This window comes from Physcomitrium patens, chromosome 5, assembly GCF_059467195.1.
Source record: "Physcomitrium patens ecotype Gransden chromosome 5, ASM5946719v1, whole genome shotgun sequence".
Lineage (NCBI taxonomy): Eukaryota > Viridiplantae > Streptophyta > Bryopsida > Funariales > Funariaceae > Physcomitrium > Physcomitrium patens.
Window position 1 is genome coordinate 7602063 of NC_143414.1, and position 70951 is coordinate 7673013.

General features: G+C 37.0%; 5 protein-coding genes across 22 annotated transcripts; 3 read left to right on the plus strand and 2 right to left on the minus strand.

Moving 5' to 3' along the window:
• Positions 1-8617: 8617 nt before the first annotated feature.
• LOC112282570 (uncharacterized) lies at positions 8618-14504 on the minus strand. Of its 6 annotated transcripts, none has more exons than XM_073534289.2 (11): positions 12916-14504; positions 12560-12687; positions 12283-12423; positions 11862-11948; positions 11519-11672; positions 11279-11338; positions 10745-11173; positions 10226-10521; positions 9628-9757; positions 9078-9450; positions 8618-8915 (listed from the first exon to the last, which is right to left on the minus strand). In XM_073534289.2, the coding sequence occupies exons 1-11, from the start codon at positions 13702-13704 to the stop codon at positions 8788-8790; spliced, it is 2715 nt and encodes a 904-aa protein (XP_073390390.1). In that variant the 5' UTR covers positions 13705-14504; the 3' UTR covers positions 8618-8787. The 6 variants fall into 6 exon arrangements, with proteins under 6 accessions (XP_073390390.1, XP_073390391.1, XP_024376090.1 ...); XM_073534290.2 differs by having other exon boundaries at positions 12283-12385; positions 12916-14272; XM_024520322.3 differs by having other exon boundaries at positions 12283-12426; positions 12916-13841.
• A 230-nt stretch (positions 14505-14734) lies between these two features.
• Positions 14735-18112, plus strand: LOC112282571 (chromophore lyase CRL, chloroplastic). 3 transcript variants are annotated; one of them, XM_024520329.3, is made up of 11 exons: positions 14779-14922; positions 15061-15644; positions 15856-15905; positions 16141-16201; positions 16382-16417; positions 16574-16624; positions 16727-16819; positions 17013-17117; positions 17443-17535; positions 17647-17787; positions 17939-18112. In XM_024520329.3, exons 2-10 carry the CDS (start codon positions 15246-15248, stop codon positions 17785-17787), a joined length of 1029 nt encoding a protein of 342 aa, XP_024376097.1. In that variant the 5' UTR covers positions 14779-14922; positions 15061-15245; the 3' UTR covers positions 17939-18112. The 3 variants fall into 3 exon arrangements, with proteins under 3 accessions (XP_090106510.1, XP_090106509.1, XP_024376097.1); XM_090250384.1 differs by having other exon boundaries at positions 14735-14865; positions 17647-18112; XM_090250383.1 differs by having other exon boundaries at positions 14748-14922; positions 17647-18112.
• A 1654-nt stretch (positions 18113-19766) lies between these two features.
• On the plus strand, positions 19767-22902 carry LOC112282998 (uncharacterized). 3 transcript variants are annotated; one of them, XR_002969995.3, is made up of 5 exons: positions 19767-20491; positions 20772-21771; positions 21986-22062; positions 22232-22384; positions 22658-22902. XR_002969995.3 is itself a non-coding variant. In XM_024521278.3 (5 exons), the coding sequence occupies exons 1-5, from the start codon at positions 20264-20266 to the stop codon at positions 22809-22811; spliced, it is 1608 nt and encodes a 535-aa protein (XP_024377046.1). In that variant the 5' UTR covers positions 19861-20263; the 3' UTR covers positions 22812-22902. The 3 variants fall into 3 exon arrangements, 1 of the variants encoding a protein (XP_024377046.1); XM_024521278.3 differs by having other exon boundaries at positions 19861-20491; positions 20772-21767; XR_012217451.2 differs by having other exon boundaries at positions 20004-20491; positions 20772-21767; positions 21976-22062.
• Positions 22903-37145: 14243 nt separating this feature from the next.
• LOC112282921 (uncharacterized) lies at positions 37146-42643 on the plus strand. 4 transcript variants are annotated; one of them, XM_024521104.3, is made up of 14 exons: positions 37146-37402; positions 37662-37892; positions 37989-38861; positions 39056-39156; positions 39272-39386; positions 39607-39684; positions 39900-39992; positions 40219-40302; positions 40473-40571; positions 40943-41005; positions 41204-41234; positions 41412-41458; positions 41672-41730; positions 41927-42643. In XM_024521104.3, exons 1-14 carry the CDS (start codon positions 37322-37324, stop codon positions 42270-42272), a joined length of 2301 nt encoding a protein of 766 aa, XP_024376872.1. In that variant the 5' UTR covers positions 37146-37321; the 3' UTR covers positions 42273-42643. The 4 variants fall into 4 exon arrangements, with proteins under 4 accessions (XP_024376872.1, XP_090106516.1, XP_090106515.1 ...); XM_090250390.1 differs by having other exon boundaries at positions 38118-38861; XM_090250389.1 differs by having other exon boundaries at positions 37665-37892.
• A 400-nt stretch (positions 42644-43043) lies between these two features.
• Positions 43044-52196, minus strand: LOC112282919 (uncharacterized). 6 transcript variants are annotated; one of them, XM_090250385.1, is made up of 11 exons: positions 50764-52196; positions 49584-49840; positions 49019-49431; positions 48617-48720; positions 48320-48451; positions 47634-48031; positions 47306-47435; positions 44876-47031; positions 44172-44651; positions 43667-43938; positions 43044-43479 (listed from the first exon to the last, which is right to left on the minus strand). In XM_090250385.1, exons 3-11 carry the CDS (start codon positions 49423-49425, stop codon positions 43440-43442), a joined length of 4119 nt encoding a protein of 1372 aa, XP_090106511.1. In that variant the 5' UTR covers positions 49426-49431; positions 49584-49840; positions 50764-52196; the 3' UTR covers positions 43044-43439. The 6 variants fall into 6 exon arrangements, with proteins under 6 accessions (XP_090106511.1, XP_090106514.1, XP_090106513.1 ...); XM_090250388.1 differs by having other exon boundaries at positions 50495-52196; XM_090250387.1 differs by having other exon boundaries at positions 50440-52196.
• Between the last annotated feature and the right edge of the window lie 18755 nt (positions 52197-70951).

The following is a 70951-nucleotide window of genomic DNA, read 5'->3' on the forward strand; positions in this document are numbered from 1 at the left end:
GAACCCATCCAATATCTCCGTGAGGGAGTGATGATACCGGAGGAATCACACTAAACTCACAACTTACTCCGCACACAACTGATCGTCGACATTGTCGTGAAGCAAGGCATCAACAGTGACAACAACGGGGAATCCTACAGTTTTGTGTCCACAACCTTCTCCTCACAATTGAGATGAGGAACCCATCCGATGTCTTTGTGAGGGAGTGATGATACCGGAGGAATCACACGAAACTCACAACTCACTCTGCACACAACTGATCGTCTACAACGTCGTAAAGCAAGGCATCATCAGTGACAACAACGGGGAATCCTACAGTTTTGTGTTCACAAGCTTCTCCTCACAAGTAAGATGAGGAACCCATCCGATATCTTTGTGACGGAGTGATGATACCGGAGGATCACACTGAACTTACAACTTACTCCGCACACAACTGATCGTCGACAACGTCGTGAAGCAAGGAAACATCAGTGACAATAACAAAGAATCTCACAGTTTTGTGTCCACGACCTTCTTCTCACAAGTGAGGAGAGGAATCCATCCGATGTCTTTGTGTTGGTGTAATGATGGAAAAAGAGGCACACGAAACTCACAACTTACTCCGCACACAACTGATCGTCGACAACGTCGTAAAGCAAGGCAACATCGGTGACAACAACGGGGAATCCTACAGTTCTGTGTCCACGACCTTCTTCACACAAGTGCGGTGACGAACCCATCCAATATCTCCGTGAGGGAGTGATGATACGGGAGAAATCACACGAAACTCACAACTTACTCCGCACACCACTGATCGTCGACAACTTCGTAAAGCAAGGCAACAACAGTGACAACAACAGGGAATCCTACAGTTCTGTGTCCACGACCTTCTTTTCACAAGTGAGGGGAGGAACCCATCCGATATCTATGTGACGGAGTGATGATACCGGGGGAATCACACGAAACTCACAACTCACTCTGCACACACCTGATCGTCTACAACGTCGTAAAGCAATCCACATCAGTGACAACAACGGGGAATCCTACAGTTTTGTGTCCACAACCTTCTCCTCACAATTGAGATGAGGAACCCATCCGATATCTTTGTGAGGGAGTGATGATACCGGAGGAATCACACGAAACTCACAACTTACTCCGCACACAACTGATCACCGACAGCGTCGTGAAGCAAGGCAACATCAGTGACAACAACGGGGAATCCTACAGTTTTGTGTCCACAACCTTCTCCTCACAAGTGAGATGAGTAACCCATCCGATATCTTTGTGAGGGAGTAATGATACCAGAGGAATCACACGAAACTCACAACCTACTCCGCACACAACTGATCGTCGACAACGTCGTGAAGCAAGGCAACATCAGTGACAACAACGGGGAATCCTTCAGATTTGTGTCTACAACCTTCTTCTCACAAGTGAGGTGAGGAACCCATCTGATGTCTTTGTGCTGGTGTGATGATGGCGGAAAAGGCACCCGAAACTCACAACTCACTCTGCACACAACTGATCGTCTACAACGTCGTAAAGCATGGCAACATCGGTGACAAGAACGGGGAATCCTACAATTTTGAGTCCACAGCCTTTTCCTCACAAGTGTAATGAGGAATCCATCCGATGTCTTTGTGATGGTGTGATGATGGCGGAGGAGGGACACGGATTCGGCTGAGCCCACGGCGAGCCTCTAAAGTTGTAACAGGCTTATAAATTTGTCCCATTCTCGTAGGGAGTAGAATTTGTGATTATATACCACATTAATGTTTACTTGTATTACACTTATTTAGAAGTAAACTTGTAAATTTTAGGAATTTACAAAGTTGTGTGTATTCTGTAAATTCTTGAATTTTCTAGTATATCAACAACTTTAAAAATATTGAAATAATTTGCAAGTTGAACAGATTGGATAGTGATGCTCAAGTAGACTGCCTGGTCCAATGGAGGGGCAGAGGGTAGACCCAATAACTTGTGTGGCTTAAAGCAAAAATACTTATAGAACAATACTTTATTGAATGCTTGGTTTTTGCTTTAATTTTTCGGGGCATTACAAATTTTTCAACATACATTTTTTCTTAAAATCCTTGTAGAATAACATTTTATAATATCAAGTAACATTTATTCATAACCCGTAATTTTAGTTCATAATTTTCACCGTAGTGGCTGCTTTTAATGTATGTAGCTACGTTACTTTAACTGCATGTATGTGTATACAATTAACGAATTTTTTAATAAATTTGAGTGAATGTAGTATTAAAAATAATAATTTGTAGTAAATTAAAAAAACCACCAGAGAATGGCCTTTTCCTTCTTTATTTTCTATAATCACTATATTATCTTTAATAAGAGATAAATGAATAAAAGACGTGTGAGATGTGGTTATTATACCATGTAAGCAATGATATTTATACACATACAATAGGTTGGTTGATTTGTTTTGCAAATTATCTCTGATAGTTACATCAAACCACAAGACACATCTCTATAATTTTCTGAATTATCTGATTTATATATTATTTTACGTTTTTTATCGAATTTTTTTTTTGCTGTATGTTCAACAAATTCAATTGATCTACTCATAAAAGACAACCAAGTAGAATATTTTATGCACACTGCATATTTACACCCTAAAAATTCTTCAGTAAATACATCAAAGAAATAAAGATCACTTCTTCTTCATTCCTTCTTCATTCCATATGTAAACCTCAAGCATTTTTTAACAAGTAAATGGAGAAAGGAAATCACCTATATATTACAATATATAAAGTGCAATCTAAGCCGTAATGTGCGCCACTTTTATTTAAGAACAGTGTAATGAGTTTGTAAGTTGTTGACAGTACCCAATAGTAATTGACGTATCGTACGAGGCTTGCGTAGCCATTCTCGACTATAGTGAAAGAGGAAGGATGGTGAAGGCGCAGATCTCGAAAGGGGGCCGGAGCTGCCTTCGGTGCAGCCACCCCACTTCTCACCCTCACGTGCTCCGATAGCGCTCCGGTTCCTCCGATCAGTGGTCCTTTTCCTTACGTCAGCCACACCATCCCCGTGGAGTAATTTTACTTTTATCTTTTTTATATTTTGCCTTTTATTTCTAGGTTTGAATGAAGCTAGATGTAAGGGTCGAAAGGATCAGACCCTTGCACTTGTGAGTCAAAAGGTTTGGGGCCCCAGCGATCCCCAAGCCCATGGGAAAATCGTGGCGAGGTGTCAAAGGAGAGGCTGGGCGGGCCACCTCCCTCACACCAAGGGACCACACGATGTGGGGGCAACGTGCGGTGTAAGGGGAAGTCTTTGGAGTCCCTGTGGAGTCCCTGTGGAGTCCCTGGTGATCCGGAGGAGTTATGAGAACTCCGACGGTCTCCGGAGTTAAGAGTGTTAGTGTCGTGAGACTGGAATACAGGGACTGGACTGTGGAGACAGTTTCGGTAGTAAGGATCAGTTCACTAAGCTAGTACTAACGGGATTTTCTGTTGGCTGTGTTTCAGGGTGAAACCGAGTGACAACTAGAAGAGTCCGTTACACTAGATGGGATGTGCGTTATGCAGATTTGTAATGGATGAAACACGTCCATTTACAGATGTGAATGAATATCTTCATCCATCCAAAATCCCTTTCACACTTTCTTAGGATTTCTGCCTCCAAGTTGCTTTATTTTACACACACGGTCTGTGGAATGTTTAATTGTTACACAAGACAAGTCAATCACCCCAAAGAAAGAAATACTTTGATTTTAAAAAAAAGTTAAAGTGCTGGTGCAAATTTTGATACATATAAATTGCTTGAATGGTTGTTTTATTGGTTTAAACTGTTTTAATATTATTTAAAAATGTAACAAATCATGTATTGCTTATCATGATCCACACAGCATGACAAAGTGGGTCTTTTGGATTCATGAAAAAAGAATATTGAAACCTTCATTCCGATTTTCAGTTATACTCGTTTATTATTTAGTTTCCAAATCCTGATGCTTTCTTTTATCCTCCATATATTTTGCATGTGTTCAGAATCTTTATTAATTTATTTACTCTAAAAACTTGCAGTTAAGTATTAATGCTGTCACATTTCAAGATATTTAAATGTGAATTAAATAGGTTTATCTTTCATTAAATAGAAAGAAATAAGAGGAAAAAAGAAAAAGAAAAAAGGAGTGCATAATACAAATCAGATTGTAAATGTATGAAAAATAATTTATTTATTAATGGAAAGATAAAATTGACAATTGCATTTACATTTGATGCATTACAATTCATATTGTTTTGAAGATGATTTGACAAAATCGTAAGTGTCTCAATACAAAATCTTAAAAAGTGTTAAAAAAATCTTAACAAATAAAAAAAATGATATAGGCATTGGTATTGTCATAGCAACAAAGCATACAATAACATGATTAAAAGCATTTTAAAGTGCTTCATTAGGCTTGAAATTATTTACAAAGCATATATATAGGATATTGTTAATGCCACCAAAAATAATAATTTAGGAGGTATGTTGAATGAGTTGTGGTGACAATAGCAAAAACTATCATGACATGTGCAATATTGTATATATATATATATATATATATGCATACACACAAGTGTGCATGTACATAATTATATTCTTAAAATCTTCTCACCTCATAACATAGATAAAGTTGAGGCAAATGAAGTTCAAAACTCACCCTCTTCATTCAAATAGAAGTTGAGATTAGACCCAAATTTTGTATTGTGCTAGACCAAAAAGTAAAATATTAAACCTAAAAGCATTTTTGTCAATCTCTAATGCACCAAAAATAGAGCTTGAAAAAAACCCAATGCAAAGTATGATTATTACTTTCTTTTTTCAAGCCAACACTCTGTCTTAGAGCGATAAGTTGGGATTTTGTGAGAGCTTATTCCTCTAGATCTCAAGCCTCATGTTGGCTCAATTTGAAGAAGTAGTGTGGAAAGTTAAATGCTCTAATAAGTGCAATCCAATAATTAACTGGCATGAGCTTGAATTCTTTAGTGAATATCTTGCTCATAGAGCTTGGGTTTCAATAGTTGGTAACACCAGTACTTACTCAAGCCAATAGTGACACATCAGATATTACAAACTAATATTTAGCAATGTCGAAGTTTATTTATAAGGCTTTTACATGTACAACTGTAAGATAAATTACATGATTCTAAATATATGTACATACATTCAAATCACTCTTGTGATAACTCTTAGTGATAGTTATTGAGGCTCAATATCTTACATAAAATTGTGTCTGACTCTTGCAAAACTTAAGTTGGAAGCACCAAAAGGGGTGCCATCCAGGTGTCACATTAAGGGGTGGTGGTAGTAGCCAGGTGGATATGCTGAGCTGGATATCGAGGGCAGTGGGGTGGGGATGCTGAGGTGGACAACAAAGGCAGTGGGGTGGGGTTAGATGGGTGTGTCAATGCATTGGAGTGTACACCTGTTTCCATCGTGCCTGCTACATGTCAAATACATAGCATTAAAGTATTATGCGTCTGCTTTCATAATCAAAGAAGGAATGGGAACAAATGAGGCTATGGTGTTTCAAACACTGCATAATCAAACTTTCCATGTGTTTTAAGCAACCATGAATCAGTGCATATGTACACTCATTTGTTCTTCTACTTTTGGTTACACTTCATTGAAGGCATATTCATTCAGGGGAAGGCATATTCATTCAGGGAAAATAACAGAATTTCTCAAACTTGAGCAATTGGGTATTCGATGATCATTCTTATCATTATCATTTTGTTTCCTAACTTTGGAAACAGTTGCCATTTGTGTGTGTGAGAAAGAGAGAGAGAGAGAGAGAGAGAATATACACCAGAAACTAAGTTTTTCCACTTCTTCTTTATTATTTTCTGTTATTTTCCTTTCATAAACGCACATATTCATGAGAGGGCTAAGCCACGGCAACTACCACGTGGAAGTTTGGAACCATTTCTCTCTCTCTGATCTGCAAAGTTAAGATCATGTTTATTAAGAAGGAGTGATGCAAATGATGTTCTTGCAATGTCTAGAAGAAGATAAAGAAGAAGAACACACACACACACACACATACACACACTTTGTGACAGAGAAGCTTTGCAGCAATATCATTAATGTTATTCCAGACTCACAATACTGCTGTTTGGAGTGAAGAAGAAGGCACTTTCTATTATTTACTTATTGATTTTTAATTTTAATTTTTCTCACCCTTTCTGTTCACTGGTGGTTGGAAATAATATTCCAGTAAAAAGAGTATTATTTAGATTTTCTCATTGCCATTTAATCCCCTCCTTGTGCTCGGTTATATATACCTGTCAGTGCTTTCATCCAATAAGGCATTACACATTCATCCATCTATCCATCCATATATCCACGATCTGGACGAATTTGGACCTGTCGATAAGGTGCCCCACCCTCCCCTGCCCTGCCCGCTCCCCCCAACCCCGTGGACGAACTAACGAACGAATGTTGACGTTGACTAATATTTTCCACTTCCTGATACCAAAGAGCGTCATGGATTAGTATGTTGAACTAATGATTAATCCATTAATCCATGATTAACACTTGTTCGAGTTGCAGAATGTCCCTTTAACATATTAGACCTTTTTGCAGAGATTCATGGAAATCCAGAGATTCTTGGATTGTCCACAGTGTCAGAGGAGAATAAGTTGAGGTGCCAGTAAAAATTCTTGGTTTGACTGTTTCTCGTGTCGACCATGGTTGTTGAAGAATTTCAGGCACAAGAATTGCATAGTATTACAGCCTACAGGAAAAGTTCAATAGTCGTTCATTGGAGATGTGTCTTGTTGGAATTTGTAGACGTATAGTGTGCAGAGGCTGCGCATTTATTGTTGAAGATGTTCTGAAATGTGTTGGCACTGCAAATTTCAGAGTACCAGATTCATGTTCAAGATTATTTTATAGGACCTGCTGTAAATCGGAAACAATTTATTATTGCGAAAATCTCGTTTGCCATTTCGATGGTTTGTTGTCTGCAGGCTTGAACAATAAAAGAAATGTTCTGTACAGACATGACATTCTCTTATGCTTAGAAAAGTACGAATTCTATAGGTCTTGGATGGCCCGCAAGTGCCACACTATCTAGGGACAGGACCAGCAATCACTGTCCTGGAAGACTTCTTGACCGGTACCTGAACCAAAAGGCCTTGTGATAGGTGCGCGAACAAATTTGGTATGCTCTGAAGGAAGAATGAGAGACAGTTTAATTAATGTGCTGATTATCCCATACGACGGATCTCTATAATTTTCTGAATTATCTGATTTTTTTTTCATTCATTGTAATATGATTTACCAGTTTTTTTCTGCTGTATGTGCAAAAAATTCAAAAAAAAGTAAGAAAAGATACACTCAAAAAAGGTGACAAAATAGGATATTTTATGCACACTGCATATTTACACCCTAAAAATTCTTCAGTAGATTCATCAAAAAAATAACGATCGCTTTTTCATATAATAAAATATATAGGGTGCATTCCCTTCAAAAACCACGAGCATTTTTTATCAACAAAAAAGGACAAAGGAAATCATCTACATATGTAAGCACTCATCTTAAGCACTTAAAGCAATTGTAAAACACTGAATACTTACAGTTATCTAGTTATTAATTTATTAATTTTAATTATTTTCTTCTCCTTTCTTTTCTTATTATATAGATAATGGATAAACCTGTTCCACAGCTTTAAGTTTTTTGAAAAGTAATAATTCATCCTATGTCCTAATTCTCTTGTTTAAAAGAGGGTAGAAGAAGTCCAGACAAATTACTAGTGTGCAACTTATCTACTTGGTCCACTGCTCTGTAGAACTTTGATTTGCTATCTAATGCTATTTCCAATTTCTTTTCTTATAATATTCATAAATTGATATTGTCCAGTGTTGAGGAGTATAGACATGGACAACTAATATGGTCCACGCCATTAACTGCGCCACCTTTATACAAGAACAGTTTGTAAGTTTTTGTCTGTTCCCAAATTATCCGTCCATACTCCTCAGCACTGGACAATATCAGTTGTCTTATCTGCCTACACCAAGCTTCTCCTTTAATATATCTTTGAAAAGGTTGAAATATTCAGGTGCTGTAAGCTGATTTTCAACCCAGGACATCTGTGAGACATGCTCAGGTAGCCGACCTATTGTCGACCACCCCCTAATTATACACTTGTGTGGAACGTTGACCTTTACAAAAACATTGTCACCAAAATTGAGGGTGTGCATTTTTTTTGCTGGAAGACACCAACCTGTCATTAGTTCCAATAGTTCTAAGAGTTTGGGATATTCTTCAGGTGTTGTTCCTTCTTGAAAGTAGTTAAGACAACTTCTGTAATGTATATATATAAATATGCACGTGTGAAAATATAAAAATAGAAAATATATATATATATATATATATATATATATATATATATAATTAAAATATTACAGCTTTTCTGTGCACAACTGCACAGATTTCTGGTAGTGTATATATATATATATATATATATATATCTATACATATATAGTTCTACTTAGCACACATTCAAATCAATACATAACAATTGTTTTGAATTAGTTTATATAATAAAAGAAAAGGAAACTATGTTAATGAAAAGTGGTCAGATTGAACATGTTGAAATCTCCCACAAATATGACTAGAAAGTCTAACTGTTTTATAAACATGCTTTCTTAAAGCTTTAACCATGTATTTCATAAAAAAACTTTACATAGAGATATCTAACGTTGAATCAAGTTCACATCACAGGCAAGCACTGCAGACAGGGACACTAATGTAATCACATGTTTTCAATCAATCAATCAGTACAAGACACAGCAACTATTCCTCCCTTTTCATAATCTGGTAACGACTCTTATTCCTCTTGGTTGTCGTTGTCGGAGTCGGTATGTTGCCAGCAGAGCCTCTTTTCTCTTTTACACGTGCTCCTTCCGCTGTCGCCTTCCACTCTGTTCAATAATCGGAGTCGTCACTTCGACACAAAATAGGATACATGGAAAGCATATGAACTGTATGCACAAGTGGCCAGAAATATAGTATACATAAAGTAATGCAGGTTATGACATATCGGGTTTTGTAGCAGCAACTCATAAGGATATGGTTATCTGTACCTGGTGGAAATATTCGCTCCACGGCTCTCGTCAATTCGCCCGGTCGCCTCTCAACATTCATCAGAGAGCGTTGCCATTGCTTGGCAGTTGCCAAATCAATGCACATACCTTGGTCTACCATTTCGGAAGTCACTTGTAGCACACCATTCCTTACTGTCTCACGAGCAATTGCTGCCTTCGAAAGAAGTGAGGTCACAATGCAATAGTAAAGTGGTTTATCAGGTATTAATCCAGCAGCTTTCATTTCATCGTAGCAAATCAGTGCTTTCTCTGGATGGGATACAGATGTCCATCCATGTATGAGAATTGTGTAGGTTTGCAGGTTCGGTTGTAGATCTTGCTGTTTCATCTCCTCGATGGTTTCAGTTGCTTTCTGCACAAAACCCATTCCCACATGTTGATATATCAAGAATTCGTTCTACGCAATATTTACGGATATCACATGGAATGGATTATGCGCCTATGTTCGTTGAATCAGCCACAGGTTTATCCAAAGAAATGTCTCCAGATAAGACACTAAATCAAAGTTATAAAGTCTTAAAGTCAATACCTGCATGTCCCCTGCCTTGCAACATGCATTGACAAAGGAAGTATAAGAATGAATATCAGGGGTGAAGCCCTCTTGACGCATCTTTTGCATTATACCATATGCCTCCCACATGTCTCCTCTCTGAGCCCACCTGAAAATATCCAACTCCTGTGAAAACCAGCTACTAAAATTTTCACCTCGTAACACATCCAACAGAAAATAGAGATTTTACTACCTCATACCAGCGTTGGCATGATTGAACATGAATGAGCACATAAATTTACAAGATATCGTGCTGGTAAACACAATCAAAATATGATATTGCTACATGAGAGAAACAGCTTGACAAACTAACCAACGACGATCTTAACTGCAACCCAAAATTTCTTCAAAATTACTCAAAAGAGAATGATTTCAAAGTAGACACACTGACATAATGTGAAGGAGTAGTAAAAGCTAGAGACCTACGATATCGAAAAGCATATGCCAGCGACTCTGCCGTCCTGACCAGACATCCTTCTTTTCAACATACGCTGTGGATACAGAGAGGAATATGCAGTGCAATCCTCAGAATGCTTCATATATAAGCTTTAGCACAGTGCAAGAGAAAATATCATACCCATCAAGCAGAGTGTTGAAGATGTAATTGTTCATTGGGACACCTGCAAAAGCCATCTCTTCAGTAACTGCAATAGCGTTCTGCATACGTCCTGCCTTACAACAGGCCTTCAAAAGAGAGGCATATGAAATAATGGGTGGTTTTTGCGTTATTTCGTTGACGCGCTTCAAACACTTGAAAGCCAGTCCAATCTCTCCTATGCTGGCAAACCCCTGCATAAGGGTAGTGTAACTGCGGAAATTAGGCTGAACTCCAGCCAACTCCATTTCATCAATGACAGATGCAGCTCTATCGATCTGTGTTGCAGAGTACCATCTTGACGATTAGGAGCAATTCCAACATGTCCTCAGATCATCAAATTTTACTGTTTGCTCATCTTAAATCAATAAAATTACACCAGTTCTTTTGAAGATCACTGTGATGCGAGATGCTTGTACTCGCACCACAACAGTTGTGTGCATGATAATTCATGAAAATAAATCCCGCATGTTGTGGTTTGACGACTAGGTAATGACAAACCTGGCCTAACTGAACAAGATTGTGCATGATGACATTGTATGTAGTTGCATTTGGGCGGCAACCAGCCAACTTCATTTCTGAAACTGTTTTATATGCCATCCGCACATCTCCGGTTTTCATGAAGCCATCAATAATGGTAATGTATGTTTGAATTGTAGGTGAGCAACCCCTTGTTTTCATGCGGCCAAGCAGCTGTATAGCTCGAGTCATCTGTCGACTTTTGCAAAAGGCTTTTAACAGAATGTTATATGTGACCCAGTCTGGTTCAATGCCTGCTTCTGACATGTCTTCAAAGACAGAAAACGCATTTGCAAAATCACCCAGCTGAACGTATCCATCAACAAGCATTGAATAAGTGTTGCGATTAAGTGTGATGCCTTGAGCCTTCATTTCTTTGCAGAACTCCAATGCTTTCATCATCTTCCCAAGCTGCAGTGTCCACAGTTAAAGATAGAATTAGGAAATAAAATTAATTCACTGCATTAAGCTACTTCCACGATATGATAAAGAATTTCATCATGGATGCACATGTACCTTCGTATACAGATTTATGAGACAACCATAGGTGACTGCGGTTGGAGACAAGCCGGTGTCCTGAAATTAAAAAGAACATGTGAGCATGATACATATTTGAAACAAAATCTGGACAAAATGGTAAGAGAATTTAAACCCAACGATTTAAACACACAAGAGTATCAAATTCAAATGAAGTAACCAACAGTAATATACATTTATTCTTTCAAGTCCACTTTTACCAAAGGTCACGATCCTTGCCTTCAACTTGTGGAAGACATTCAAGCACTGAGCCTCAATATGACAACGGGCATAACCATCCATCAATATATTGTAAAGACCAAGTGTTGCCTCCAATCCCTGTTCCTCCATGTCTGCCACTAAGGCTTCTGCCCGCTCCATGTTGCCTGCTTTGCTGTAGTTCCCCAGAAAAATTGGTGTGTTATGCCAAGTGCATCCAATGTTGCATAACAGGCATGAAACTCCAATGAAAATCCAATGAAAGAACACACAAACAATATGAACGATCTGAATAATTATCAACTGCCGGATCAATAAGAGAGGAATTGGAAAAATTAAGGATAAAAGCACTCAGAAACTTTACCAGTAGGCATGAATGATGCTGCTGTAAATGGCAACATTGTGGTTCCAGTTTTCACTCACTGATCTTTGGAACCACTTCTCTGCAGCTCTTCCACATGCCACAGGTTTGTAAATGTAAGAAATTTTACACTTGTTTATGTGACTTGTCACTTTTTTGAAAACCTAGGCTTCGATGATAGTAATGAAACACAGACATATGATTTTAGAAAATTTACAAACTTATTGGAAAGTACAATAACCACAGAATGTACTGTGAAGGAAATAACAGCTTAAGCAAGGAAATGCCATAATGAAATCCCGAAAATAGAATCATATGAAATTTGTATATTCCAATAACCCAAAGACACTTACGATTAGTGCACCAGTAAACTGCACAAAAAAATATGCTACTGCATTATGTGCTGTAAGGCAGAGACACTTACTCAACGTTTCCTGAACTTCCGTACCCTGATATAATCGCACTGAAAGTGGCTGCATTTGGGAAAATACCCTCGATTTCCATTTCCTCAACACAAGAAACCGCTCCTTGCAAATTTTGAGCCATTATGTATGCACGTATCAAGCTGCTTTTCACATATCTCCGGTTCATTATGAAAGAAGCTATGGGATCCTGTGATATGAACCTGAGATACAGAAGCGGAAGTAATCTAGTGCATTATGATAACTCTTTAGAATACAAAAGTTGTGATGTAGACTTACTTGTTGTAAGCATGGACACTTGAATCAATGCCTGCAGCACGCATTTTCTCAAATGTAACGCGCGCACCACGCTTATCCCCACGCTTTCCATAGTAATGTATTAGCAATGCATAATCTCGTTCCACTGCCTTTACAACAATTTATCAGCGTTTCAGTATAAATAGTGAGCGCAATTTAGTGGATGCTGTTAGACAATAAAAGTTTCAAAATTTTAAAAATGGAATAGGTCCAGATTAGGTCTCAAACCTGAATTAAAGACAAGAGCACAGTCTTGAACCCTCTATTTGTTAGTTAAGTGTTCCTATATCATGCAGAAAAGTACCAAATCAGATGATACTAGAAATTCGGACGCTAACCTTATCAATTCTCTTGAAAGCATTGACCACCTTCCGCACTTCTTTAGGTTGCTCCTCAATTAATTTCTTAAAAGTATTGGACGCTTTCTCTTTCTCGTGGGGCTGCCAGCTCCGATAGTCAACCTTAACTCGAAGAAGTTTTCCATAGAATTCTGCACCATCCAGTTCAACAGCTCGCATAGCTGCACTGTGCGGATCAGGGCCTCCAAAAAACAAAAAACAATAACCTCTTTTCTTCTTCTGTGGGTCGGAATTGTTTCGTACTAAGAAGATGTCTTGCACGGGCCCACATTTTGAAAAAAACTCTTGAACAGCCTCCTTCTTGACGTAGTGAGGTAAATTGCCTACGAAGATCTTTCCTAAGTGTACATCTGAACGGACGCTAAGCGATGGTACTTCCTCAGAGACATTTAACAAAGACAATTCTGTGGATTTATGTCGGAAAGGACCTGGGCTTGCAGAATTTCCAGATGTAAAATCAGATGTATTGGCAACGGAGCAGCACACGTAGGGGTAGGCTTGCAACTGCGTGAAATGTTCTCTCTGAGGGTTGAGAGTATAAAAATTGCGCCTGTAAATTCTTTGCTTTAAATTAAGTCTAAACTTGCAAGAGTCTCGTAAGGAAAGGACACTACATTCGAAGGTTTTAAAACCAAGGCTCCCTGTTGCAACCAAAACAGAATCAATCCAGCAAAATGGTTGCAGTAATTTCAAGCTGGAGGTCTGACTGCGTGACACGATAAGAGATTCCGGTTCAAGCAATGAGAGAGGTGTGAAAGAAAGCCTCATATTGCTGCCACGTTACAGTGGAGTCCTTTCAAATGTCCCCAAGTCCGCTTTCATGCGCGTAATTAAAACATTCAAATGAGTGGAGTAAAGGGGTTACAGAAACCACGAAAGGCTCTTCTCTAATCAAGTCTACTCCGAAACAGTTCGAGTATACTGCATTGAGCTACATTCGGGCAATCTCACAACCCACAAATTGCCAAAAGCGCACCAACTCCTCCGAAATGTTTCCGGATCACCCAATTCAAACCAACGTCCCTCCACGGACTTTGTGAACCCTAATTGCGCCCAGCAACAGTGCAGCATTTGCACCCTCAAACATCGTTGCCCGGGAGATCATTCGGGCAAAAACTAAACCTACACCGCTTACACTACAATCGTCACACCAAGGGACACGTTGAAGTTATATAAATTGGCACGAATGTGCACATGCTAAACCCACAAACTGGAAGTTCGCGATACTTTGGGCTTATCCTCGTCACAGTTGGCGGCTGTACACTCTCCATCCATCTACACGAGGCTAGCTAGACAATCGCTGAGCAAGAAACCCCTTAATCAATTTATGGACTCATCTCGGACTCCAGAACATCTTCGATCGTTTCGGTCTTCATTAAAGCATTCACGGCACGTGACCGCCCTCTACATTATTCCATGGAGGTGCTGCTACAGAGAGACGAGAACTTTTCATCCGCAGTCTCAAACTGCTTCATGAGTGTACAGGGTTGTTGATCGAAGTCAACAGGAGCGGAAATGTGCTTGTTATTGATGAGAACAGAGACTTAACTAACCAAGCGTGCTTAAGAGAATTGCGGGGACAGCCATCAATAGCTCTCCAACAAGCACTTATGAATGAGAATGTTGTCACCGTGGGTTGCAGAAAGGAATTAACTCATTGATCGACCGAAAAGGACACTACTGAATTGACAGAACTGATAACGTAGGTAAAAAATCGACCTCTACCGTTCAAAGCTAGCCACGTGGAATCCAAAGCTGGATGAACGATGAGGTTTGTGCTGCAACAGCAACGCCAGGACAAATTCTTCTTCAGATGGCTTACAGAAGTACAATCGTTTGAATTTCTTGTGTGGGGTGTTGCGGGCCATCGACATGAATTGTTTGTTCTGATGGCGCGCGCGAATTGGCTGATTCATAACAGAGCTATTTGTAAGCGCGATTAGGCGGTGGAGCTGCTTTTGAATGCGTTGGTGCTGTGCATATTGGGTGCGGTTCAGTTGGGTTTAAGTAACACGAATGTTGCTTGGATTTTCTTGTGGTTGTTAAATTTGGATAGTCGATTTGCAATAGCAAGTGTTTGTTTCTTGGATGGGTACTCAGTATCTATGGAATGGGGATGGTCAGAGTGAATAATTAATTCGGGAAGCTCGGGAGGTGTACGATGGAGGATGTTAGCTCAACGGTACGCGTTGGAGTGTAGGGTTATCGCAAACAATTGTGTGTAAATGCGGTAGAAGCGGCAGTTCTCAAGTCTTCGAAGTTCAGAGAAGAAGGATTTATTGGTGACTTCCGGAAGGCAATGTGAAAAAATGGAACCGTCAATCTCGTCGCCAAATTCCTCGCTGCCTGTGTCGCGGAGCAGCTCTGGGAGCTTTGATGCTAGTTCTATTGTTTTAAGAGAATTGGGTTATGGGTCGCGCAGTGTGGCTGGGGCCAGTGATCCCGGTGGAAGCTTCCGTTTAGGTGAGAGCTTTAATCCAGGTGGGAGTTATAATGTAAATGAAATTCGTAAAGGAAACGGGAACTATAATGCAAACAGAGGCGGGAGCGGGAATGGTGGAGGTGGCGGTGGTGGGAGAATGGTGCGAGGTTTAGTAGTCAAAGCTGCGTGTCTCATAGGAGGAGCTTTTCTTCTTCGCAAGTTGACCAAGACTACAACTCGTTGGGATCATGCTCGGATGGTTGTCCAAGCCCTAAGCGGCGAAAAGGTGAGTAGCACACTTGTATTGCTGCAGCTCATTCATGTGCAAAATTTAAACGTCAATTGCAGAAGATAATTACAGCAAGCAACAGAGCTGTGTTGCATTCTATGGTTGGATCTTCAACAAACTTTTGGATATCTACTAATTTCTTACCTTTCCATCCATGTTCCTTGATTCATGGCGCATGATTTTACTCACTCGTCACCTTCAATTGCAGTTTTCCACCGAGCAAGCAGCCCGAGATCCAATGACTTATTTCAATCTCAGGTATTGTGCAGCTCCCAAGAGCGAACATGCTCTAGTTCGTATTTGCGGAGAGTACTGGACGTTTCTCAACCGCTAGAAATTATGTCTAAGCATGGTCAGCGTTGTTCCCGCATTATAGCATGCAAATGATATATGAAGTGAATTGGTTTTGCAACTTCGATCTAAATTGGAGAGTTTTTAGCTCTAGGGCGCCTTTGAGCTACCGAAGCCTAATCAATTTGCAATGTTAGAGCAGATTTCTCACTTGTCCAGCGACCGTGTTAGCAGATGGAGCTCACGTCATGTATTTCGAGCAGGTAGGAAGCTATTATTTCAATCCGTATCCAGAAGAGTTTCTGTTTTATCATTTTGTTGAAGATTATTTTTCTGATAGGTAACGTCTACTATGTGAAATGCACTTGAGTGGAAAGAGTGTTTATTGTAGTGCTGCTTTTTGGAGCTATTGACACGTTTGTAATTGTGTGCTACAACTACAGGCTTTTTGGAGAACCCCAGAAAGGCCGTATCGTCAGGTAAAGCAAATGTTTTTCATCACTGGATTTTTGATACAACAGCGCAGATTGTTTGCTTCAAAGTGTTCAGTAAGTGTTCAGTAACTGATGGTCATGATGCTAAGGATGGTGGACAGCGATCCACCTCTAATAGTTTGTTCTGGTGGTTTTACGCAGAGATTCTACAATGTAAAGCCTTGTCCAAAGGAAATGAAGTGTGATGTGGAGGTCAGTTATTTTGCCGCATTCTTTTTCCCTGTTCTTTCCGAGCCTAATCTTTTGCCTCATTTATAGTGTTGCAATACTTATCTGTATGAATTGGAAATGCAGGTTGGTTCATATGCTGTGCGAGATATTGAGGATTACAGAAACTTTTGTGATCGTCCCAAAGATCAAAGGCCTCAACCTGATGAAGTGCTCAAGGTAGAGATATATATACAGTTCACGACTACGTCTCGAGTGACGAATATCTCCTTGTAATATGTCCTTTTTGTGTACATTATTGATTCCCTGTTCAGATGTTTGTAGTCATGGGTTCTTACGTTGGGTGTTTAAGTGGATGTGACTCTTGGTCAGTACTGAAATAGCTAGCTCAATGTTTACGTGCAAATTTCAGGATGTGGCGGAGCATCTCAACACGGTCTATCTTTCTGCTTGTGAACGAGGACGGCGTTGTTTGTATGAGGGGTCCACTCCACCAGAAGGCTTTCCTAATTCCTGGGTGCGTGACACTTTCTGTCACTGTTTGAATCATTTCGCAACAGAACACTGACATATTACTTATTCCTTTCGGTGAAGTATAGTCAAGGATTTTCGTGAATTTTGAGTAGTTGTGTATGTACACGTTTTTTTTAACTCATAATAGTATTCATTGTTCATAAGTGATGAATTGGAAAGATGTACAGGTAGCATGTGGCTCTGTAGTCAGTTATTTATATTTGACGTCTATAACAATATAATGCAAGGTGTTGAGAAGCTTATTTCTTGTCGAACAATTCTGCCGCCGGTCAGTTCCTGTACATTTCTGATCTCTTGAAGTGTTGCAGAATGGAGCGTCCAGATGCACCTCAGAGCTCACCATTTACAAGAACGGAGAAGTTCATTGTTGGGACCGTGCTTACGACAATGAGGGCAATCAGGTACATCGACATTTGAAGTTAGAAGTTATATGATGTGTTCAGCGCAAATGTCAACTTCAACTTGCACCTGGAACTTCCTTTCATTCTCACTGGCGCATGATTCCTTTGTAGGTTTGGGGAGTAAGACAAGGGCCTTACGAATTCAAGCCCGCCACTCAATCAAGTTCAGTCGGATCACAAACGAAGTCTAACATTTCCAGTTATTTTACCTCCAAGAAAATGGAAGATACAGCTTCTGCTACCATGCATTAAGTATGCTTCCGAGCTATTTAATTGAGCAAAGTTGTGTGTGTAACAGAAATGCATTTTCTCCTGTATATGTGCTCTGTTCAGTCTGAATTGCTGATAGATTCCAGTCTAGTCTAGGATTTCGACATTGCTTCTAAAACATCTTCTTGGACAGATTGTTCTCTGTTGCCATGTCGTTAAGCCGTCATGCCCCTGAAGTACGCTGACAAGAACAGAAAGTAACCCTCACAGTCACTATATTACTAGGTGCAGTGGATGCCTGTGGGCTTGTACGGTTTTCCTTTTATGTACACAAATCTTCAGTACAGAGTGGTTTTTTAGACTTGCATTCAAGCATCCAGGCTAATTTTGTACCACATGAAGGGCTTTATGGTAGCTTGAAATCTGGAGCTTTGAAGATTAGTAGATTAGAAGAAAATGAAGTTGGAAACTCATTTTTTTGTTCAGATAGACTTGAAATTTTCACCGAAGTATCGTAAAAATCTACCACTTTTGTGAAAAGCGCCAGTTGGGTAAGAATTGCAAATAACTGTTGAGTTAATCCAGTTAATCAACTGCATCGGTGCTGTCATAATTTCAGTATTTGCCATCCTCAATGATTCCATAACCACTTCTATCTCATGATCACCACTAAGCCACTTTCTCATTTATGTCATGTATTCATATTCAAATCTCAAGGGACTTAAAAAATTTAGCAATCCTGCATCTACACAAATGATAAAAAATAATTTTTGGCAATCATTCTCTAATACTAGTTATAGTATGCAAACAGTTCTTGACTACCCATATGGTGATCCATGGAAATGGAGGTAGATAAGCACTCCTTCCAATGAAACTTAAGACAAAAAATGTACAATCTGTAAGATGTGATCAAGGTTTCTACATTATATAAGTTTTAGCGTATCACATATCATACATTAAATCATAAATACAAAGCATTTTCGATTGAAGGGCAACATCATGGTTTTAATTCAAATGTGTTGTTAGTTTGATTAAAGAAAATGTGACAAATAAAAACTACATGTATACATACATACGTATATAAATAATTGATGACATTGTTTCATGTTATTATTGCAAATTTCTGATACCTTAATCATCCAAAAAATCATTCATAACGACTTCTCCTTGCTGCTGGGAAAAAAAAAAAAAATACAAAAAATACAAAAAATTCAAATGAAAGAAATCCAAGTTACTTTAATTATTGTGACATAGCCAAATTTCAAAATTGTCATTGGCTTTTGAAGACTTTTATTTGTATCTATTGTACATATCAAGTAGAACTTTTGATACAAAACTAAATCTCATTTTTTTTTTCATTTAAAATTTTGTAAGCATGATAATATATTTTTTAAAAAATAAAAATAAAAATAAAAATCTGTAAATGTTGATCTCTCTTTTAATGATGACATGGCATATAATCCTTTCATTAAGGTACTTGTGAAGTTGATGATTTTGACAAGTATAGGACCTTTTTAAGAGCCTTGCAAAAAAAAATTGATTGTTTTTTTTTTTTTTCCATTGAAAAGTCATTAAAAAAATACACAATATTCATATGTTTCTATTAGTAGCATATTAATGTGAAAAATAATACAAGTAGTCTACCACCATTCTCTTAAGTATTATTTTTGCTTATAAAATTATCCTACGAGTCATAAGCTTCAGGGACAATTTAGTTTATATGCAATGCTTCTCATTATTCACTCCAGAATATAGTGAAATATAAAATAATAAAATAGGAAGAGAAATAAAGGTCCATGCACAGACAATCACATGGATGGATGATAAAGTCAAATGGATGATAAAATCGAACGGATGATAAAATATATGGATGACGAAAAGGTTCAACACAACACACAGAGTAAACCACGCGGTGGTGGGTACCTCAAGGGCATCACCGCGGCGCTTGGAGCCGGGAAGACCTCGTTCCCTCCGCCTCATCCTTGGCTAAGAATCGGAATGCTATCCCGGCGGATTTCTACCGCTTAGCCTTGAATTTCCGAGTTGTAGTACACCTGTAGGTTCTGAGGCACGTTTCTATGTGCGGAGTAGGGGGGGGGGGTGGGGGATGTGGGGTAGTGTATTATAGCCTGCTGGCAGCGCAATTCATGTGGTGAGTTGCGGGAACGGTGAATTTGCATAGGTCGGTTAACTGCTTATGAGGTGTGGGATTTTCGCCACTTCGGTGTGCAGAAGAAGGGACAGCAGTGGAATTGCTTCGCAGAGTGCACTTGTAGGATTGTAATGCAGCACTCTGCAGGGTCTTGAAAACTGTTTGTGGCACCTGGGTTGATGAGCTTGAGTTGTGGTTATCGTCGTAATCGAGGTGTGGTTTTCCGGGATTTGTGATGAATTCTACCCGAGTCTCACTCTTGCGTGGAATTTTTTAGAGCATCTACGCAATGCAATTGTAAAGTTGTGGGGTTTCGCGACCTTGACTTATGGTTTAGGGTTTAGGTGCTCTGTTTGTGCGTGAGGCATGTATTTCACGCGTTCACTCCGTTTGCAATTTTCAAGGGCCTACTCGTCAGTGGGAGGAGGGTCCGAGAATGCATACAAGATACTTGGACTCCAAAAGGATTGCAGTCCTGAGAAGGTTCGTGCAGCATTTCGGGAGCTAGCGAAAGCAACTCATCCGGACACGCAGCCTGGTCGTAGCGAGGCGTCCTCAAGTTCTCATTTTGTCCGAGTATTGGCTGCATATCAGGCACGTCTCTACACTTTTTTTTTTTTTTTTTTTTTTTTTTTTTTTTTTTCCCCTATCACAATTCATTCTGTGAATTGTTCTCATGTCCGCACGGTTGATCGTGCTCCTACATTCCTTATTAATCTCAGGTTAAACATGTGGCGACTCAAGAATTATTTGATGCTCGTATGGAGTAGTGTTGACAATTTCATTTAACTGGGGTCATTTCGCTCAAAGGTTCGAAGGCTTTGGGGTTTGCTCCAGTATGTAGATAGAGGATGCTGATGGTAATTTGCTGTAGATTCTCGCAGATCCCCGCAAAAGAGCACTTTACGACGCTCAACTGGCAGCGCGAGAGGAAGCCCAGAACAAGCAGGAATTTTATCAATGGCAGCGTTACCGGACGAGAGACCATTTCAAGAGAAGAAAATCTGTTGATCAACAAGTGGACCAATCTGAGGCAGAGGGAGACTCCGCAGATCACCATGCACGCGTCAATGAACCTGAAAGGCAGGAGTTTGTATGCCCAGAGACAGAAGTTGTTGAGTGGCTGAAGGGGTACCGCTCTGCTGTGACATCTGCTGTGCACCGGCGAGAAATAGGTGTTGGGGGCGGACTTATGGAAGGTGTGCGAGGGGAATTAGGATCTGCCTTGCGTAAAGCTTACCATGGTCCTCCAGTCTACGAAGAGAACGGAATACCCGTTTGTTTTGAAGCTGAGGAACGAGCTGAGCCGCATGTGGGAACAGACATTTTGCAGTTGGTTTCGGGGCACAATCTCTTTGGCTTTGTGCGTGCTCATCAGCAACCCACCTTGGAGGATTTCCAGTGTCGCGTTAGGGTGATTGATGGCACGACACGAGTTAATGCTTCCGAATTTAAAACGGAGCATTCACATGTTAATTTTTCTAATCATAATACTCTGGGGCATCAAGTACATAGTCATGCAATGCACAATGACAGAGAAGATACAGGGAACGAAGCTGTGGAATCAGAGTATGTGGATCTTGAGTTGCACTTATTTGGAAAGGTGGTTGCAAGAGCATCTAGGGTGCAGCCCAAGGTCGATGGTTGCAGTACGGATGGACTCAGGCCAACAGACTGCATTTACGTGTATTCCATTGCAGCTCAAGAAAACCTTAAAGCTTCTGAGGATAAAAGTCGGACTTTGAATTCAGCGCCAAACCTCTTAGGAACTATCCATGGGCTTGGTGACGTGAATCCTCGGCTGGTTTGCGCAGTGCATGGCCCTGACGGGAAGTTAACTCACAAGATTGTGCAACATCGTTCTCCACTGGTGGGTAAGGAGCCCTATGGTTTTGTTGCTCGGTAATCTGGTGTTTTGAGCAGTTCTGTAACTTGTGGAGTTTAATTCCACGGTTATGTTCAATTTCTGGTTAAGAATCAGGTAAACAGGATGTATATTGGCTTGAAGTATTGTTTTACATCCTGTTTCTCAATTACTGAGGATCATATCGATGTATAATGTGGGCTGAGATTTGCAGTTCTGTGCAGGTTAAGCATATGACGTGGTTCAAAGAAGGTGGAAGTTGTGAGTGCCGGTGTCGCCGAGCATCCTTGCTCCCGAGCAGGTTGAACTGCTTCCATTTAGTAAATATTCAAAATAGATGAACTTATTCAGTACGAATTTTTTCTGTCAATGGAATAAACAGCATGCAAAAACATAAAATTTCTGCTGTCAACTCCCTTTGCTACTCAACATTATGCTGCTTGCTGATAGTTTCTTGTGGTTGTCCTTAGGTATTGGATATTCGCACCTCGCTCTGCAACACATAATATTGGTGGGTGGTATATTGAATCTTGGAACACACAAGTCCGTCACGTGAAATATCACAGTGGAGAAAGTGGGGACAAATATGGTGTGATTTCATCAACTGATCAAGGGAATCTAAGGTCTTTTCACTCTTGTTAGTTTGTTTTTCAATCCATTTTCAGTAATCTTTTTGTTCTTAGTTATTGCGTTAGATATGCCAAGCTGTTTCATTCAGCTCACCAAAAACAGCATGGCCCGATTTCTGAGTTCAACACAATACTTGTAACCTTGAAACAATGGACAGTTGTAGCAGGTTGTGCGGGTGATCTAATACTCTAGGCAAAGTAATGTCAATGCCGACGTCGTGTAATCTCTTCATTTAGCACTGATAGAGAGTGGTTGGCTTTGGACAGCAAAATTGATCCAGCAATGTACATATTTGCTACGGCATACAAGACTTTAGATGAAGAGGCTGCTAAACGGCGCAAATTCTCGAAATTCATAGAGTTCAGCACTATGATTTCCACCGTCATGTTGTGGTGCAGATCCAAGTTTAAGGTGTCTTGAGAATCTGGAATATCCATCCCAACATTAACTCTTGAGGATGCTTATGTATTTGAGGTTGATATATTTGCAAACGTACACGTCTCACAAAGTATGATGTATTGCAGTAAGTGTTTTGAAATCTTTTGAGTTGGTGTAATTTTGCATTGAAACTCTTTTCTTGATTCTTTCAGCTTAGATTATGAAAGTCATCTTGAGTACATTTCTCAACTTAGGTCCATATGGCGAAGCAAAGCTTACTTGTGTGATGCCACGGATTTTATTGTGGGTTCGTCACCTATCTATTCTGATTAATCTACTGATGAGGTTATCATGGGTAGAGTATTCAGTTTAAATTCTGAACTAGTTCTGAAAATGCTTGGGGCATTCCTCAATGGACGTTTTTGGATAGTGGTTGAGGTCAAGTTCACTCTATTTGTTCACGGATAAATTATTGATCTATCCAAACTCTTCAACAAATTCCTTCTGGCTTTTCCTTCTCAGAAATATGGTAAAGGTGTTGGAGTATGAAACTCTTCTTGGAATTGTGTTGAATGTAATTGTGCTGACAAATTAAAATAATCATTTTTAGAAGTTTGATTAGAAATAGTTTAAAAGGGATTTAAACTTGTGAAAAGAGTTGGATGAAGCAGAAATACATGACAATTGTAAAGGTAAAGAAAATTGTCTTTTTTTAATCAAAATTACAAGGCTATAGAAGATCTTATGCATGAGTCCAAAAAAATCATTAATAAATCACATATGATTGAATGATGAAATTTTCTTTCGTATATATGTTCAATTTTGATTAAAATTAAGTTTTTAATACTTAAATTAGTTTTTATTAATTTGATTCTTAGCATGTGTCATGTTATAACTTTTGGTTTACATTACAATAATTTATACAAGCTTGTACATACTATTATAAAACTCTTCATAGATTCAATGTAGAAGATATTTAAAAACTATTGTTGATTTAAGATAGATTTTTTTTTTTTAGATAGGGCAAATTGTCAAGGATATGAATCTCGAAGAAAGAAAATCCTCAACACACTCCTATATCACTTGAAAGGAACTAGAAAGTCACTCAAAGTTGATATAATATAAAACTAGAATGGCTATTGTCAAAAACAAGAAGACTAGAAAGTCTTGAAATAAGACTATGGACTAGAAAGGCATTGATAAGAGTGAAGAAGGCTTTATTCTTGCCTCCATATATACTCTTTAACTGGGAGCTACATGGCAATATTCTATAGGACTTCCAACATGTGTTGACTTTACTAGCCACATGTTTTAACTTGTAAGAGAAGTTATCTATATATGTGCCACATAGTTAGCTTATTCTATAAGCTATTACATGGAGTTAACTTGTTCTACAAGCTACCAATATGTGGTTTACTTGTTGGCCAAGTTTCTATCCTATAAATACATCTAAAGTCAAAATTGCATCTATGAAGCTTCTAAGAAGCTAGTTTAGAAGACTTTATAAAATTAATCTATATTTACCTACTTTTACCTAATCATATAAGTAACTATTAGAATAAATGAATATGTCTATGATATTACCTCCCTTCTAGGGACGAGTTTTGTAAGGAGCAGTTATCATCTTTCATGGATCTTTGTAATTCTTCATCTTGATTTTGATGGATGTCGTTGATGAAAGGCATCAATTTTCTTTATTGCATTTGTAAGATTCTTTATTAGCTTCTATGTGAGTTTGCTAATATCATATCCATATTAATGAACAAGATATTCCAACCTATTTTGGCATCGATTTTAGTCTAAGACTTCTTCTAACTCGAAATCTTGATTATTATCCACTTTTATAGGAGGAGGTGATATTTGTCTTTTCCCCAAGATGTTTATTATCTTATATGACTCAAGAATAGACATGTGAAATATAAGGTAGATCTTCATAGACTCAACTAGATGTAATCAATAAGCAACATGATTGATTTCTTCACAAATAGGAAAAAGTTCCAGCCTACGATAGTCCAACTTATCACAAAGATGAATAGTCTTAATATTACGACAAAGTAATCATATCTTATCACCTACATTGAATTGTGATTGTTCTTTGCGATTGGCATCTGTGTTGGTCTTTTGTCGTTCTTGAGCTTCTTTTAATTATGTCTTTATTGTTGCATGTAGCTCTGACAAATGATTTGCTAAATCTTTTGGTGCAGGATTATCAACTTTTGAAAAGTCAAAAGTATCAAGTGGTGGATGATAACCATGATTGACAAAGAAAGTTGTTTCTTGAGTAGAATAATGTATCAAATTATTGTATGCAAACTGTGCCAATAGCAAAAGAGTTGTCTAATCATCTTAATGATAGTTGATGGTACACCTCAAATATTACTCCAAAACTTAATTCATCCATTCCGTTTGTCCATAAGTTTGAAGATGAAAAGTCTAAGAGAGCTTTATATCCACATTTAGAATCTTGAATAGGATTTTTCAAAATCTAAATACAAATTGAGTCTTCCTATCCGATATAATATCATTTGGCAATCCATGATAGCCATAGATATTGTCAATGAAAAGCTTAGCTGTTTCTTCACTTGAAATAGATTTAATACATGATACAAAATGTGCCATTTTGGTGAAGCGATCTATGATTACAAATATAGAGTCATATGAAATTGAACTTGAAAGATGTGTAATAAAATCTATAAAAATGGAAACCATGGTTGTTTGAGTATAAAGAAAGGTTGGAGAAGTCTATAAGACTGATGATGAGGAATTTTTGATCTTGAACAAATGTCACATGATTGGACAAAGTCTTTTACCACCTTTTACATTTGTAGCCACCATAAATCTTTGGATATAAGCTCCAAAGTCTTGTTGTATTCAAAATGTCCTACTGCTGGAAAATCATGATGTGCTTGAAAAATACGTAAACATGCTTCTTCTTTTAGAATATATACGCATCTTTTAAAATAGAATAGGTTATTTTTGAACTCGAACTTTGAAACATCATGAGACTTAGAAGAAAGATTCTTGATATCATGAATAAGAGGATTTGAGGACATAGTCGATTGAATTTGTTTGACATTCTTGAACTGAATCCACAATTGCAAAAAGTTCTTTGTCATAGATCTCATAGTTAACCTCGACTGCTAAAAGTTTCCTGGAATAAAAAGCTACTAGATGGAGTTTGTGACAATATTGCACATAAGGCAAATTTTAATGCATCTGTTTCCATAAAAAATGCTTTAGAAAAGTCGACTCGATACAAAGTTGGTGCAGAAATAAATTCTTTCTTTAAAGCAATAAACGGTGCTTTGGCTTCTTTATTCTACTTAAATTTGTCTTTACAAGTCAAATATGTAAGTAGAATTGTAATTTGAAAAAAGTTCTTGATAAAGATTCAATAATAATTGGTAAAATCCAAAAAGCATTGCACATCTTTCACTATTTTTGAGTTCTTCTAATCTATGATAGTTTGGACTTTCTTTGGATCTATAAAAAGGCCTTCATTGGAAATGATGTATTCCAAAAAGTCAACTTCAGTAGGGTGGAATACACACTTTTCTATCTTTGCATATAATCTTGCATCTCATAGTTTTTGTAACACACGATGAAAATGAACTTCATCTTCTTTTGTGTTCTTAGAATAGATTAAAATATCATCCAAATAATAGACAATAAAATCATGAATAAACTCATGAAAGACATCATTCATTAAATGTTGGAAAGAAGCTAGTATATTTGTGAATCCAAAAGACATGATATTATATTCAAAATGTCCATATCTAATTCAAAAAGTAGTCTTCTATTCACCTCCTTCTTTGATGCGGACCAAGTTAAATGCTCCTTATAGATCTATTTTTGTATAAATCTTTATTTGATTTAATTGATCAAAAAGTCCTGAAATCAAAGATAGATGATACTTATTTTTGATAGTGATCTTGTTAAGTCCTCAATAATCCATCTATCTGTAAAGATTCATCTTTTTTCTTCATAAATAAGATATGAGTGCCAGTTGGAGATTTAAAATAGCATATAAAGCTTTTAGCTAAATTCTCATCAATGTTCTCTTTGAGTGCAGCCAATTCATTTTGTGATAGGCTATACATTGATCCAAATGGTGGTTTAGTTCTTTCTTAAAGATCAATGGAACAATCTTAAAGACAATACTCTAGAAGAATATCTGCATTCTTGTTTTCAAAACCATCTTAGAAATCTTGATATTGATTAGGAATACTACTTGATATCTTTTTACTATCAACAATGGGCATGGCATATATAGCAAAAAATGGCCCTTCATTTGCAGCATGCATAGAATCTTTTGTATCTATTAATAAGAGTTTGGATATATTAGATTTATGGATTTCTACTTGCCCAGCAAGACCTTGGGCCAAAGTATAGAAATTCAGCATCGAGTCTATCTGAGGATTATATCTTTCTAATCATGATAATTTTAAAATGATTGAATTAAAAAAAAAACTTAATCACATTAAATATTACTAAATTATTGTGACTACTAGTTGATACTTCTAAATGAATAGTTTTGTGTGTGACATCCTTGGAAGATAATGAACATCCATCTATTATTTCTACATGCACAAGTTTAATTTTCTTAATTAAGAATATATCTTATTTTTTGACAAAGTCTTCATCTTTAAAACAAGGTAAGGCTCTTGAATCCAATAAAGCTAAAACTTTATGATTTTTTGGTCATAAACAGACTTCCATTATAAAATAAGATGAAGGACTAAAGAAGAGAATAAGACCTTTGCTAGATGTTGCACATGATTCTAGTCGCATGGTTCCTATTGTAGTTAGAGTAATTCATTTTGTCATACATTATCTTTTTTGGCAATTGTGTTTCTCATTTTGTAATTGTGTTGTTTTTTTGGATAATATTGAATATTATGTTTAGCTTCTCTACAATATAAGCATAAGTCCTTTTGATGTCTTCAATTCTTTTCCTATTCATTGAGAGATTTAAAATGTATTGTATCAATTTGCATTGATTCTGGCTTTAATAAATAAGTTTCTAAAAACTTAGGAGCTACTATCATTATTTGATTTGTTCTTTATTAGCCATAATTTTATTCTTGATGTCTTTCAAATAATCAATCGTCACATGCAATGGCTTTAGCAATAAATTGTTCCAAAGATTTTGTCTTTGGCATTGTCAGTAATAGTTCTTTGACATTATCCTTCAATCCATATCAAAATTGATTGATAAGGGCTTTGTCATTCTTTTCCACTTCATAAGTGAGGTTTTGGAATTTAGTAGCATATATGGTGGCTAACTGTGATCCTTGCCATAAAAATAAGAGCTTGGTCTCTATTACTCTTTTTTTATTACTTTTTCCAAATATGGATGTAAACACATCTAAGAATGAATTCAAATCATAAAAGAGTCACAAATCTTTTTCCATTAAAGATGAAAACCAAGAAAGAACACTTCCTAATAGAAGTACACTTATGAATCCTACTTGAATAAATGCATTGGAGTATTGAAAAGGGTGCAACCTAAAATAGAGCTTGACTTATTACAAAAATCCTCGAAATCTTGATCTTGTTCCATCAAACTTATTAGGCATACTAATCCTTATCTCCATCATACTGTCATCGACATATATTTACTATAATTTTTATCTAAGTGATATGAATAGGTAGAAGTAGGTAAAAATAGATTAATTTCATAATATCTTTTAGAAAAGCTTTCTAGAAGCTTCATAGATGTTGCTTTGACTTCACATGTGTTTATACTTGATTAATAGGTTAGAAACTTGGTCAACAACTTAACCACGTGCCATATATGTTGGTCCACTTATTTATTTGTTTTTATCAAATTCTTGTCCTTGACAAATTGACAAGAGTGTACTTACAATATCAGAGCTTTGTCTAATCTTAATTAAGAGTAGATTATTCCTTTCTCTTGAGTATTTTTTTTGTTCTCAAGTCCTCTCTTCTATTTGTCTTCAATGATATTAGACATCTTCTCTTTTCTAAGTATTATCATGACAAAACTTGCTGAAATGAAATGTGCAATGGCACAAATGCAAGAGTAATTGAGGGAGTTAATGCTTGCCATGCATCAACTCAATTTATCACCACAAGGAGCAACAAGATTCGCAAGAAGTGAAGATATAGAAATGATTCGAGCTACTTCAACATCTGCACCAAATCATGTCCCTTCTCCTATAGTGGAACATCCTTCTAGTGTTAGAGAACCAAAAATTGCCCTATCCGAGAAGTTAAATGGCACTAGATCAAAGTTTAGAGGATTTATCAATCAAATACAAATTGTGATTGAACTTCAAGTCCAAAGGTATTCAACTCCAGGATCCCAAGTTACATTCATTGATACGCTTTTTTAAGATTCAGCATTATCATGGTTTTCATCTTTTTTTGAATGACAAGATCCAATATTAGATAATCTGGATACTTTTTTGGCAGAGCTTTGATCCATGTATGGAGAACATGATATAATTCGTATTGCAACCAACAAGATCCGTATTTTATAACAAAGTAATTGATCAGTAACGTTGAATACTTCACAGTTTTGATAACTTGCAACTAATACCAAGTGGGATGATGCTGCACTTGTTAGCCAATTTTTCTACGGATTATAATATGAGGTAAAAAAATTAATACTCAACTTACCTAATCCTCAAACATTTAGTCAAGCAATTGACTTTGCTATGAAGTACGACTATCATCTTTTTGAATTTTGATCTGAGAACCATACAAGTGGATCTCAACATTACTATAATTCAATGGCAATACCAACATCTCTTCAACACATATATTTGGAAGTAAAAGATATGCAAATTGATGTGGTACATTTCAAACCTCTTACTGAGCAAGAAAAGACTTGTCGTCATTAAGAAGGATTGTGCTTATATTGTGGAGAACCTAAGCACACTACTCAACATTATCCAAAAAAGTGACGCAACCATAAAATGAGGAGTATGGCTATCAAAGAAGATAGTATGTCAGAAAACAAGTTTGTCTAGCTACAATAGGGACCGTGCAGTTGGAACCTTGTATAACACCTAGTGAAGGTCCTATTTTCTCCTCAGAATCCTCTCCTTGTTTTACGATAAATGTTATTTTAGGACCTAAATATCACAAAGCCTTTGTCTTGTTAGATTCAAGAGCATCAACATGTTTCTTAGATGAAGAATTTGCTAAAAGACATAACATACTTTTAGTGAAGAAAACTAAACTTGTTCATGTAGAAGTCATAGATAGTCATCCATTGTCTTTAGGAGATGTTATTCATGAAACCCTTCCTATAGAAGTAGCAACTAATGGTCATAGTAGCTTTGTAATATTTAATATCATTAGATCTTCCTCTAATTCAATCATTTTAGATTTATCATGGCTAAAAAAATATAACTCTAAAATAGATTAGACTTCTTATAATCTTGACTTTTCTCAAAGTATAAGTAAGAACGTAGATAATCAAGTAGAAAGTCATAAGTCTAGCTCAATTAAACCTATATTTATATGTGCAAGCGCTTTCTTGCATGATGTAAAAGAAGGATCACCTTATGTCATTTATGCTAAACTTGTTGCTACTAGTGGAAAGACTTCAAGTAGCATTCCAAGTCAATATCAAAATTTTTAAGATGTATTTGAGAAGAAAAATGCGGATACTCTTCCGGAACATCGTTCATATGATTACTCAATTGACCTTCAAGAAGGAATATAACCACCATTTGGATCAATCTATAATTTATCATAAAATGAATTGGCTGAACTCAAAGAGTATATTGAAGAGAATTTGGCCAAGAACTTCATATGCCATTTCAAATTTCCACCAAAAACTCCAATTTTATTTGTGAAGAAAAAAGATAGATCATTGCGGATGTATGTCGATTATCGAGGACTCAACAAAATCACCATCAAGAACAAGTATCCGCTACCTTTGATATTTGGACTCCTTGATCAGTTGAATCAAATTAAGATCTATACAAAATAGATCTACAAGAGCATATAATCTGGTACGCATCAAAGAAGGAGATGAATAGAAGATTGTGTTTCGAACAAGGTATGGATATTTCGAATACAACATCATGTTTTTTGGACTTACAAATGCACCAGCAACATTCCAACATCTTCTGAATGATGTCTTTTGGGAGTTTTTAGATGATTTTTTTATCTATTACCTAGACGATATCTTAATCTATTCTAAGAATATAGAAAAATATGAATTTCATATTTGTCACATGTTACAAAAACTAAGAGATGTAGGACTCTATGCCAATATAGAAAAGTGTATATTTCTTACTACTCAAGTCGACTTCTTAAGATACATCATTTCAAATGATGGATATATGATGGATCTTAAGAAAATTCAATCTATTATGGATTGGAAGATCTCCAAAAAAATAAGAGATGTCCAATGTTTTTTAAAATTTGTCAACTACTATCGGATCTTCATCAAAGACTTCTCTGAAGTTGCACCTCCACTTATATGTTTGACTTATAAAGACAAAATTCAATGGAATCAAGAAGCTGAAGTAACATTTGAAGCTTTGAAGATAGTCTTTGTTTCTGCACCAATTTTGTATTGTGTCAATTTTTCTAAGCCATTTTTTATAGAAACAGACACATCAAACTTTGTTTTGGATGTCGTATTGTTATAAATGGGAACAGATGATAAACTTCATCCAATAGCTTTTCATTCTAGAAAATTTTCAACAACCAAGATCAATTACAAGATCCAAGACAAAGAACTTCTTACAATCATGGATTTATTTCAAGAATGGTGCCATTATCTAGAAGGTACTCCTAATCTAATCACTATATATATGGATCACAAGAACCTTGAATATTTTATATCAATACGTGTTTTGAATCATTAGAAAGCTTGTTGGAGTATATCTTTGTCAAGATTCGAATTCAAGATCACTTATCGACCAAGAAAACAACAAGGTTTGTCATATGCAATCTCTAGACGATCTTATCTTGCATCAAAGGAAGGAAATGTTGCTTTTGATTAACAACGGATAATTCTCTTCAAACCATAGCATCTTTATCTTTGATTAATAAAATCAACATTAACTGTTGATTCAACTTTTATTAAATAAATTCAGTCAAGTATGTCTTCTGATCCTCTTATTTGTGATATTAAGGGAAACCCTTCAAAGTCTCATAATACTTCTAAGTTTGAATTCAAGAACAATCTACTATATTTCGAGGGATGCCTATATGTTCCAGAAGGTGAAGCTTGATTATAAATTCTTCAAGCTTATCATGACTTATTAGCAACATGACATTTTGGATACAATAAAACTTTAGAACTAATATCGAGGGATTTTTGGTGGCCCCAAATATGGAAGACAGTTAACGATTTTGTACAATCTTTTGATGTTTGCTCAAAATCAAAAACTCGCCATCATCGACCTTACAGACTTCTTCTGCCATTATCCATTTTCAGAACAACCATGGTCTTCTATTTCTATGGATTTCATCACAGATCTTCCAATCTCAGGTTCTTATAATTCTATATTTGTGATAGTAGATCATTTTACCAAGATAGTATATTTTGTATCATGTACAAAATCTATCACATGTGAAAAAATAGCTAAGCTCTTTCTTGACAATATCTATCGCTATCATGGATTATCCAAGGATATTATATCAGATAGGAAAATCTAATTTTTATCAAGATTTTGGGAGACTCTTTTCAAGACTCTAAAAGTGGATATAAAACTATTTTTGACATTTCATTCTCAAATTAATGGACAAATGGAGTATGTTAATTAAGTTTTAGAGTAGTATTTAAGACGTACCATCAACTATCAATACGATGATTGAACAACTCTTTTGCCATTGGTAGAGTTTTCTTATAATAACACAATATATTCTTCTATAAAATAAACACCTTTTTTTGTCAATTATAGTTATCATCCACGACTTAATACTTTTGATTTTTCAAAAGCTGATAATCCTATGGCAAAAGACTTAGCAAATCATTTATCAGAGCTACATGCAACAATGAAGGTGTACTTAAAAGAAGCTCAAGAACAACAAAAGATCAATGTAGATGTCTATTGAAAAGAACAACCACCATTCCACATGAGTGACAAGATATGGTTACTTTGTCACAATATCAAGACCACTTGTCCTAGTGACAAGTTGGACTATTGAAGGTTTAGACCATTTTCTATTTTTATACAAATCAATCCGGTTGCACCTACCAGAGTCAATGAAAATTCATCTAGTATTCCACGTATCTCTTCTTGAACCATAAAAGATAGTGGACATGCCAAGAAGAAGACAAGCTCCACCTCCTCCTATAGAAGTGGACAATAATGAAGAGTTCAAAGTAAAAGAAGTCTTAGATTCAAGATGGTGCCAAAATAAATTGGAATATCTTGTCCATTGGCACAGATATGATATTAGTGAATGCACATAGGAGCTAGTAAAGAATCTCATAAATGCACCAAAAGCGGTGGAGGCTTTTTATCAACGACATCCATCAAAATCAAGATAAAAACCTTTCTTATGAAAGAAACAAGATCTAGGTAAGATAACATTCTACTTTCAATCCTTATTTGTAGATTCTTTGTAGTTGTGATGCTGAGGAGATATAGAACCAACAACTAGTGGATTTGATTCAAGACCTTTCGTTTGCTGACCTGTCGGATAAGACATTATGATTGTTACAACCTTCAAGACGATGCAATTGAGATGAAGATCTTCAAGAATGACATATTCTTCCTTGAATAGATAGTGAAATATAATGCATTTGGTATCATGACGTTGGAAGGGACTCCTGATGTTTGGTAATTTTACTAGAAATAAGAAGAATTCTTGACAGTATTCCAAATGTTTTATTTGAAGAAAGCTATGAAGGCCTCAACAATGATCAAATAACTTGGTGGTCTTCCCGGCTTGGAATAGAACACTATCAATGGATGAGAGGCCCTATTAACCATCTTTGAAGAGAACAAAGATTAGAGTATGTGACAAATATATTTTTTTGCATCTTAAACTTCCTCAACTTGTGATCATCACTCCTCCTGGAACTCGTCCCTAAAAGGGGTGGTAATGTTGTGGATATATATTTATTGTAATTATTATCTAGGTGATAAGAATAGATAGAAATAGGTAAAAATAGATTAATTTTATAATATCTTTTAGAAAAGCTTCCTAAAAGCTTCATAAACATTGCTTTGACTTTACATGTATTTATACTTGATTAGTAGGTTAGAAACTTGGTCAACAAATTAACCACGTGCTACACATGTTGATAGCTTACAGAACAAGCTAACTATGTGGCACCTACATAGAAAACTTACCTTGTAAGTTAAGATGTATGTTGTACAAAGTCAACACGTTTTTGGAGGTCCTATAGAACGTCGCCACATAGCTCCTAGGTAGATAGTATATGTAGAAGCAAGAATGAAGCTTTCTTCACTCATGTCAACTCCTTTCTTGCGTATAGTCTAGTTTCAAGGATTTTTAGTTTTCTTGTCTTTTGACAATAGCCATTTCAATTTCTTTCTTATATATATATATATATATATATATATATATATATATATACATATTTAATTATTTCTATTTTGTCATATTTCTTTGAAAAAAGTCTCACTTGTTTATTTATTTTTATCAAGTTCTTATCCTTGACATATACTTGTTGAAGCAAAATTCCATGGATTTAGTTGTGAGGTCGATCTACTTGCTTCCTTTCACAGCATAATTTCTTATCGCAGACTTTGAACTTCTTCCATAGGCGTAAGCATAGTATTTTCATGATTCACATTGGAAATATATGAAATTTCTACTCTTATAGTGTGAACAAGCTCATAAAGATCTGCAATAGTTGTAAATTTATTCTCACTTCCACTAAAAGTAGCATCTATAATCTTTTCTTCCATAGACAACTCAAACAAATTCAAAAGTTATATTAAAGGAGGATAATCCACAACCTCTAAAAATGTCCACAAAGAAGGATAATCCACTCTCTTTAAGGAAAAGATCAGTGTTAGAAAATAAGATTTTTTTATTTAAAGGTGGATAATCCGCAACCTTCAAAATACAACAATAGAAGTGAGGTAATTCACTCACTTCTAAAACAAGACAAATACAGTATGTTAGTATTCTTGTCAAACTATCAAGAACATGAATCTCGAAGAAAGAAAATCCTCAACACACTCCTATATCACTTGAAAGGAACTAGAAAGTCACTCAAAGTTGATATAATATTAAACTAGAATGGCTATTGCCAAAAACAAAAAGACTAGAAAATCTTAAAACAAGACTAAGGACTAGAAAGGCATTGACAAGAGTGAAGAAGGCTTTATTCTTGTCTCCATATATACTTTTTAACTAGGAGTTACGTGAGAATATTCTATAGGACCTCCAACATGTGTTGACTTTACTAGCCACATGTTTTAACTTACAAGGCAAGTTATCTATATATGTATGATATAGTTAGCTTATTCCACAAGCTATTACACTGAGTTAACTTATTCTACAAGCTACCAACACGTGGTTAATTTGCTGGCCAAGTTTCTATCCTATAAATACATCTAAAGTCAAAATTGCGTCTATGAAGCTTCTAAGAAGCTAGTTTAGAAGACTTTATGAAATTTATCTATATTTACCTACTTCTACCTAATTATATAAATAACTATTTGAATAAATGTGTATGTTTGTGATACAAATTTATATATTTTTTAGATTGAATAAAGTTCAAAAAAATCAATGTATTTATACTAGTAGCAAAAAGATGTTAAAAGTGGCATTTAGAAGGTAGGCTAATGATAGATGGGTTGCCTATAGGAGAGGGAGTATAATACAAAGAAAAGAAATAAAAAGAACATGAATACTTTGCAAATATTAAATTACATCAATTGTAGTTTAATTCTGAAATCTTATGCATGCTAAGTAATATTTAAGTAAACACTTCTAGTTTTTCCAATACTTAAGTTCTACAAAGAATAAAATCTATTTAAACAAAAATAACCATCTAATGTAATAGAGAAGCAATGTGTGAAAGTAAGAGGTCAAAACAACTAAACTCTACAATTGTTAATTTATAGACATAATTTATTTATACATTTTAAATTTATAACAAGTTATATAAAACTAAATTTTGAATAGGTATCAATTATTTAATTAAATATGTTAGCTTTTTCAAACTTAAGAATTTATATTATATATAATGTGGATTTATTCATATCTATATGAACTTAAGTTGCAAAGAGTTTTCAAACAACGTCTTAAATTTCATTTTTTTTTATTAAAGCTCTATTACTTTAGAAGCTGCTCATTATTTTTAAAACCATTAAAAATTAAAGTAACCATTAGAAAAAATTTAGAGATAGATTTATTAACTAATTTTTTTTTGTTGTTGTTGTTATGATTTTTTCTATATGCATTTTTTTTTTTTTTTTTTTTTTTTTTTTTTTTCTAAATTTTGATAACAAATTGTAAAAGAACATGACAAGTTCTCATTTATTTATCAAAAGTTAATTTTAAGTATCTATAATCTTGTGGTTATCTTCTCTTATAATAAAAAATTAAAATAAATAAAAATAAAAATGTGAGATTTTAAAAATTCTACAGCCAATCTATTTTAAAATAAAATATCTTTTTTAATATAAAAATATATTACTATAATTTATTTATTTCTTCTTTTAGAGTAGAGATGAAAAGAGATACAAATTTTTTACAAAGATGGTCTCATTTTATTAAGAATTTTGTTTTTTTTTTAAATTCTTGTTTTGTGCTACATAGCATGGAGACAAATACATAAAATACAAGAAGAAGGGTGAAGAAGCATTAGAAAGAAAACACATATTCTATTGAGTTTTTCTTTTTCAATTTCTTGTTTTTGTTTGTTTGTTTTTGGTGTCAAAACTTGTGGTTTTTCATGGACATAATTTTGATATTTCAAAGCAGGTTATCTCCCTTATTCTTAATCTTCTTGCAACTCACAAGATTAAAAGCTACCTCAACAGCTGATACTTACACTTGTTTTAAGGAAAATCAAAATTCTCAAACTTTCCACAATGTAAAATGTCGAAGTCATTAATTCAACTTACTAATCCATGACGCTCTTTGGTATCCAAGTCTAAAGAAGTGGAAAATATTAGTCAACGTCAAAGGCGCCATGAGGGGGAGGGGAATGGATGAATGTGTGAGTGAATGAAAAGGAGGCGGGGGGAAGCGACATTCGTTCGTTAGTTCGTCCACGGGGTTGGGGGGAGCGGGCAGGGCAGGGGAGGGTGGGGCACCTTATCGACAGGTCCAAATCCGGAGTGTCCCAATGGCGACTCTCGCAATGCCAGCGTCGTCAATCTCTTTGTGGTGCTCCGCTCCCCTTTCTAGATTCGCGTTACCAGCCTAACTCTCTTTCTCTCTCTCTCTCCCGATTCTACCCTCGAGCATGGCCACGCCAGCCTCGTCCAGGATCCGGACGCTGTGATGCTCTCCTGCTCGCCCTTAATGGACTGAGCTTCAATTCGCGGGGTGGTCGACGTGTTTTGGTGCAGGACCAGTTTTTGCCATCAATTCTGCGTGTTGGGGCACCCGCGCCAACGGCCATGGCGCAGTCGTTGTTCTTAGTGTCCAGCGCAGCGGCTTCGTGTCGCGGCGCTGCGCATCTTGTGTATACGCCCCTGCTGGTTAGGAGCACTAATTTTCAATACCTGTGGCAATTATCTTTTCTTTCAATTTTTATTCCTCGTGTTTCTCAAGAATTGAGCTTATCGAATTCCGTTCGGTGTTAGTGAGCGTGTAAGACATGGTTCAGTAATGTCCGGAGAATTGAGATTGCGTAGTTTGGATGACGATGTATTTGATTCTCTGGGAATTGATTCTTGTGTGCGATTCGTTTGCGAAAACATTTGTGTATTTGCCTTAACTTTTGGTGTGAAATGGCAGCAGAAAGGGAATGCTTCCACTGCAAATGCATCAGTGCTTTTGCGCTCTAAGTTTATTCTGGGTAGAAAGCCATTGTTCAAATTTGACAGCGTTTCACTACCGAGGGGCGGCAGCGGCAGGAGGTCTAGATTGTTAGCCATTGCTGAGATAGATTATGCAGTCATTGGAGCGGAGCAGCAGCTCATTGACTCTGCCACGATCAGTACTTCTCCAGTTGGTTCAGAAATTGAGGTACTCTTTTTACATTTACTATATTTTGCCCAAACGACTTCTCTGTGAGAAGCTCCTGAGTATTGTGAATATTGGTGGTTGGATGTCGCAATGCAGCCCAATGATGCAGCATCAATCATGAGACAAAATGTGACAGAAATTCTTCAGTCTCCTCCCCAGAACTTGGACTCTTCTTCTCCGTCTCCTGCAGCTGTTGATGCACAAACCTCCCTGGGTGTATTTCAGGGAACAGGCACAGAGCTGAATGTTCCCGAACCAATAGTGTCATCTGTCGACGCAACCGCTCCACAGACTCTTCCTGCAGAGTCTGCTCCAGCCAGTATTGTAGAGTCCGCAGGAACGGATGTACCTGATGTTATAAAAGCTGCTGGTGAATCTGTCGATAATCCTGGGGAACTAACACCTCTCCAGCGCTATGAAGCTATGATCAATCGTGGAAATGGTGGTGGAGGCGCGAGAAAACCTATAGCTGTGGAGGACGATGCTAACTCATTTAGTTTTCCTGACTCCATTGAGGCTGCTCAGGAATCAGTAGCGAAGACTCTCACAGATGTTCAGGATGCTATAAACGACTCGGTTGGATCTGCTGGTAAAGCCATAAGGGATGCATATGAGAGTCTCAATGGGTCTATCAAGGGTTCAGTTAATTCAGTGACCGGCTTATACGATAGAACTGTAGACGGCATCCAAACTTCAGTTGACAGCACCGTGAAAAAAGCTGGAGGAGAAGCTGCAGGGTTAACAAGTGTGTTCCGCACAGGCACGCCTCTCAATAATCAACTTAAAGAAGTAGTAGTGGTTGTGAAGGGCGCATTAGGGACGACATTAGAGACGACTCGAGATTTTCTGATTAATGTTTATGGCTCAATTAAGGTTAATAACCTTTCCCCAGAGGTTCAATCAACCTTGAGTGAAACAGAGCAGAAACTCAAAGAAATCGCCGATCCTGTGGGTAGTTTCCTCCAACAGGTGGGTGGACCTATTGCGTTGGTTGATATGGAATGAAATCTTCCAACAGAATGAGGAATGTTTTCTACCATTTATTCCATCTTTAAAGAGCATTCCTTTAGAAGGCTACGTCTTGATTATAATCTGGACTTCTGGTGCCTCTAGACTGTGGTTTTCACTCATCGTTATTCAAGGTGCAAGACGTCTGCGTGCAGGCATACGATGCTCTCGAGAACGTGGAGAGAGCACTAGGAGTGGATCCAGAGAATCCAATTATTCCTGTTATTCTGATTTTGGGTGGTACACTCTACCTTGGGTATGGGCAGTTAAACTTACGCGCCAATCTTGTCTACTTGTTAGTTGTGTCTACGTATTAATTTACACGCAGGAACGCTGAGTTGACACTTCCCATCTATGTGCGTGTACGGCAGAGTATCTTTTTGGCAGGGCAGATATGGAGGATACTCTGGTGACCTTTTGCCCGTCTCTGCTATCGACCTCTTGAAGAAAGAGCGAAATGTTGTCTTAGTTGACATACGGCCCCAGGCATGAACGATATTCCTTCTTTGTAAACTGAGTTCGTTGATCATTAAATGATCTTAAACAGTGTCTCATTAAGTTGACTATGTAGCAAGTCATTTCTGTCTGCATTTACATATGAGAGTATGTCAATTTTGGTCGATGAGCTAGTGAGCGTATTGTGGTGTGGTGGTTAATATTTCACGCAAGCTTCTAGTGATTAATGTTTCAAATCTATGCAATACAGGAGTTAAGAGAGAGTGAAGGTATTCCTGATTTACGGCGAGGAATGAGAACAAGATTTGCCACTGTTGAAGCCATTCAGGTTCGTTAGTCTAGTCTATAACACTGCTGGAATGCTCAAGGATATTGGTAGGTGTCAATATATTCCGAACAATTGAAATTAGGAATTAATTTTTCGACTATTAGGATCGCATCGCACATTCTCATCGTCAAAAGACGTGCTGTTCATTTGTATTTCGACACATGTAAATTAGGTTTCATCTCAAAGTTGATGAGTGGATAGTGCAAATTTTGCAGGTGGACGGCCCCTTTAGGAAAAGTGTGAGAAATTCCAAGGAAATTGACAATATCTTGACAGCAGCTGTGATCCGGAATCTCAAAACTGTGCAGGTTAGTGGCTATTTGCTTCTGGACGAACTGATCGGCGTGTTCTGTATGTTGTGTACCAGATGTCCATGATGATGATTTTAACTGGATTACTTTGGCCTTTATTGTAAGAGATTATACCTGTTCTCACAGAGTAAAGAAGTTCTTGTAGCTTTCCTTGTAGATTCACTTGTGGCGATGCCGCATGTCGATCACTGTATATTGTTGCTGAATTTTTGTTTGCTTACAGCCCAGTACCAAGGTGATCGTGATGGACACCGATGGGAGTCAATCGAAGGAGATTGCTAGAGCTTTACGCAGATTTGGAGTGAGGGTAATGATTTGGCTGAACCATTATACTTTAGTTTATACTTAATGGATGTTGCTTTGCAAAACTTCGTTCACGTAGCATTTTGACGTGTTGATTACGGCCTGGAATCTTTTGCTCAAAACTTTTTCACTGGCTGAGATTTACGGCTTACTCATGGGGGGTTATGGTAACAGAGGCGATACCGAGTGGAAGGGGGATACAAGGCCTGGTCAGCCGCCGGCTTGCGGACAAAGCTGGAGGGCACAGATACTCCCATATCTATACTTAAGGAGGTAACAGATCATGTCAAGATAGAGATGCTTCTCAGTCTACGTAGTGTCAGCAAAGATGTGCGATTAGCCTCCTCTTATATGTTTGGGCGGATGTACTCTTTCTTTCGTTGTTTAGATAATTGTCCTATTTGTCATGATTCTTCTAATTTGTTGTCGGTGAAGACAATATTGTGTCTTGTAACATAGAACTTGTTTGTACTGAAAGCTTGGTCTTTACAATAATAGATATTATTTCACATGAACTCTATAGTAGAGCTTAGCTTCATGTTTGGAAGTAATTTTGGTAGCGAGAAAATGCACGGTAGAGCTCCTATTTCGAGCTCTAATTTTATTAATTGATACGTTTTTGCTGCACCATCTTGAACATTTAGGACGCCGAGGAGATCGTGGAGGAAGTAAAGCCTACACCTGATGGGATCGTACTTGTTGCATTGGTACGATGGAACACTTTCTACATTTAGAGTTGGTAATGTTGTATGGATGAACGAACCTGCAGAAGGAAATTCATGCAAGTGGTCAAAATTCTTATTTCTGTTTATCTTTATGAAGTTTGACTCAATAAATCTCTGTTCATCCGAGTGTGATTTATTAGAGGTAGAGAAATTATTAAATCTTAAACTCGATGGATGCAGGGTACAGTGGCGGGCATATATGCAGTGCTTGGTAAGTACTCGGCATACACAGCGTTTGTAAGCCATAGTGTTGATCATTTACCATATATTTCAAATGATTTCTCTTTGCACATCAATTAAATATCAGTTATTGTGTTGGCTAACACGTATGACTGCGTGGAACTCATTATGATCATGGTGCTAACACCTTGAGAAACTTGTTCCACAGAATGGGAGAAAGCTCTGCAGCTTTTGGGAGTAATCGGTATTGGTCAGGTATTATTTTCCCTCATCATCAACAATCTGAGTGTTTGAAAACTTTGTCACAAGTTGCTTCGTAATCTGCTATTTTCATCTTTTACGCGAGGTAATAAGCTTGCACAGAAGTTTGTTATAGTTCCGTATCTTTGAGGAGCGGATTAGGAGTGTTTGAATCTTGCTACTGGGTGGTTGTAAGATTTCATGGTTGAGAGTGTTTAAATCTTGCAGGCAATCTACACAAGGGCTAACTCTTACGAGAGTTTGGAGGATGCGAAAGCTGACCTCAGGTCTTTTCCTTGTTATTTTTGTGACTTAAATTTAGTGATAGATCTCTGAAAACTTCCTAAATTTCTACGGTTACTCGGAAATTTACTCGATATTACGAACTATTTCTCAATCTAGGTATTTGCACTGTCCTCAAGGTTTCTATGTGAAAACTTCGACTGTCCGTAACGCGCGAGTGTCCCTTCGCTTCTTTTGTAGATTGCTTCAAAAGCCTTTCAAGTCTATCGGAGATAGAATCTTATGGCTGGTGGGCCAAGTGCAACCCGCAACTTTGCAGCTCGCCACTGCTCCTTCAACACTCGCTGTCCAAGATCGTGTCCTTCAAGCAGCTGCCAAACACGGGCCCCTTGCATCAGAGCTGTCTGAACAGGACGAGTCTGGGTCCGAAGTCGACGTTGAAACATCACCAGAGACGCCGGCACCTCTATCAGCAGAGGAGACTGGTGCAGGGGAGTCGCTGCCTCCTGCAGGGGAGTCGTCGCCTCCTGCAGGGGAGTCGTCGCCTCCTGCAGAAAAGTCGTCGCCTCCTGCAGCATCTGAGTGAGTTGTGCTGCAGCATATACAATCACTCTAGTTGTCATTACAAGTACATTATTATGTGGAAAATGAGGGTTTATCAGTATTCCAGACGTCTGACTGCAGAGCTCAAATCCTAACTCGATTCATTTTAGAGAGCTGAGTACAACAATCATTATCCTCTTGTCATATTATGACGAGCTTAGAAACAGGTGCCGGTGAAAAGGTGTAGATGTCTGGGTTGCCACGGTAGAGTTTAGAAAAGTGGATTTTACCGTTATTCACAATGTAACTTCACCTTGTAGTTTGAAGTAAGAACTCGGAGAGTGTTGACCAAGAGTTTGAATTCCATTGTATTGGATAATACACCAATTTACAGTTGATATTGAAGTTTGGAAACTGGCCTCATTGTAGGGAAATATTTCGTCACTTTTCGAAAAAATGAATTGGGATTGTTTATCTGAGCACTTTTAGATGCAATTGGAATAGTTGAGGAACCGTAACAAATTTACTCTTGCTACCTGATATTATTTAATATAGTTATTAACATTCATGGTCGTAGAAAATAATTATGGTTGGTACCTAGCATATTCCCATGGTATAATGAGCTCATATCCCATGGCTTTATAATGGAAAACAGCACATTCGGAAGGAATAAATTATGGAAGGTGCTCTTGAACAGTTTTTACTTTGAGTCCTATTGCCATTTTCATGCGACACTCAGAGGTGACAGACTTCAGCTTAAACACACATGCTGTTTAGTGAGTCACATCAAGCAGAAGATGGGAGACTTCAGGAGAAGAGACTATCAACGTTCCACTTTACGAGCTGAATCATAGCTTAAAATAGAAATTATGCAGAGATTCCAAAGAGAGGAAGGCTATTGTTCGCTAGTAGCTTCTCAGTTCTTAGGCGCGTTCTTCAACTGCGAAGAGAAGCTACATATTCTGAAGGATTTGACTGAACTGGAGCGAAAAATTGTTCTCTGATCTAAATAGGAAGTCTACTGTTACGAGTTAAGGATTGCTAAGTCGGTCTGCTTCTTTCACAGAAGGGAAAGGACCTACTCTTTACAAAACTCCTATGCTTCTGTACATGGCCGTCAATCCTCATTCGTGATGGTTTGAATCTATCGGTGTGTTCATCTGCATCGATGAACAGATAGGTAAGCTGATAAAACTACCTGCAAATTTGATTACAGATACTGCAGTACGAGGTCCGCACTTGCCTGAAATCTGCAACAAACAAAAGTCAATTTTTAGTATGTGGTTATGCTAAACCATTTGCACTACGGCGCTTTTGTACTACAACTCCTTCCATTGTACCCACAGCTGTGGGTAATAAATAGCTGAAATGATGGAAAGACAGATAAACTGATGGCAGAGTTCACACAGGCAACGCAGCAATTGTCGAAATCCTAACCTTTTGGGATCTTTCCAGAGCAGATCATAAATAATTTTCTTCAACCGCCCTGTCGACATCCTGCGGATTCCCCACTTACTATACAATCGATACCGCTCCCTCATGCTTGCATTCGTTGCAATATTGATGTAGATAGCATCCCTTTGCTGTTTAATAAGCTCCTTAAGTGACTCCCGACTTTCCAGTCTCTCCTGCAGTCTTTCAATATTTGGAACCTCCCAAGAATGTGCTTCTGGACTGGAGAGATCTGGGTTACTAAATGCCATCTTTACCTGCCATAACCAGACGATGTTTGAGCCCTACAAACATTTATCCTATAAGAATGGATCGTTTTTGAATAATGCAGACAACTTTCCTCACATATGCTTAAAACCTATAGTGAAGTGACATGCCAACAATATCAGAGTCCAAGCGAGAAAAAGGAACAGGCTACAACCAATTGGTGACAAAAAGATTCATGGCTTCAAATCAGTTTTTAGGCGAACGGAGAAACTACAATGGTTACCTCATGACGGAGAAGAGTAGGATTGGTCACCAAATATTTGAATTTGAGCGATCTCGTCACAAGGTCGATACAGTTGTCATCCCACAGTTTGCATAAATCATGCAGGGAAGGGGCAGAGTTCTCTGCGCGCATCAATCCGCCGTCTGAAATCAATGTCATCAATCCACAATCCCAATAAGAAGAAGAGCTTCTTCTAAAACTCTCAAATTGTTCTCCAGTTGTAAGAAGTGAAGGATCAGAGAGTTCCTCTGGGAACCAAACACGATGACAATCTTTCTGCTTGAGCATGGCTTCATAATTGTCTTCAAAACAGGAGTAATGAAGAACATCGTCCCACTGAGAGTCAGTTTCAGATTTCAAAACTCCATTTTCAGACACTTTACTAGAAACCTCCGGCGGTGGAAAAGCATGTTTAGTCGAATTGGATACTAATGCTTCATCACCAGTGAATAGTGCTCCAGCATGTTTAGAAGGGACTTCCTGTGATGAGAAAACCACAGAACGAAAACACAAGTTTAAAAAAAAATTATTGATAGCGTAACAGGACCATTTAAATTTCTCACTAATGTCAGTATGAATCAGAATAATGCACTACATTAATGCAACAATAAGAGCAAGTATACAAGTCAACCACCCTAAAGATATGAATTTGACAATATAGAACTTTGACACGTTGATGTACAACTACCAAGCGAAGTAAATACCTCGCAACTGAACGCTGGGGAAGCTTTCGCGCGTACCTTCTCGACAACATCAAACTTCGAATCCAACTTCGAGGGAGATATGCATGTCGAGGAAGCGGCACTCTCCGTATCAGAGTCGCCTTTTCCATGGCGTTTTCTTGAAGATGGACTCTGCAGAAAGTACTTTTTCGACACAGACAAAGAGCTTGATCTCTCCTGACTGCTGAGGACGGGGTTGTACGAGACCAGCGGAGTATCAGGGGAAGCGGGACTGGTATGAAGCAATCTTTCACAAACCTTCCTCTCCGACGATACACACCTATCTTCATCTGGAGGAGTCTGGTGTTCGTGGAATTTGTGCCCTTTCTCATCGAAGGAGATTCGCCTACTTTTCTTAGGCAATGGAGGCTTGGATCTGTAAATCGCACTACAGGATCTTGTAACTACATTCCTAGATCGGCTTACTTTAGGAGTAACGAAGTTGCTGTAGTCTCTGCTGAAGCTGGTGTCGTACCGATCAACAGACCCACATTTAAGAGGTTCGTCTACAACTTTTTTATGAGACTCAGAATCTAACACAACTTCCCACTCGATTGGGTCCTCAAATGTATTGGGCAAGAGATCCCTAGGTTGGAGAATTGCATCTTGCACAGCAACAACGTTCCCATCCACAGCCTTGTCACAGAAGTCGTCCTCACCTTCAGATGTGGACAGCGGAGATCCCGAAACCTGAAAATAAGTAGATTGGGATTTTTCAAAGCCACTTTGAGGAGTTTCAGAAACACCATCTCTAGTTCCATGGTTTTGCTCCACAAGCTGCAAAAAGTCTTGAACTGTGGCCTGACATCTTTTACTGTAACTTCGAGAATCTCTGGAAGCTCTTACATCGTCCAACTCATCATATAACCCAAGGAAGTTAGTATCGTTCTGCTCAGCCATGTCCCCTGCGTCATGTGAATCAGATATGGTTGGCTCTGGAAGAGTAGGTTTCGGCAATGCGGAGACAGGGGGTGATCTTTCTTCGAGGTCTTTAATAATATTGCCCGAGTTGGCATCTGAAGGTTTGTCCCCACGATTGTAATGGCATGCTCCTAGGTTGCCTTCACAATCTCCCAGTTCATCAACGTCGTCTAAATTGAAATCCAGTTTCCTTGCTGAATGTGAGAAATCATCACTTACAAAAGCGCCATTACACACTCTGATAAAGGTCTTCTGTTGAGAATATCCCACTGATCCCGGACAAAACGAGTCATCAACAGATCTGCCATTGCAAGATGGTGAGAATAAAGGATCTGAAGGTACTACTGGATCGGGCGAACTTTCAAAAAGCTTAGAGAGCTCATCCAGGAGTTCTTCCTCCAGTGCAGGTGATAGTGGAGAATCAAGAACCCTCGCTGGTACATTGGTATTCAGATCATCGGGGGTGTATGCTAGTGCTCGAGAAACAGGCACCACCCCATCTTCCTTCGGAGTTGGAACTATGCAACCATGAAGGGATTTCATGTTAGGATCTGATGAAGTAGAAAGCGGAATGCTCGTCACCTCGGGATTGTCCCGATCGCTATCAGTTGTGTCAGATTCTTCAGGATTCATGAACTCGACTAGAAGTTGGACCGGTTCCATTTTTGATTCAGAATGAGGAGATCCTTCAAGAAGCAGAGTCGACTTCCGACCTTTAGTTACGGGTGTAGCCCAGTCTTTAGTGGGGGAGTGGTGAAGCTCAACCACGTCATCAGTACTTGGCTCCAAAATAACTGGGACTGATGGTGAGCTCTTGGTAGGGTCTCGCTTTCGCGAACTCCATTCTTTGATAGGTGTTGGAGGAAGTGATCCTTCAATGCTTATTTTAGCAAATGTAAGTTCCTTCGCAGGTGAACACGCAGGACTATCTAGACTGCAGGAATCATAGTTCGACGTCCTAGTCTTAGACGGAGAAGGTGATTGAAGGTCTTTACCACTATCGTCAGCCAATACTGTGCTAGAGAACCCAGACGAGTAAGGAGAAATGGAGGTCAGAGTGGTGGAGAGGCCATTCACACTAGAGTCCTGCTCGCCACATGGTAAAAAACTTAAAAACTCGTCAAAAATCTCATCTTCTTGTGTTGCTGAAATGTCACAGTCGTAGAGACATCGAAAGGGACATCCGAGTGTATTCGAACTTTTTTGGATGTCTTCCCCTGCAAGAACGAACAGCATGTTCAAATTAGGACCCGCTTTAACCATCACAGAATAGGTGGCAACGCACACAGGTTGACGTCTTGATCAAGTTGAAAGATCCTGCCTTTCTCTAACAGATATTAATAGCTGGATCATAAATGAACTTCGGAAAGTTATTGCAGATATATCACCAAACACGTTGAACAATGTTTCACCGCCCGAGTTATCAAACACGGGATCATCAAATCCTATAGAAGAAAAACTTAACGAAATTCGAAGTAACCGTTTCCTTACCTGTGACATCAAGTGCGGAATTGGTGCGACTGGAGAGTCTCCTGGATTCTCGCCATCGTCTTTGAATTGTGATAGCTGCATGTCGGAGGATACGGTGACTGCGTCTAGCCAAAAACATTCGCCACTGCGACTGCACAATATTTACATCAAGTAATTGATAAGATGACTGCAGAATAGCTCTGAAAACATAGAGCCGCTTTTCAGATTTTGAATCAAAGGTGGTTGATTTCATTTAGACTACTGCAACTAACTTAGCCCTGAATCATATCTTAATCAGTAGTGACATTTTCCCGTGACTCTAAGCAGGTAAGAGAGCGTTCAGATGAACCTGAATCAAAATAGCTGCTTTTGCTCGGTCAGCTGACCAGGAAACGTCCCGGTGACCCGAACGAAGAGCACTTCGATGTTGTAATCGACGGGACATCTTTTCGCCAGACGGATGACGCTTAAATCTAATTTGCGTTCTACGAAGAACAATGGGGGCGACACGCTTTGAGTCGATGGATTTTGGAAAAGTTCTAGGGCTCTTTGCTCCTATCTTAGTAGGTGTTCGAGGAGCTCCCCCAGACCTTTGAAGTCTACCTTTGCTAGACTTTCGAACTTTGCTTTTACGTAACGGAGAAGGCACCCTGCTGGATTTCCTAGTTGTGGAAGAAATGTAGGATCTACTAGTTCTAGCTGCCATCGAGAATCCTCGCTTGCTGTCTGATGCTTTGAAGATTCGGTCTGCATATTCACGTCACACAAATTATATGAATGTTTCTTTGCCTTCCATAATCATCATGCAATTACTAGCCCAAAGATGACTCTCATGCTTGGAGCCTCATCTAACTCAACTTGACTCTATGAAGAAGCGCTTTCGAAGACAAACACATAACTAGGAACTCATGAGACAAAGCTGATGCTTAGTCCACGTATCAAGTGTCGTTCAAGAGAATTAAAATGACATAAAAGAAAATACAGTCGGTTGGAGACCACGCTGACAAAACCTACAGTTCACGCCAGTATCCACACCTCTAAGATTGCTTTGAGCCGTGAGAATAGTAGTAATGTTATTGAAAGCAATAGGATCAATTTGCTGAAGACAACGCAACACTTTCCTCCAGAGGTACAATGCCTGTTCTTTGCCAGATCCCCGGACGTCTCCTGACATAGAGTACCAAATCAAAAGACATGATACGCATGTTAGTGTTAGGTGAAGAATTAAGCCAGAGATTTTAAATTCCAATCTCTGTGGATTTTTCTCTTGAGAATGGCATCTCTCAGCACGTTACAATAAAATACTTCTCTTCATTTGGGAAAATTGCTTACCATTATGGACCTTCGCTAGTGTCTCCAAGTCTGTCTTTAAAATTGCATCCTTGATGTAATTCGACCAGTAAGCTACAACAGTGCTTTGAGCATGACCTAAATTCCTGCATGTTACAGGTATTTTCATTAGACAACGCCACCTGAAGTGATACGAATCAGTACCCAAACACCGAGGATTGGGAATATAATAATCATTAGCTCATTACAGACGACACCGTGGGGTAGATGCATAACCGCAACAGTCAATAATTGGGTTTCAAGTATATTAGCAATGGAGAGATTTCAGCAAAAGAGTTCTACATTCAATACGGAACGCTCGGGAGTGGACTTCACAACCTGTAAAACTACTTTTAAAACAGAAGACATTGATTCATGGAAAGAAGGCAGGAAACGGCCTTGTACCTCCACCGTAACCAAGCGTAAGACTTCTTGTGATTCAAGGAATCTGTGTGATGTTGGTCAGAGGGCTTGAGAGGTAGAGCATTAGCCCCAAAGTCGCCATTACGCCAGCGAACCCGGTTGTATGTCTCCACAAAATGTATCACATTTAAAAGTGGTCGCATACAACGACTTCTGTTCGTCAACTTCGTGTGCTTCTTCAGCTCTACCAGGGCGTCTGACCCGAAAATTCCTTTTTCCAAACCATTCTTTGGTCCACTAGGCGCGCGCATACTTCCCTTCGGTTTCGGATGGCTGCATGCCTGGTGCTTCCTCTCAAGCCCTTCAGAGATCTTAATAAAATCAAAGACCAAGCCATTCCGAGGGCTGCGTTTCCCAATTCGAGACTGACTTGGGAGGTCACTCGCCATATTCCCCTGAAATAGAATTGTTTTTCAAAGTGATCATCAAACTTCTGTGAGAGCCGAATGAAACTCAGTATTTCCGCTAACTTCCGTAAAGCAAAGCAATTTAAACTACATTGTCAATGCAGTATCTCCTCATTCACCCCTCAATAAGATTAACATACCCAGATCCACGATTGTCGCTACTAGGAGTACAACCTGCTTCCCAACACTTCCGTCCTCAATTCTAATTCCAAAATGTAGAAGCAATATTGCAGTCTCTTCAGCAGCTCAAAGCAACACCGAATCCTTTCAGCGACTATACGCAACTTGGGCACCGAGGAGAGCTAACATGTGTTGACAACACTAGCCCGACAGTTGTCGATTATCATGGTTGGAGATTACGTTGTGGTTCATTCACTCGGTCAGGTTGGATTCACAACTGCCAAATGCATTATGAAAGAATCTCAGAAACATAATGATTGCCACATACGATATCCCTCGTCAAGTGATGTTGCATACAAGAAAATAAAATCTTCAATGCCTTCGGAGGGAATGCTCCACGTCCACTAGACAGAAAATTTAGTACCCAGTACTACTGCTTCAGGTATATTTCTTCAGAGATGTTCCGAAATTAATAAATTAGGCAATCGTTCAGCATCTTGAGGGCAAAGAGGGAGAGGGAGACCCATTTTCATAGAATTAGCAATCGAGAAGGAAAAAACACTCAGTAGAATACACGTACTGCGGAACACAAGTCCTGATAGATATACTGTTGGTGCGGCAAGAAGGAAACACTGTAATATTGGGTAAGCCTTCAATGGGACATCTTGGACAAAATGCGTAGTTGAATATCACACGTGATATACTAGCAGAAAATGTAATTCTAAAAGCATGTGGAGAATGCAAATAAAACTGCAAAATTATGGACAGAATGCAACATTGAAGATTGACACTGCCGCAGAAACTGGAGCCGCGACTAAGCAGATGACGACCTCAGCCTCAACCCCAAAATGGCACTCAGAATGTCAACAGTCCTACCAAAGGTTCAATCGCTGTAGCTTAGATCCTTTCTCTCATCGCCAAGCAAACCCACCTAGGCACCAGCACGGCATAATAGCCAGTACCTCCACGCGATCAAATCTAATACATGCCCTTCCTCGCGAGGACAATGCAAAAGCTATATTATCGCAGCCGCGAGAAGCTGCAGTTGAGAGTGAGGGGGAGGTGTGAAGAGAGTATCGACGATCGTCGACGAGACGAGGGTTCAGCATCGAGAAATCCAACATCAAAACTTCACCCCCACGAGCTGTTGTTACAAGGGAAAGTGAGACAAATGAAAAGGCAATACAAAGGATTGTCAACCTCAATCAACATGCCAGGTTTGAGATTCAGCTTTTTGGAGATGAAAGTCGCTGCAACGGTTGAATTCGGACACAAAGATCACTCTACTAGCTTCGATGCTATTGCCATCGTCTCGGGTGCGGACACGCCACATAAATGATGAAGTCCGCCTTCTCTGCAACCATGTAAACACTTACACAGATTGTCTTTATTGCAACTCCTATCTCCCGCATTTATGACCCCAGACTTCCACGACCTTCCTTTCCCGGCCAGCCTATCCACGCTCACGATTAATTAAACTTCTAAATTCCAATCCCTTAGAAAACTGCTGATACAGCTTTCATATCCCAACGCAATGCTCATTAATAACCATCACCGCAAAGTTATCAGGTAACCACGCTGGCAATATCCAATATTTAAAGACGAATTCCAAACCCTATGATATGAACTTTCACCACAATCGTCCTTTCACTCCAATCATTATTTCGTTAACGCTGCACTACTGCTGTGAGTCCGAAAGGGTGACAATTCCATTGCAAAAACCCAGTCCGAGTCGGAATGACATAATGGGTACCCGATAATTTAGCCCGGGCGCTGGCATTCGCAGAGCCTATTTGAGATCCTGCTCTTCAAATATAGCAATAGACCTTACAATTTCCAGGAGAGCCCTGGTGGCTCGAACATGGAAAATTTATTCTTGCAATTATAATTTCCGTTTCCAGAATGTTCAGAATCACTCTCAGGATCAATTACAGGCACCGTCGCTATTTTAAACTCCAAACATGGTTTGCTGTTGCCGTGCGCTCGATTCCAACTTGCATCGATTAATCGACAAGCCTTGATCGTCACATGGGCCGCAGGTTGCTGCGCCGCTATTGGCACAAAACAGATGCAAGATCCAGCCCCAACTCACCGCTGTCCACTCACCCCATAAAAAACGGCAACCCCAACAGCATTGCGCCGTTTCCTGGGGCGAAGAACACAGCCTGACAGGCTGCAGCATTCCGGACCTGGTGCAGCAATCGACACTCCAAAATGTGTGCCACGACAGTGAGATTCGTGTTGCCCAGGAAAAACAGACTGCGGGGTATAGACCTAACTTAGGGTTTCATCTCGTGAAACGTAACAGAACCCATGTTCTTATGCACCCCGCGTCGATCACATCAAAGAAACCCAGTTCTCAAATATCATATTCCGGCTGTTACGAGTCGCCATCGTAGCCCTCCCCTCCCCTCCGCGACGATCTTTCCAGCGTGGGCACCGCGACTTCTCCCTTTCCTCTGCCTATTTTCAAATTTCCTTTAAATTGATTGGGTTGTGGTCTTCGCCCTGCCATTAAGTAGCGATGAAGCGCCTTAAACGGAAGGCACAAAAGAAGGCACAAAAGTGCAACTTATCGACCTACAAATTCGCCCACATTAGTTGTATTACAATTAATGTCGATCGCACTCGGTATGCAGTCCCGCTGCTACCACCCAACCCCCCTTTCTTTGCAATTGGGCCTCCATATGAGACAATTTATAACGTTGTTATAATTATTACGATTTTATTTAATAAAATTCCTGAATGGATTGTGACGATTGGAAGATTTATTTAAGTTGTTGATACAACTGTAAAATTAGAATAGAAATAAAAACAGTAATAGTAGTTTTTTTTTTTAAAAAAAATTGAGATTCATATGTAAAAATAATATTCAAAGCAACTTTAAAATATTAGATGAGAAAGTGTCAAGGACATAAACCTCAAAGAAAGAAAAACTCAATATAATCTTGTATCACTTAGAAAGATAAGATATTCACTCAAAACTAATACAGTATTGAAACTACAATAGCTATTGCCAAAAAACAAGAAGACTAGAAAGACTTGAATAAGACTAATGACAAGAAAGGCATTCATAAGAGTGAAGAATGCTTCATTCTTGCCTCCATATATATTATCTAACTAGGAGCTATGTGGTGAAGGTTCTACAGGACCTCTAACACATGTCTAACTTATAAGACATGTATCTAAGTTACATGATAAGTTTTCTATATGTGCGCCACATAGTTAACTTATTCAAGCTACTAATAAGTTGTTATGGACATAAATATATATATATATATATATATATATATATATAAGCTAATAACTATCCAGATAATATGAATAGATAGAAGGTAATTATTGGTAGATTTGATATTATCTTATGGTGATGCTTCTTCAAAGCTTCAGAAATGCTTACTTGACTTCATGCGTATTTGTAATTATTTGGTAGGTTAGAAACTTGGCCAATAATTGTCACGGCCATAATCATGTAAGCTAATAATTACATATAGAAATATGTAGAAGTAAGTAAAAGTAGATAAAAGTAAGTTAATTCTATAATATTTAATATAGAAGCTTCCTAGAAACTTTCTAGACGCTGCTTTGACTTCATAGATGTCTTTAATTGACTTTTTGGATTAGAAACGTGGTCAACAAGTTGGCCATGTGCCACACATGTTGTTAGCTTGAAGTTCAAGCTAACTATGTGGCCCATACGTAGAAAAACTTGCCTTGTAAGTCAAGGCATGTGTCCTACAAAGTCAACACATATTGGAGGTCCTATAGAACGTCGCCACGTAGCCCCTAGTTAGATAGTATATATAGAGAGAAGAGTGAAGGCTTCTTCACTCTTGTCAACTCCTTTTTTGCTTCTAGTCCAGGTTCAAGAGTCTTTAGTTTCTTGTCTTGTGGCAATAGCCATTCCAGTTTCTTTTTAATATACCTACTTGTTTACATTTTGACTTATTATATCGAGATAGCCTTTTTGTGTATATTTTCCCACATCGAGTCTTTGTCCTTGACAGATTGACAAGAGTACACTTACAATATCAAAGCTTTGTTTTTCTTGAGTAAGAGTGGATTACCCCTTTCTCTTGACAAGACATATGCGTATTAGAAGTTTGCGGATTACCCACTTCTAAACTGATATTGTTCTTAGTATCTTCTTTGTTATCAAGTCTTTCTTTTCTTTTGTCTTGAGCAGTATCAAAGAAATTTTTCTTCTTAGTGTCATTATGGCAGAGCTTGTTGAAATGAAGAGTGCAATGGCACAAATGCAAGAGCAAATGAAGGAGTTAATGCTTGCGATGCATCAACTCAATTCACCAAGACAGGAAAGAACAAGAATAGCAGAAAGTGGGGATATAGAGATGATCGGAGCTGCTTCAACATCTACAACAAATCACGTTCCTTCTCCAATTGTACAACACCCTGTAAGCACTAGAGAACCAAGAATTGCCTTACCCGAGAAATTTGATGGTACGAGATCAAAGTTTCAAGGGTTCATCAATCAAGTACAATTGGCAATTGAACTTCAACCGCAAAGCTATCCAACTCCAGGATCACAAGTCAGGTTTATTGGCACTCTACTTTCTGGTTCTGCATTATCGTGGTTTTTGTCTTTTCTTGAACAACGAAATCCAATATTGGACAATTTGGAAGTTTTTTTGGCAGAGTTTCGATCTATGTATGGTGAACACGATGCAACTCGTGTTGCAACAAATAAGATCCGAATTCTGCGACAAGAAAATCGCTCAGTAATAGTATATGCTTTACAATTTCGACAACTTGCAATTGACATCAAGTGGGATGATGCTGCACTCATCAATCAATTTCTTTATGGATTGCAATATGAAGTAAAGAAATTGATGCTCAACTTACCTGATCCTCAAACTTTGAGTCAAGCAATCGATTTTGCGGTAAAATGTGATAATCGACTTTTCAAATTTCGATCCGAAAATCATTCACGGGAACCTCAACGTTATTACTCAATGGCAACATCAACATCTTTGCCAAACGTACATTCGAAAGTAGAAGACATGCAAATTGACGCGGTACGTTTTAAACCCCTAACTGAGCAAGAAAACATTCGTTGTCGTCAAGAAGGATTATGTTTATATTGCGGAGAACCTAAGCACACTGCTCAACATTGTCCAAAGAAACGACGCAACTATAAAATGAGGGGTACAGTGGTCAAAGAAGACAACATGTCGGAAAACGGATTCGTCCAGCTACAATAGAGACTGTGCAGCTGGAACCTTGTACAATTCCTAATGAAGGTCCTATCCTCTCCTCAAAACCCTCTTCTTGTTTTATAATAGACTTATATTTAGGATCTAAGAATTACAAAGCCTCTGCTTTATTAGATTCGGGAGCCTCAGCATGTTTTTTAGATGAACAATTTGTTAAAAGTCGTAAAATACCCTTTGTACAGAAACCTAAACTAGTACATGTAGAAGTCATAGATGGTCGTCCCTTGTCTTCTGGAGATGTCACTCATGAAACTCATCCTATAAAAGTAACAATAGACGGTCATGATAGCTACATAGCTTTTAACATAATTAAATCCCCGTCCAATCCAGTTATTTTAGGTTTATCCTGGCTAGAAAAATATAACCCTCGAATAGATTGGAATTTACGTAAACTTGATTTTTTCCAGAGCGTTATTAATAGTTCTACCAACCAAGTAAAAAATTATAAGTCTAGTATAGTAAAACCCGTACTGATAGGTGCAAAAGCATTTATACACGTAGCAAAAGAAGGATCAACTTTTGCTATTTATGCTGCACCTATTTCTGAAAACGTAAAGACTTCAAGTGGTATTCCAAGTCAATATCAGGAGTATCAAGACGTTTTTGAGAAAAAGAATGCAGATATTCTTCCTCAGCATCGCCCATATGATTGTTCAATCGACCTCAAGGAAGGAACTCAGCCACCATTTGGACCAATTTACAGTTTATCGCAAGATGAGATGGCTGAACTCAAGACATATATTGACGAGGATTTAGCAAAGAATTTCATACGCCATTCAAAATCTCCAACAGGAGCTTCAATTCTATTCGTAAAGAAAAAAGATGGATCTTTACGAATGTGTGTTGATTATCGAGGACTCAACAAGATCACAATTAAGAACAGGTATCCATTATCTTTGATATCAGGACTCCTTGACCAGTTGAATCAAGCTAAGATCTATACAAAAATAGATCTAAGAGGAGCATATAATCTAGTACGGATCAAAGAAGGAGATGAATGGAAGACTGCGTTTTGAACCAGGTATGGATATTTCGAATATAATGTCATGCCCTTTGGATTCACGAATGCACCAGCTACTTTTCAACATCTCATGAATGATGTATTTCATGAATTCTTAGACAATTTTGTCGTCTGCTATCTAGACGATATCCTGATCTATTCTAAGAACGTCGAAGAATATGAAATACATGTTCGTCAAGTATTACAAAAACTTAGAGATGCAGGATTGTACGCCAAGATGAAAAAGTGTGTATTTCACACTACTCAAGTTGACTTTTTAGGATACATCATTTCAAATGATGGTCTCATGATGGATTCTAAGAAAGTCCAAACAATCATGGATTGGAAGATTCCAAGGACAGTAAGAGATGTCCAATGTTTCTTGGGATTTGCCAATTACTATCGGATCTTCATCAAAGATTTCTCACGAGTTACAGCTCCACTTACGCGCTTGACTAGTAAAGATAAATTCCAATGGAATCAAGAAGCGGAAGCAGCATTTGAAGCCTTGAAGACATCGTTTGTCTCTGCACCAGTCTTATAACGTGTTGACTTTTCTAAGGCATTTTTTATGGAAACAGATGCATCAGATTTTGCCTTGGGTGCAGTTTTATCACAAATGGGAACAGATGACAAACTTCATCCGATAGCTTTTCATTCAAGAAAATTCTCAGCAGCCGAGATCAATTATGAGATCCACGATAAAGAACTTCTTGCGATCGTGGATTCCTTTCAAGAATGGCGTCATTATCTAGAAGGCGCTTCTAGTCCAGTCACTGTGTATACAGATCACAAGAACCTCGAGTATTTCATGTCAGCACGCGTGTTGAATCGTCGTCAAGCTCGTTGGAGTATGTCTTTGTCAAGATTTGAGTTCATTATCACTTATCGGCCAGGAAAACAACAAGGTTTGTCTGATGCCCTATCTAGACGTTCTTATTTTGCACCAAAAGAAAGAGATACAGCTTTTGAGCAATAAAAAATGGTCCTCTTCAAACCGGAGCAATTTCATCTCCGAGCAATGAAATCAACATTGACTGTTGATTCAACTTTTCTCAAGCAAATCCAGTCCAGTATGTCCTCAGACCCTCTTGTTTATGATATCGAGAATAATTCTTCCAAGTCTCATGATCCTTCTAAGTTCGAGTTCAAGAATAATCTATTATATTTTGAAGGACGCCTATATGTTCCTGAAGGAGAAGCACATTTACGTGTTCTTCAAGCACGTCATGACTTTCCAGCAGCAGGGCACTTTGGATATAATAAGACTTTGGAACTCATATCAAGAGATTTTTGGTGGCCACAAATGTGGAAGTCAGTCAAAGACTTTGTACAATCATGTGATATTTGTTCAAGATCAAAAATTCCTCATCATCGACCTTGCGGACTTCTTTAGCCATTACCTATACCAGAACAACCATGGTCTTCTGTTTCTATGGATTTCATCACAGATCTTCCAAGCTCAAGATCTTATGATTCTATATTTGTGATAGTAGATCGTTTCACCAAGATGGCACATTTTGTGCCATGTACAAAATCTATCACAGGTGAAGAAACACCTAAGCTTTTCATTGATAATATCTATCGCTATCATGGATTACCTAAAGATATCATATCAGATAGGGGAACTAAATTTGTGTCAAGATTTTGGAGGACCCTTTTCAAGATTTTAAAAGTGGACATAAAGCTATCTTCGGCTTTCCATCCTCAAACTGATGGACAAACAAAGTGCGTAAACCAAGTCTTGGAGCAATATTTAAGGTGTACTATCAACTACCAATAAGATGATTGGACAACCCTTCTGCCATTGGCAGAGTTTGCTTATAATAATACGGTACATTCTTCCACGCAACAAACACCTTTCTTTGCCAATTATGGCTATCATCCACGACTTGATACTTTTGATTTTTCAAAAGTTGATAATCCTGCAGCAGAAGATATGGCAAATCGGTTGTCAGAGTTACATGCAATAATGAAGACGCAATTGAAGGAAGCTCAAGAACGACAAAAGATAAACGCAGATCTATATCGTAAGGAGCAACCACAACTCAATGTGGGTGATAAGGTATGGCTACTTCGTCGCAATATCAAGACTACTCGACCTTGTGACAAGTTGGACTATCGTAGGCTTGGCCCCTTTTCTGTTTCTGAACAGATCAACCCAGTTGCATATCGGTTACATCTACCGGAGTCAATGAAGATCCATCATGTATTCCACGTGTCTCTTCTTGAACCATATAAGACAGTGGATATACAAGGAAGAAGACAAATGCCACTGCCTCTTATAGAAGTAGATAATAATGAAGAATTTGAGGTAGAAGAGATATTAGACTCAAGGCGGCGCCGAAATAAGCTGGAATATCTTGTTCATTGGCGCGGATATGATATTAGTGAACGCACATGGGAGCCATCCAGGAATCTAACAAATGCATCAGCTAAAGTCAAAGTTTTTCATCAACGACATCCATCAAAACCAAGATGAAAATCTCTCTTATAAAAGAGACAAGATTGAGGCAAGATAACATTCAATTTCCTATCCTTGTTTATAACTTCTTTACATTTGTGACGCTAATTAGATGGAGAGCCAACAACTAGCGGATTCAACTCAAGAACCTTCGTTTGCTGACTTGTCGGACGAGACATTACGATTGTCACAACCTTCAAGACGACGCAATCGAGATGAAGATCTTCAAGAACGACATGTTCTTCCTCAAATAGATGGTGAGATACAACGCGTTTGGTATCACGATTTGGGAAGGGACTCTCGATGTTTGGTGATTTTGCTAGAGGTAGGAACAACTCCTGATGGTGTTCCAAATATTCTATTCGAAGGAAGTTACGAAGGCCTCAACAATGATCAAATAACTGGGTGGTCTTTCCGCCCTAGTATGGGACACTACCAATGGTTGAGAGGCCCTATCAATCATCTTTGAAGAGAACAGAGATCAGAGTATGTGGCGAATACAATTCGTCGCATCATAGATTTCCTCAACATATGATGACCGCTCCTCGTGGAACTCGTCTCTAGAAGGGGGGGTAATGTCACGGCCATAATCATATAAGCTAATAATTACATATAGAAATAGGTAGAAGTAACTAAAAATAGATAAAAGTAAGTTAATTCTATAATATTTAATATAGAAGCTTCCTAGAAACTTCGTAGACGCTGCTTTGACTTCATAGATGTCTTTAATTGACTTTTTGGATTAGAAACGTGGTCAACAAGATGGCCATGTGCCACACATGTTGTTAGCTTGAAGATCAAGCTAACTATGTGGCCCACACGTAGAAAAACTTGCCTTGTAAGTCAAGGCATGTGTCCTACAAAGTCAACACATATTGGAGGTCCTATAGAACGTCGCCACGTAGCCCCTAGTTAGATAGTATATATAGAGAGAAGAGTGAAGGCTTCTTCACTCTTATCAACTCCTTTCTTGCTTCTAGTCCAGGTTCAAGAGTCTTTAGTTTCTTGTCTTGTGGCAATAGCCATTCCAGTTTCCTTTTAATATACCTACTTGTTTACATTTTGACTTATTATATTGAGATAGCCTTTTGTGTATATTTTCCCTCATCGAGTCTTTGTCCTTGACAATAATTTAGCCACATGTCAAACCTATTAGTAGCTTGTAGAACAAGCTAAATATGTGGCATATATATATATATAAAGTGTCTTGTAAATTAAGACATGTATTAAAGATCCTATAAAACATCGCCATGAAGCTCTTAGTTAGATAGTATATACACAAGCAAGAATGAAGCATTCTTCACTCTTGTCAATGCTTTTCTTGTCTTTAGTCTTATTTCAAGGCCTTTTAGTTCTCTTTAGCAATATCCATTTTAGTTTATTATTATACCATTTTTGAGTGATTTTCTAGTTCTTTTGAGTGCCTTGAGAGTATATTGACTTTTTTAATTCTTTGAGATTCATAACTTTGATAATTTGATAAGAGTATTAATTTTTTTAATTATTTTTTTTTAAAAGAAGTGAGTAGATTATTCCACTTCTATTGTTGTATTTTTGAAGATTGTAGACTATCTACTTTTAAACTAAGAATTTAATCTTTTAATACTATTTTTTTTTTTTTTTTAAATCAAAGAGTGGACTATCTTTCTTTGTAAAACTTTTCAATTGGTATTAAAAATTGTGGATATTCTTCCTTTCATTTGACTTGTAGATTTATTTGAGCTATCTATAGAAAAAAAATATTTAATATTACTCTAGACAAAAGTAAGAATAGATTTGTAACTATTACAAATCTTTATGATCTTATTAACACTCTTAGGATTAAAATCTCATGTATTTTAACCTCAACCATGAAAGTTCTATTTCTATACATATGGAAGAAATCAACAATGAGGTTCAAACTCTATATCAAGAAGTTGTGCAATTGAGAGAATCAAATAGATCAAACTCACAACTAAATTTGAAAAGTGTTGCTACTACAAATGTGAAGGAGATAAGGATAAGTATGTCGAAGAAGTTTGATAGAATAAGATCAAAGTTTGAAGGATTTTTACAACAAGTGAAGCTCTATCTAAAGTTGCATCATTCTTATTGCTTTTATAGATTTATTTAAGTTGGATTCATAGGTATACTTCTTTCTATAACATGACAATGTCTCGAGAGGATAACAAAAAACCAACTATAGATTCTATATGGATAGATTAATTTTTCTTATATATATATATATATATATATATATATATATATAAACAAAAGCTTAAATCTAATAAGATAAAGAAATTGTGATTTTTTTATCCTAAATAAATTACTATTGTAAAATAAGATGAAGGATCTAAAGAGAGAATATGACCTTTTTTAGATGTTGTAGAATAGATAATAATTCGTTTTTGAAAGATATTGATAAAATATATTAATAGTCCATATAATAGGAAATTTAAGAGGAAAATGAGTGATTTAGTTCTTAAAAGTAGTTAATTACAAAATTATAGTTAGAATCTAGAAAATCAAAGGAAAGTATATAAGAGTTGTAGAAGTTAATTAAGGTGCCATCGCTGTGATAGTTGTGAGCCGGGGTAAGCTTGGTGCTACTTCTTTTCTTTTGTTTGTTATTTTCTTTGAATAAGAAGATTGAGAGTTTCTGAATATTGTGAAGTGAATTGTGGAATGGAAATGTGATTGGTATTATTTGAAAAGAAGAAAGATTTAATGCTGAAATCTGATTGTAGTTTAGTAGAGAGAATGAGTCTATGTTTGTGTGAAACACCGTAATGTAAATGGCAGTTCTGTGTGAAGAATTCCAATGATTGGAATGAGGATAATTGTATGCTGAAAGCTATGAGGGCGCAGTATTATAATTGGAGATTATGAGGGTGAATATATTGGTGGAAATAGCAATTATTGGTATGACTGAATTGCTTAAGGAAGAGATTGATAAGGTGAAGGAGGAGATTATAGTTTCCTTGTGTGTTCAGATATTAGAAATAGAGAAGATACATTGAGGAGATAATTGATTGTGTGACCCTAATGTGAACGCTTAAGCAACTAATCATTCCCCATGTTCGAATCTCCCTATATGGATTTATTTCCATTAGATTAATTTGGAATAAGTAAAATGAGCAATCACATTTTGGCGCCGCTGCCGAGGAGTGATAATAGCTTTCAGTGTTAGGAATTAATTACCAAACGTGTGAGAAAATTGGCAATGAAAGACGATTCCAGTAGTGTTTGAAGCAAGATTATGGTTAATAAGAACGAGAGCATTGCATCGAGGAAAATAAATCAGTTGAGAGAAAGATATGGAAGAGCGCAAGGAAAGAACTTGCTTAGAGAGAAGCAAGAACATAATCTTAAAAAGAAGCATCGATAGAAATGGATTAAACCATGGATGCAAGCTTGTCGGCACATCCAAATATATCAAGAACCAGACAGACTGTTAATTCTGCAGTTGTATGTATCGTTAGAAAAACTGCCAAAAACACTCGCGAGAAATTTTTTTAACATTCCACTGGAAATCTTGAGGCCGTTAACTGAAAGAGAAGGAGGCGTAGAAGAATTTGGTACTCCATTGGGTATTTATCCAATAGGGCGTACCGCTGAAACGAGCAATAGTGGTTCTTTAGATTGGCACAAATTGGTCGCCAATAAAGATAACTATATTGTATTTCAAAATTAGATGTTTTCACCTACAATTCAACCAATAAAACTATTTGTAAAAAATAACAGTAAATCAAGGAGCACTGAGAGTTCGGAAATTAGAATAAGAAAAAACAGAGATTATTTTAAAATAGAGTTTAGTGGAATAAAAAATTCAATGGCGTCAGGAGGACCAGCCGTTCTGATTGCAGTACAAATGGGTGTAGTAGGCAATCGTATGACTAGTGTCATGCCACTACCTACTTTTTGAGGATTTTCGAGTGCGGATCTTGATCAACATTTGTCTCAATTTCATACAGCATGTGTAGCCAATAATGGCAAAATTGAAGATATTTGGTTGCGATGGCTGCCAGTGACATTGAAAGACACAGCGTTTGAGTGGTATAACTGCCAACCTGTGGGACAATTTATTAATTGGGAGGCATTGAAAAATATATTTTAAGCCCATTTTCGACCAATTGGTTTTGAAGAACGTCTTAGAGAAAAATTAATGAATAGCAGAATGGTACCAAGGGAAGCGGTACAGTCATATTATAGTCGCGTAGTAGATATACTTCAAAAATGGCCAAATAACCAAATACTAGAATCGTTTGTGTTGTCCATATTGGTTAATGGACTACATCTACCAGAATTGAAGATGTTTGTAAAAGAGGCCCAATCAGCCACCATTGCATCATCTCTTGAGCGAGCGAAAGTATGGGAGGAATGTCACTATGATCAGAACTTAACAGTTGGAGCCACGATGATTCCATCTCAAGGAGATTATCAAATAATAAATTAGAATGACGCATCAGAAGGTTATCTAGGAAGAAATGATTATGGTACAATTCCATAGGGAATCGTAGATGTTGTTCCATTGCAGGCTGTACCACCATCATCATCACACCCGTATGTCTCTTATTCCATGTATCAAAAATCAACACCTACGAAGGAATTGCCAAATGCATTGGTATCAAGGGATCCCAATGAGTCATTGCTGTTAACATTGACGAAAAAAATGGATGAATTGGCTGTGAATCTAGCCAAGGATAAAGAAAAAAGATATAAACCAACCAATATGCGTCCCAATGTCTGGTGCAGAAATTGTAAGAGACAAGGTCATTTAGTAACAGAATGTCCTTCACCTCTTCAAATGACTATATAATTTACCTTTTATGGGGGTAAGCATATTACCAACAACTGTTGGAATTTACAGAAGCAACAATAACTCAGTAACCAGATAATGACTTAACCAACTTCGTGGGATGTCAATCAAGTACAAACAAATAATAGTTTTGGCTGGAATAGAAATCGAGTGAATAAACAAAACAGGAATTATTCCAATTTTCTAAACTCTAAATTTCACCAAAAAGGTGTATCCAATACTCATGGATTGGTGATGAACCAACCAGGATACCATCAATATCTATCCATGACGAAGCCAATGCCAAAGTCTACAATAACAATGGGTCAATCGGGATCCTTTACTCATCCAATATGGAATAGACCTAGCCGTTATATACCAGTAGAGACACCCAATATCCCTAAAGGAGCTGGCAGGAGACAACTTCGTTGCTATCGTTGCAGACAAATTGGTCATTATGCCAATGAATGTCCTAATCCAAGGGCTAGTGATGACTATGCTCCAATATGTGGAAATTGCAAGCAATCTGGTCACACTTATCAGTAGTGCAATGCGCCCTTTAATTATAATAACTAAGACCAGCAAATGTAAACAAGCCAACCGGCGAAGGACAAAGGCCCTGTTCAACTAGACTCACGAGTACATCGTGTCGAGGTGGTGAACGTAGTGCTTACTAGAGGCCAACAAAAAGACAAGAATCCAATTCAGGACCTAGATGAACCAATCGCAGGAGAGCAAGTAACGCCATCCATGGCGCTAAACGAACTAATATCAGTATTGGGACGTATCCCAATATTGAGACCTCAACAAACTGAGGAATCCAATTTGGCTCCACGTGCCAATTTATCGTGACCATCAAGAACGATCTCAATTGACCAACTACCAATATCTGTACAACCCAATAAAAGATCTTACGCATTATAGGAACCTTTAGTGATAAAAAAGTTGGCAAAGTTACCAGCGGCAATCTCAATCGCCAGGAAGGAATTGCTGTCGAACGAAGTAAAATCGAAACCAATGAAACGCAAAAAAACATTGGAAATTACTCTCAATATAGAACCCTATGATATTCTGAAGGATTTGGATGTTATTCACCCTTCAATTACAATGAAGCAACTTTTGGCTATAGCATTGGAATGTCGATCTATATTGAATTCAGCACTAATATGACGAAGATCCCCCACTAAAGAAATTTATGAAGTTAGCTTAAATCTAGATCTGGGAGCACCAACAATTGATGTATCAATCGATGGCATTTTAATTCCAGGGATACAAGTCGATGGTGGCTCCAATGTAAATTTTATGAATGCAGATACAATAGAGGACTTGAATCTAAAGCAATTGCTACCTACAACATTGGTCTTGCGAATGACAGATCATAGTCGGGTAAAGCCAATGGAAATCTTACGAAATATTGCCACTGTAATTGCGGGGTTGACATACAAAATCGATTATATTGTATTCCGATTACAGAGTTCTACGTTATTGTATCCCATTTTATTGGACAGACCTTGGCTTTATCAAGCCAAAGCTAAGAATAATTGTGGCCGAGGTACATTGACAATTAAAAAACGTCGTGACCAGATTGTTCTATAGATGTATCCGGTACAATATCATGGAGAATCTAAATTGTCAAAATCAAAATTTATATTGGACAATAAGAGTCAATCGATTGAGGAAGATGTCGATGCTATAGGTTCATCGTAATTTGGGGTAGGACAAAATACTTCAACAGCAAAGGTAGGAGTCTACCAATGTGGAAGTCACGGCGAATATTTATTGCATCAGGAAGATGCGACTAACTTAGATCATGCTATTGCCGAATGGATGAATAATTTTGCAGTCAATAGAGTTAGCACATTGGAACCAGATTTGGGTGGTTTCCATATGACGAATAATATAAGATATTCAGATCAGGAGAAGACAATTAAATCAGAGGTTGTTGAAGACCTTGTGTGTCAATCTATTAACATGGGCACCAACAAAATGCCACAACTAATTAAAATATATGCTGATATTATAGGTACAGAATTGGATGCTTGGAAACAATTTTTTGTCCATCACAAATTTGCCTTTGCATGGTCATATGCGGATTTGAAAGGAATTCCAATTGACATGTGTGAGCACCAAATTATTTTGAAGGAGGATGTTATGCCAGTTCGTCAAAGACAACACTGGCTTAACCCAAAATATTCACTTTTAGTGAAAGAGAAATTGGATAAACTTCTCGACGTGGATTTTACTTATCCTCTATCAAATAGTGAGTGGGTTTCTTCAATCGTGATGGTACCGAAAAAAAATGGAAAAATCAGGATATATCAAGATTTCTGAAAACTTAATGTGGCTACCAAAAAAGATTACTTTCCATTATCTTTCACGGACAGTATGGGTAACATGTTGTCGTTATCACTACTAGGTAAAAGAATAGGAGTGGGGTACTAATTAAAGTCATTTTGTGGTATTGTTTTCAGTTGGCTAGAGTGCCATTTTCTTATATTTCTTATATTTTCGAGAGTAGTAGTTAAGAATTAATAGTGAGGAGCTGGTCATAAGTGTCGATTGAAGATACTCCAGAATGGATGAGTCAGCAGCAACAACAATTGGAACTTCGGGATGTCCAGATCTTGAAACTGGATGCTCAAGTCCGTGTACTGGGTGAGTATAATGAAGATCTATCAAACCAGTTGAGGAAGGAGTCGATGGACTGGAGGAAGAAGAAGAAGATTTACAATTGGAATCAGATTTGGTCGAACTTACATTCGATAATGCGGCAAATGATTAATTAGGTGGGCCATAGGAACTAGTAACTTTGTGGAGATTTGTAAAGTAGTTTTTAGATAAGTATCAATTGAATGTTTGCGAAGACGCTGCACAGATAGGAGTGGAGCTATGTAAAATAGATATTAATTCGTTTTTGAAAGATATTGATAAAATATATTAATAGTCCATATAATAGGAAATTTAAGAGGACAGATGAGTGATTTAGTTCTTAAAAGTAGTTAATTATAGAATTACAGTTAGAATCTAGAAAATCAAAGGAAAGTATATAGGAGTTGTAGAAGTTAATTAAGGTGCCATCGCTGTGATAGTTGTGAGCCGGGGTAAGCTTGGTGCTACTTCTTTTCTTTTGTTTGTTATTTTCTTTGAATAAGAGGATTGAGAGTTTCTGAATATTGTGAAGTGAATTATGGAATGGAAATATGATTGGTATTATTTGAAAAGAAGAAAGATTGAATGCTGAAATCTGATTGTAGTTTAATAGAGAGAATGAATCTATGTTTGTGTGAAACACCGTAATGTGAATGGCAGTTCTGTGTGAAGAATTCTAATGATTGGAATGAGGGTAATTGTATGCTGAAAGCTATGAGGGCGCAGTATTATAATTGGAGATTATGAGGGTGAATATATTGGTGGAAATAGCAATTATTGGTATAACTGAATTGCTTAAGGAAGAGATCGATAAGGTGAAGGAGGAGATTATAGTTTCCTTGTGTGTTCAGATATTAGAAATAGAGAAGATACATTGAGGAGATAATTGATTGTGTGACCCTAATGTGAACGCTTAAGCAACTAATCATTCCCCATGTTCGAATCTCCCTATATGGATTTATTTCCATTAGATTAATTTAGAATAAGTAAAACGAGCAATCACAGATGTTGTATAAGATTCTAACAACATAGTTCTTATTATTACTAAAATAACATATTTTTCAACACATTGTCTTATTTGGTAACCATGCTTCTCATTTTATAATTACTTTACTTCTTTGGATAATGTTTAGTAGTGTACTTAGATTCTCCACAATATAAGTATAAACATTTTTATTGGTATTAGGTCTTTTTTTACTTAGTAAGAGATTTGAATCATACCATGTCAATTTATATAAGTTTTGACCTTAATGATTAAGCTTTTAAAAACTTTGATGTTATTGCAATGACTTAATTTGTACATTTTTAATCAAATCTTTATTTTTGGCATCTTATAAAGAGCTGATTATTACAAGGAAGAGCTTGAGTAATAAATTTCTCTAATAAATTTACTCTCAATATTGTCAATAATAAATCTTTGACATTATCTTTTAATCGATATCAAAATTGATTAATAAAGGCTTTGTCATTTCAATCCATGTTGCAAGTGAGGTTTTAGAATTTAATAGCATATATGGTAGTTGAATGTGATCTTTGTTGTAAAGATAGGAGTTTAGTCTCTATTACTTTTTTTTCAATAATTTTCTTCAAATATGGCCATTAAAATTTCTAAGAATAAATTTAGATCGTAAAAAAGTTATAAATCCTTTTCCATCAAAGATATAAAGTAAGAGAGTATACTTCTACATAAAAGTATACCTATAAAACCAACTTAAATAAATCTATAAAGGTAATAGGAATGATGCAACTTTAGATAGAGCTTCACTTGTTGTAAAAATCCTTCAAACTTTGATCTTATTCTATCAAACTTCTTCGACATACTTATCCTTATCTCCTTCACATTTGTAGTAGCAACACTTTTCAAATTTAGTTGTGAGTTTGATCTATTTGATTCTCTCAATTGTACAACTTCTTGATATAAAGTTTGAACCTCATTGTTGATTTCTTCCATATGCATAGAAATAGTACTTTCATGGTTGAGGTTAAAATACATGAGATTTTAATCCTAAGAGTGTTAATAAGATCATAAAGATTTGTAATAGTTACAAATCTATTCTTACTTTTACTTAGAATAGTATTAAATATTTTTTTTCTATAGATAGCTCAAATAAATCTACAAGTCAAATGAAAGGAAGAATATCCACAACTTTTAATACCAAATAAAAAATTTTAGAAAACAAGATAGCTCACTCTTTGTAAAAAAAAAATTAAAAAAAAATTAAAAAATAATGTTAGAAGATTAAATTCTTTGTTTAAAGGTGGATATTCTGTAATCTTCAAAAATACAACAATAGAAGTGGAATAATCTACTTACTTTTCAAAAAAAATAAAAATAAAAAAAAAAATAAATAAAAGTTAATATTCTTGTCAAATTGTCAAAGATATGAATCTCAAAGAATTAAAAGTTCAATATACTCTTAAATCACTAAAAATGACTAAAAAATCACTCAAAGATGATATAATAATAAACTAAAATGGATATTATTAAAGAAGACCAGAAAGTCTTGAAACAAGACTAAAGACAAGAAAGGCATTGACAAGAGTGAAGAATGCTTCATTCTTGCTTTAATATATATGGTTCAATTAAGAGCTATGTAGCAATTTTCTTTAGGACTTTTGGCACATATCTACTTACAAGACAAGTTTCTTATATGTGCACCACATAGGTAGATTTTTTCATATGTTATTAACACATGCAATATGTGGCTTACTTGCTAGCCAAGTTTCTAACCTATTAATCAACTACAAATATGTGTGAAGTCAATTATGCATCTATGAAGCTTTTAAAAAGCATTACCACAAGATAATATTTAATCTATTGATGAAAGCTAATATTAAAAGTGACAAGTAATCACTCTTATTGATATTATGATTATTATTATTATTAAGATTAAATTATTTAAATATTAAAATATCAAATATTAAAAATATCAAATATTATAATTCTATTAAAAGTATTGAAAAAAAAAATTTAGTCAATCTAAAAATATTTAATTGTAATAATTATTTAGTTTTTGAATAAATTAAAAAATAATAATTAATATTGATATATAATTAATTATTATATTAAATATCTTCTTTTAGATATAATTTTTTATATTAAGAACCTTGATTATCTTTTAAGTTCTAATTCCATTACTTATGTTTGTATCATACTTAGTTTAGATCAAGTTTGTATAAATCTTTATGGTATCAAAGCAAAATTCTTTACTTTTTTTGTTTCTTCTTAAGTAAACTTTAGATTGTTGTTTGTAGTTATTTCTTCTTCGTTAATATATTATTGTTTAGAAAAGCTAATTGTTTGACTGACTCAAGTTGGAGAAAATTGTGCCATAAATATTGTAGATAATTTAGAGGTTGTTAGTCACTACTATGATGGTTGACTAAAAGCCTATGAGTTCACTTATAATGATTTTGAAATTTCCACCAATTCAACAAATTCAAGTGGCATAGTGGTTTTTCTAATTAATAGAAGTCTTTTTAATGCAATTGTGACACCGGATTCAACCCATGGAGTGGAGAAAATAAGATGAACACCCTCTCCTTCAAAATACAAGTAGAGCGATGAAATTCTCATTTTGAAGGATTTAAAAAGAATTGCCAAGATCCTCGTAGGTAAAAACTTTCATAAAAAATGCAATTGAACATGGATTGAGGCATGTGAGTAGTTGATTTTAGCATAAAAATGTATTTTGAATACAATGATGAAGTTAGATTTACCAAAATGTGCTTTCTTGACCACTTACAAGAGCCATCATCATTGGCAACGAAATTTGCTCTTAAATGAATGAAGGCCATACATTTACAATAGAGATCTTAGAGATCAAGGGTGGAATGTGGCTGCCCTTCCACAACCTACCACTCAATTATATAAGAGTGGCTTGGTTCTCCAAGCCTTCTCTCTCCTTTTTTGGTGAAGGGCAAAGCCATGCCGAATTTTGGTTCTAAATCCTAATCTTAATTTTATTTATTTATTTATTTTTAATTTTATTGTAAACTTGTAGTTGTATATGCATGGATCTAGAGTAGTGAATGATGGTCATTAAGTTTTAAGACATAGGTCAATGTAGTAGATAGCTCCCTCAGCCTCCCAAATACCCCAAAGATTCGAGAGCCTTGAATTTCCTTCAATCAATCATTTAATTTTTTGAATTTTGATGTGAATTTTTTTTAGTTGTAGATTTTAGTGTTAGCTTTCCAAGAAGATAAAGATTGCTTGATTTGAAGTAAGGGCGGAATTTTGAATGCATGGAGGTCAGCTGCCTTGGTAGTTTAGATCAACTACCTTTCAAAAGGCATTATTCAATGCCTTCTAATTGAATTATTGTGATATTTTCAAAGTAAGTGCATCTTTAAGCTAAGATTCTAATGGCATAAATTTTTATCAAATTCAAAGACGAATTGATTTTTTTGTTAATTTTCAAGTGGAGGAAGATTGCCTATCACGATAATCTTGATCAGTCAACTTTGTAGAAATATTTCTTATGGCTTAAGTATTAGATTGAATTTAAATTTATTGGAGCAGAAGTTCCTTTAAGTTAAATTTTCAATAAACTAAAAATCATTCAATTTGGAGTCAATAAAAAATTTTAGAAAATTTTAGAATAGAAAGGAGTTGCTGCCTGTAATTCTTAGACATTGTCAAGGTACCTTTGCTTTTATATCTCTTTAGCCCCACTTTTACTTTTATTTTTATGGTAATTTTTAACTTCTATATTTCAACTCTTAGATTTTAATTTTTAAGCTTCTTTTTTATTTTTAACTTTATTTTTTACTTTACTTTTAAATTTTAACTTTAAATTTTATTTTTAATTTTCAACATTTATTATTAATTTTTAACTTTTAACTTTTAATTCAATCTTTAAGTTTTTTTACTTTTACTATGGATTGATGGTAATAATTTGATCAATTGCTTTCACCGTCTATTATATAAGGAATAATAATTTATAAGTTTCAACTAATTAATTATTTTTCTATTCTAATTAATTATACTTTTTTAATCACGTAAAAAATAGTAATTAAGGATTATGTAAATGACCTTAAACAACTCATTGAGATTTAAGTGGAGATCATGCAAATAACCTTAAAGACCATAGTAATCTCATATATATATATATATATATATATATTATTTATATTAGTAACCATTGCTTGGAAGGCTTAAAGTTAATTGAATTACTAACACTAAGTTTTAAATCAACTTAACAACAACACAATTAAGAGTTTTCCTATTCTACCTCTTGAACTTGTTGTATGGCATGAAC

Bases quoted from the DNA above. Each gene is read 5' to 3' on its own strand.
- LOC112282570 (XM_024520322.3), bottom strand. From the start codon at position 13,704: ATGAGGCTTTCTTTCACACCTCTCTCATTGCTTGAACCGGAATCTCTT. The intron at 12,427-12,559 runs GTAAGTCTACAT...ATATGTGAAAAG, and splicing joins AGTGTCCATGCTTACAACAA to CAGCTTGATACGTGCATACA. The intron at 8,916-9,077 runs GTACAGATAACC...ATTATTGAACAG, and splicing joins GGAGCGAATATTTCCACCAG to AGTGGAAGGCGACAGCGGAA.
- LOC112282571 (XM_090250384.1), top strand. From the start codon at position 15,246: ATGGAACCGTCAATCTCGTCGCCAAATTCCTCGCTGCCTGTGTCGCGG. The intron at 16,202-16,381 runs GTAGGAAGCTAT...CTACAACTACAG, and splicing joins ACGTCATGTATTTCGAGCAG to GCTTTTTGGAGAACCCCAGA. The intron at 16,820-17,012 runs GTAGAGATATAT...TGCAAATTTCAG, and splicing joins AACCTGATGAAGTGCTCAAG to GATGTGGCGGAGCATCTCAA.
- LOC112282998 (XM_024521278.3), top strand. From the start codon at position 20,264: ATGTATTTCACGCGTTCACTCCGTTTGCAATTTTCAAGGGCCTACTCG. The intron at 20,492-20,771 runs GCACGTCTCTAC...AATTTGCTGTAG, and splicing joins GAGTATTGGCTGCATATCAG to ATTCTCGCAGATCCCCGCAA. The intron at 22,063-22,231 runs GTTGAACTGCTT...GGTTGTCCTTAG, and splicing joins GCATCCTTGCTCCCGAGCAG to GTATTGGATATTCGCACCTC.
- LOC112282921 (XM_024521104.3), top strand. From the start codon at position 37,322: ATGGCGCAGTCGTTGTTCTTAGTGTCCAGCGCAGCGGCTTCGTGTCGC. The intron at 39,685-39,899 runs GTTCGTTAGTCT...CAAATTTTGCAG, and splicing joins CCACTGTTGAAGCCATTCAG to GTGGACGGCCCCTTTAGGAA. The intron at 41,731-41,926 runs GTCTTTTCCTTG...CTTCTTTTGTAG, and splicing joins GATGCGAAAGCTGACCTCAG to ATTGCTTCAAAAGCCTTTCA.
- LOC112282919 (XM_024521096.3), bottom strand. The intron at 48,452-48,616 runs GTAAGCAATTTT...ACTCTATGTCAG, and splicing joins ACTAGCGAAGGTCCATAATG to GAGACGTCCGGGGATCTGGC. The intron at 44,652-44,875 runs GTATTTACTTCG...TTCTCATCACAG, and splicing joins CCCCAGCGTTCAGTTGCGAG to GAAGTCCCTTCTAAACATGC.